Raw genomic sequence first — 72,089 nt, 5'->3', positions numbered from 1 at the left:
GTCTTTATTGTAGATACCAGGTTTCGGTAAAACTAAGCTACCATCTTCAGATCTGTAATGAAATTACAAGAAGTTGCTACAAACGGTTATACAAATAATGCGACATTAACCCATAGAGGAACCAAATGGCAACACACCTTCGTAAAAGGTTGTTACAAACATCATGTGCCAGCTACACAAAATCTTTCCATTGAATTTCCACGTACATAAAAATTTAAATGAGCGATTCGTTGGCACGTCAAAATTAAACTTACTATGTACATTACAATTCGCCAAAACATCGTCCCCCAAAACATAACGCATCATGTCCACCAGGGCACCACGAGACTGTCAACAGCCAATGCATGAGACGAACCGACCACAAGCAAGAGAGGTGTCACTGCAGTACCTAAACGCTATCAGTAAATGTCAAATAAGCAATTTGAAAACAACCTAGATCCCAAAATACAAAAATTCTGAAATGTTTGTAAAATATTTTTGGTGATATCTTAGTGACAGAATACTGCTAAGAAAACCTGTACACAATATTAACGAGACTTGTGTTATGTCGTTAAAAGCTGCAAGTACTTTGTTTTGGTGTATCGCTAAGTAAGCGACAAAAGTAGTTACAAAAGAAAATAAATTTTTTAAACTTTTTATAAGAAGCAGAAATTAGATTAAATGCTAAAAATATTTTAGTGAATTATTAAAATCAAAATGCAGCAGCGTTCAACCCAAAATCTGAAGCTAGCGTAAATGATCTGAAAATTATACATGAATACTACGTCGGCTAACAACTGAAATCTGTCAAAAATAATTACAGCGCTCATCTTAGATTGAGTACATGGACCTCTGTAGCCAAAAAATACTGAACATGAGAAACCAAAACGCAATCCTGACTCACAAAACTACGAAAGCTCATTCATTGTATTATATTAATATAAGTTGCAGACTAATGTATAACTTAATGCCTAGAGATACAATAATGAAACCAACCATCTGTCTTCATATATCAACCTGCAAAAAGACTCTCCAATGCGGCTGGAAACTTGTATAACCTATAGGATAGGCCACAGACCCGGAAAAAGCCAAAATAATTCATGAAAGAATACTTAAAGGATTCCTTTAATAAATCGTTTTATTACACCACCGCAGTCTGAGGTCTACGTGCAGCAGCAAGCAGCTGAAAGTGCTGAAGAGCTAACCGCACTAGATACCTAGTGCCTGTATAGGACAGGGTAATACCACCTTCTATCTGAAGAGCAGAAGGCCATAACTTTGCTACGTATCTACATACGAAATGTATCATCACTTACACGACTTATTTACCACCACATAGCTTTCTGTCTACATTCAAATCACTGTACAAAAAAATAATAATGAAGGCATATTAGCAAAATATGAGACATCCAACTGCCTAGACAACAGCGTATGTCACCTTCTATCAACACAATGAGATTAAATAGTATACTATGATATAGTCTATAATCTTTCGTTTACACAGCAGAGCAACTCGAGGCCTACGTTCTCCAATGTAAAGTTGGAACAGACAGATTGAATCTAAGACACATGGCGACCTAGCATCTGTATGCAATAGTCCTCTGTCTAAAAGGTACAATGTGGACCATCAAATACACACTAACGTAGCTCGGGGTCTACGTAAAACCGTTTTACAATAATTCATGAAGGATTCAAGATTAGGATCTGACATAGTTCCACTTACTAACAACTGAATACCATCCTCTACCTGAAGAGTAGACGGCCAAAGTTTTGCTACATATCTACATATGGAATATATCTACGCTTAACACGACATATGCACCACTGCGTAGCCCGATGTCTACGTTAAAACCACACTACATACGTAGCATCCGTATGCAATAGGATAATACCATTCTCTTTCTGAAGCGTAGACAGTCAAAGCTTATATGAATATAATGCAATGAATGAGCTTTCATATGTTTGTGAATCAGGATTGCGTTATAGTTTCTCATGTTCAGTATTTTTTGGCTACCGAGGTCCATGTTCTCAATCTAAGATAGGGGCTGCAATTATTTTGGACGGTTTTTCGTTGGTATCCTACGTAGTATTCATGGCCCTGATGCAGGCTGTCACACTGCCTAAAAATTAAAAAAAAAAGAAAAAAAAACTTGGGGCACTAAATATGAAGCGTTGCAAATTTATGTTCAATTTTCATATTAGTGACGCTAGCTTCCGATATTGCGTTGAACACAGCTGTATTTTGATTTTAATAATTCACTAAAATTTTTTAGCATGTAGTCTAACTTCTGCGTACTATAGTAAGTTTTTAAAAAATTTTCTTTTGTAACTATGTTTGTCGCTTACTTAGCGATACATAAAAAGGTACTTGCAGCTTTGTAACGACATAACACAAGTATCGTTAATATGGCGTATAAGGTTTCTTAGCAGTTTTCTGTCATGAAGATAACATCCGAAATATTTTATAAACATTTCAGAATTTTTGTGTATGTATATTTCGAATCTTGGTTGTTTTCAAATTACGTGTTTGACTTTCAATGATAGTACCTACGTACTGTAGCGACACCTGTTGTGTATATGGTCAGTTCGTCTCATGCTTTGGCTACTGACTGTCTTGTGGAGCTCTCGTTGGCATGACGCGTTATGTTATGGGAACGATGTTTTGGCGAATTGTGATGTACACAGTAGCTTTAATTTTGACGTTCTGACGCATCGATCGTTTTATCTCTTATGTATCTGGAAATCCATTGGAAAGATTTTGTGTGTAGCTGGCACAAGTTGTATGTAATAACTTTAAGAAAGTATGTTGTCATTCAGTTCCGCTATGGGTTAATGTTGTATTATTTGTTCGAAGCAATTCTTGTAATTCTGTTACAGATCTCAAGATGGTAACTCAGTTTTACTGATCTCGGTTAAGAAGTTCTTCATCTCCTAAGTACTTTGTTAACAAAGTTTCCAAGTTAGTTCAAATCTGTCTTCAAGAATCTTCCATTTCAGTTCATTCAGAATATCTGTGACACTCTCCCACGGATCAAACAAACCTGTGACCATTCGTATTGCACTTCGCTGTACATCTTCAGTATCGTGTTAGTCCTTTCTGGTTCTGGTCCCACACATTTGGGCAATATTCTAGAATGCGTCACAAGAATGGTATGTAAGCAATCTCCTTTGTGGACTGACTCCACTTTCCCAGTATTCTACCAACAAACGGAAGTCTACCACCTGCTTTACCCACAGCTGAGCCTATGGAATCATCCCATTTCATATTCCTACATAGTATGACACCCAGGTATTTGTAAGAGTTGGCCCATTCCAGCTGTGTCCCTTTGATATTACAGTCAGGGGATATTACGTTTTTTAGTTTTGTGAAGAGCACAATTTTACGTTTGTGCAAATCGTTCCTGAAACATTTAACGGACTATAGTCGGTGAACCACACATTTCCATCAAGCTCATCAATCCATCTTTTCCTCCAGTGTAAGTCGGTCAGTCATTATGGGCATCACGTATAAAAAAGCACAACAGTAACGTTCGTACCTATATGCTAATTGGAACGTTGAAGTTTAATATAGTACTAGCTATGCGCCCTGTTAATAGACACATATTCAACCCTTTAGAATGGTAACGTAATTCTGTATCACCCTCAAAGCATGGAACAACATGCAGTCCAAATGTAATTGTTTGCAACAATATCTCGATGTGTTACGACACAAACGAATTACAGATATTGACCGCGAGTGGGAATTGATTTAAACCATTGGGAAAGGTTGAAAAATTGTGCTGGACCGGGATTTGAACCAGGATCTCCAGCTTGCTACGCAGTAGCAGCCACACATAGTGGTGCTCAAAATTACACGGACTAATCTGGCACGCCTCCCATTAGACACAAATTCTCAACCTATCCACACAATACTATTGTAGTGTATCCTCATCACTCGCAGCATATCGCCGTTTCTCCTAAGAGCTCGAACCTGGTGTGCACCTTCACTAAAGAGATCATTCGCCGTCCTCACCTTCATTACATATGTGTGGTGTCTGTTCTTTCGGACATGTTCGCACTGTTCGGATGGCGCAGTGGTCAGCGCATGTGCCTAGTCAGCAGGAGACACAGGTTCGAATACCAGTCCATCAAAAAATTTTAAACTTTTCCCGTTAAATCGGTTCCCACTGGCAGCACACGTCTGTAGTTCCTTTCTGTTTAAATTCATAGTGGCCGGCGGATAAAAATGGTGTCTGTTCTTTCGGACATGTCTGAAAACATATTTTGACACTTTTGTTATTCTCGCTAATAAAAACACAATTATTCATGACACCCTGGTCGTAGTGTGTAGTGAATACGACAGAGGGATTTTACTTGACAGCCATTTTCCGACGTTACGTTCAGTGCTTGAAGCTGTGTGATAACGGGCATCACGTGCAGGTGCCAGTCAACTCCCTCTGTGAACAGCGAAGCTCTACCAGACCGTTTTTCAAGATCTCAGGATCCTTCGATGTGTCCCACCAACTTGACCACCGAGTTCGGGGGACCAACCGTCCAACGTCTGCCTCTCACAGACCGTCATAAAGAATGAGTGACGGAGGAGTAACACCTCCTTAAACAAAAACAAAAAAAGACACCACGCCCAGCTGGACTGGATCTCGTAATGATCTGTTCCCATAGTTATGGTGAAGACTGCAACGATCTGAAAGGCGACGGAACAACAAGCATTCGTCATTACGGCTCTCAACCGGCCCCTAGACGGTCAATAATATTGTACAATATTATTGTAGATCTCGTCACACAGCTCAATAATATTGTGTTCTAATACTGTGGTTCGGAATGTTGAATGATGAAGACGCTGCTGCTGTGGTAATTCCTGGACTTTATTGTGAGTTGAAGAAAAAGTGGATGAGAAACTGGCTCAAGGAGTGTCAAAAATCACTCACGAAAACTTCTTGAGAGAACTGAGGCTGTATGTTGATGGCCCAGTATTTGATACATTACTGAAAATTTCTGCGGACGCTCGTATCGCCACAATCAAAAAAACAAATCAATACAATAAGAGACACTAAGTTAGCATTTATCTGTTACGCTGCAGTACCATGCTACTCGCGGTTCCTTCGAAGACTTCAGATTTACACTATTTGAGACACGATACTGGAAAAGCGTCACGCAATAATATGTGCACTGGAGGATTATTTTCATATTCGGGAAACTAATCTGTTGCACAGAAGTAAATATCAATACATACTTTTATTCATAACTTTTCATACAGCACCTTTTTTTAAAAAAAAAAAACATCTTTCTTCGTGGCTCTTCTCTATATTTTCTGAGCAACACAGTGTACGATTCATAAACTCAGTACTTCTGTTTTTGAACTCATCTGCTCTAATATCCTAAAATGCCGGTAATGACTTATACATTTCGATGCATTCTAATAATAACGTCCTTTCGTCTTGATTTGAATTCATTTTCCACACAACACGAAACCTGACCTAACATAACCTCCCAGCACGCGAGAGACTGTCAAGGATATTATCAATACTGCCCACAGACGACACAATATATCTGGGAAGTGCAATCTATTTCCTAAGTTTTTGATGTTTCCAATATTATTGTGCAGCCTCTCAGTCTTACTCCTAGACAGTCCATATTGTTAACGATATTGACCATCTATGGGGGTCGTTGCAAATAGAAGCTGTTGCCGAAGCTTTGACACAGCTCCAGTCCTCAAGGCCGTTACCATGCGGAGCGCTCGTAACGCACTCAGATGCTATTCTCCTAGTGTGGCATTTTAAAGGAGAGTTCGGAATGATAATACTGAAACAACTAAAACCACGAGAACAACAATTAGTCGTAATAACAACATTACACCTGTATCGTTAGGGAACTTTAACACAAAGAATCATTGCTGGAAAGCGAATTGATGGAAGTGAATATTGATCTTACAGCCATTACTATTAGTAAAAAGAAATTGAGACGCGTAAAAGACTTAAAATCACACTCACTGGTATACAGTGGAAACCCGCAAAATACTAGCGCCTGCACGTAAGAGCATTTCTCAACATCGAGCTTCCTGCTCGCCCGTAAGGGGCGTTCAGATTTCGCATTGGCATTCAAAGTCACCTGATCAGAGGTATGGGGAAGATTGCTTGTGGAGGTTTGTGAAAACTCCGTGTACGTGGCTCCCCTCCCAACAATTCCGGGAGACCTACAATGTCGCATAGCAATAGCAGGGAATGTAGTAACTTCAAGGGTATTCGCAAAAGTATGAGATGAATTTTATTGTAATCTGGAAGTCTGCCGTGAGGGCGCATTAACCATTTGTGAGGAAACATTTGTGAAAGGTGAATGAATTATCATAAATGTAATTGTAAAAAAATTTCCGAAGATCGTATGTGCGTGAAGGTGAAAGGTATACACTTGTAAGACCGGGTGGTTCTTTAGAAAATGCAGTTCTTTGCTTCAGTTAAAGTTTACTCCAATTTCTAACCTTCATTCGCGTGAAATCGATTGAATCTTTTGAAACACCTTGTATCCAAGCCCGATTCAACGACCTATATGCGTTTGTTTCAAGGTGCGATTGTTGTAATACATTCTTTCACACAGCTTTTCGAGATTCAACGATTCAAGTTAAACGTGAGATTACTTGGGTGAAATTCTCTAATAGGTGGACGTAACAGGAATGGTGTCGGGGAAAGACTTTTTCAGCTTTATTCACTCATTCCCCTATAAGTTTGTATTTTGTAGACTGTTTCCGCTGACATTTAATCCAGATAAAATTCGCTAAATTATTTACTGTTTTCACAGAAGCAGTTTTTTATGTTACGTTGTACCCTAACGCACCACTGGTTCCAGGTTGTTTGCTGTGCCTGAAAAACAAAAACGTTACAACGGCGTGCACAGCTGTGTACAGAATTTCCGCGCCGTAGTTTTATATAATGTTTTAAAACCGCAGTCCTGCTACTGCCTCACTTACCACTTCTGACAGAAATTTTTCGCTGCAAAAAGCGTATAGAGTAAGAGCAATGCAACCTAATTCAGCCCCAAATAAAATGCGAAGCTACCCAGTGGATATTTGGCTATAATATTCAGCATTCAACGCTAAATTAATCCCGCACAACGCAACATGAAACCTCACAATGAGCCATGTAAAGAGCACAGGTGAATGTTAATCGTCCAATTACACACACGAATTTCATATTTGTTGATTTATTTTTAAATCAACACAAAGAAGCAGTCACTGGAATCTGATATTCTATTGCACTACAATTAATTTGTAATAATTTTGGGAGTTAATGTAGACAACTCAATTACATATCAAAATGAGTTATTTGAAATTATGTATGCAATCTGTAAAGAAACTGAGCTCGGTGATATATTGTCCCCTTCTAAAATGTTGTCCCCTTCTACATTCCTCGCAAAGAATCTCATTTCTTTTGTTGTCGCTCGTGGACCTGAAAAATGTATAACCGCTGAAAACTGTGCCAAATGCTAATTTATTGCGATCACATTGGTCGTCGACTTTAGCGTCATCCATAAAGCACTCACCGCTTCCCGTTTGTCACCTGCCAAATTTTCAGTCTTTATACCGACAAATTCTGCCGCAACGGATCGAAGTCTTGCTTTAGGAGTGGCTGTAACTAAGACGTAATAGCTGGTGAAGCAAAAGGCACCCATTGAAACAAAGAAATTACTGCAAGTGTTGCAGGCAGAAACAGGCAGCCATGGTCGAGATTCGAAAGTTTTAAGTTTTATTTTATCACAATCGAGAGTTTGTTTCTCCAGCGTAGAATAACCTTACTACGCAAGCGGAACAGTCGTCAATCTCACTGTGATGCGTAGCCGACTCGAGTAATAATATTCGTTTTGTAGTTTAACACTATGTTAAACCTGCGGTGTTAGCTGAATTATTACGGGTTAATGATGAAATCTCAGTTCTCCGTTGCAGTTCAGAGTATAAAATCCCTTAACTTAAAGGGCATGAGAGATAAATGGCTTAGCTGGACGAAGATGGGGATGTAAAATTGTGCGTGATTCTTCTACTGAGGCGATTTAGGGAAATGACAAGATAATCCACTTGATCAAATGGGCATTCGGCCTCCACTTTTTCCTGACACATATCCGGTATGTAAACTATTGGGCCACCAAAATAAGTTACACTACCCCCATTAGGCTACATTCGCTTTCAGAAATATCTCGGCCTCAGATGTCTTAAACTGTGACGACAGTCAGACATGTGATTCATGGCAAAGAGGAGCAGAGGGAGAGCAGATTGAAGTTCTTTATCTATATTTTATAAGTAAAAGAATCGAAATAATTTTATTTATGTTACTTATCCTGCCTGCGAATCAGCAACCATTGAAGTCATAATTTTCTTTTCATTTTTGATGTATTTCCTACGCTTTATAAAAGTGTGTGTCTTCAGTCGAACTGATCAGCGCCTGCTTTTCACGCAGACATTGTTTATTGGTCCTGTACTGTTTGAATTTAATTATGTGTCTGGTCCTATATTTTCGTAAGGTGTATGACATATAGTATTGGATTTCTAATAGCATTTTGTCTACCGTGTACATGATCTTCGACTAAAACGGTTGGTGAATAAACCATAACACAGGTCACCATTAGTGCCATTCATTTCTCAGAAGTAAATTAACAGGACAGATGGTACATCACACTGACCATAATGCAAAAGTGCCTGAATGCGTAGTTGCTTTGAAATCTATAGCAACTAAATTAAAACAGTACACACAGCACAGTGGAAGCAAAGTAGCAAGAGGATAGCCTTTACTCTCCACAGCAAAATATTTCACGGCTGGCATCACAGATTTCCAGCATAATGGTAGCTACAAAAAGAAGAGGATGTCTTCCAGGTTCTTGGCTTTTGTCGCCTTATCCACAGAACCATGAGTTAGCGTTAGGACCGCACCAGGCGGCTATCACGGCGAACAAACTTGCGGGGGTGGGTCGCTCGCGCGAGCAGACCGTCGAACAACTGGAGAACTTTCGCAAAGGCCAGCCACCCAGCATCACACCCGAGAGCTCTGAACTTACGGTGCGGCGTAAGTGGAGCAGAAAACGTGACCGACCGTAGGACTGATTTGCTGTTAACATCAAACACAACCAGTTGTGAGCTACTGAACTCCAGAGAAGAAGAACACTAAGTTATCATTTTCTTCTAATTATCACTCATGGTATTGAAAAAAAATATCAAGTTTATTGAGGCCGATGTTGAGTCTCACTGGGAAGTTAACTGCCGCTAGCAACCGTCCCAGGTGCACTCAAGTTAATCGATACCGTAGTAACATTTTCAGAATGATTCAAAGAAAGTCTACGCTCAGTAGCGCGGAAGGACGCCGATCATGCAGTATTACTTCGAGGCGACTTTATCCCACCGAGTATAGACTGCTGCTGATTCACTGCAGGTGGTACGGACAGACAGTCTTGTGAAGCAGTTCTCAACAAATTTTCCGAAAACTGTCTTGAGCAACAACTTCGACAACCCACATACAATGGAAATATTTTAGACGTTTCAGCTAGAAAAGCTCCTCACGTTGTCGACAATGTTGGTATAGAGACATGGATTAATGATCATGATGTCATCATAGCGACGATGGTTAATAAAGTTAATAAGTCCATCAACATGGCTAGGAAGGGTTTTATGCTGGAAAAGACAGGTAAGCAGTTGGTAGTAACATACTTAGACAATGAATGGCATAATTTAGTTCCAATATGATGGGCGTAGAGGAATTAAGGGCAAATTTTAAACTGATTGTAAACCACGCTACGGAGATCTATGTACCGAGTAAGTGGGTTTGCGAAGCAAAAGACCTGTGGTTTGATAATAAACTTATGAAGATGCTGAGGAAACAGAGACTGTTGCATTCTCGGTTAAAAAAAGGACGTAGAAATGTCGACAGGCAGAAGATAACAAAAATTCGTACATCTATATATAACATCCTTCGTTAGCGAAAGATCCTGCCGGCATCCCGAGAAAATACTGATCCTACGTGAAATTTCTAAGCACTTACGACGTTTCTAGTAGTCACTCGTCGACTAGTCTGGTGTGACAAGAGAAGGCAACAAAAGAAAAGCAGAATTTTTAAATTTCGCGGTTAAAAAAGTCATTCGGGCATGAGAGTCGTGCAGACATACCATTGTCGTCGAGTAGATTCTAGTATGGAGAACTTAGAAAAGGACAGCCACTGTGTTGAGAAACGACTGGAGGTTTGAAAACAATTAAATCGCCAGGTCTGGATGGGATCCCAATTTGGTTTTACAGAGAGTAGACCTACTGTTCGGTATTGGCCCCATACTTAACCTGGTTTTATCACAGATCTCTCGGTCAATGAGAAGTCTAAACGACTGAAAGAAAGCGCAGGTTACTCCCCATACAGAAGAGGAGTAAAAGAGCGGACTCGCAAAATTACAGAACTATATCTTGCAGAGAAATTGAACATATTCTAAGCTCGAATACAATAAATTTCCTTAAGAACAAAGTTTTTGTCCACGTGTCAGCCCAGATTTAGAAAACATCGGCGATTTCAAACTCAGGTTGTCCTTTTCTCGCATGATACCCTGCAAACCATGAATGAAGAGCAACAAGCAGATTCCATATTCTTGTATTTTCGAAAAGCATTTGAGATGGTGCCCCATTGCAGACAGTTAACGAAAGTCCAAACATACGGAATAGGTTCTCAGATATTTATTTGAGTCGTTTGAGTCGTAAGTAATAGAAGCCTGTACATTATCCATGACGGCAAGTGTTCAGAAGGGAGAAGAGTATCGTCAGGAAGCGTGATAGGACCGATTTTGTTCTCTGCATACATAAAGGATCTGACGGAAAGGATAGGCAGCAATCTGCGACGGTTTGCTGATGATGTTGCAGCGTATGGGAAGACTGTAGGATGATACAGGATTACTTGGACAAAACTTCTATTTGATGTGAAGAATAGCAGCAGATGAGAAGAGAAAATAATTTTGTAAAGTTCGAATACAGTATTAGTAGTGCGCTGCTTGATACAGTCATGTTGACTAATTATCTAGGCATAACGCTGCAAAACCATATGAAACAGAACGAGCACATAAGGTCGGTAGTAGGGTAGAAGGGAAGAAGAATGGTCGACTTCGGTTTATTGGAAGAATTATATGAATTTGTGACTCACTTATAATGGAGGGCACGAATAAAACGCTTATGCTAGTCATTCTTGAGGACTGTTAGAGTGTTTGCGATCGCAACAGCTCGGAGTGAAGAAAGACATCGAAGTAATTCAGAAGCATGCTGCAGATCTGTGACCGGTATGTTCGACCAACACGCTACTATTAGAAAGGTGGACGTTGGATTCAAATGTGAATTCGTAGGTCGAAGATTATCTTTTCGCGAAACACCACTGAGAAAATTCAGAGAACAGGAATTTCCGGATGACTGCAGATTGATTGCACTTCCAGTAGCGTACATATCACGTAAGGGCCACAAAAACGATGTAAGAAAAATTATGGCTCGTACAGATCCGTACAGACAGCCGTTTCTCACTCACTACATTTACGAGTGGAGCAGGAAGGGGAATGACTCGTCGTGTTACGAAGTAGCCAACACTATGTGTCGTCTGATGGCTTGCGGCAGGTATATGTAGGTGTAGGACATGTACCCATATGATATATTAACGATATAAAACTAAAACGAGAGGAAACCTATCGCACAGTTCGTGAGCAGATTTTCTTCGGTTTGTAGTTTTTCTGTGAAGGTGATCGCTTATGTGGTACTATAAACTACTGTTTGATCATTTCTAGGTAATAACGAAATTCTACATCCATTGCTGTATTACAAAGATATATTAGCATGAAATAATTGGTTGAATCGTCTAATAATTGACGTCATGAATCGGTACATGAACATCGCTCTCGATCTACATTTACGACACCTCTACATACGTACAGTGCGTAGCGAAGCGTACCCTGCACCACAACAAGTCGTTTCCTTTCCTGTTCCAATCGCAGATGGAGCGAGGGAAAACGACCTTCTATATGCCTCCGTGTGAGTTCTGATTTCTCTTGTAACCTCCCCCTTCCTAATCGGCGTACTGGATTGCGATATAACTGACCGTGATCGCGTATACCTAATGAAATTTTTCAGGGAGGCTGTCGTTACCGAAGGAAAATAACACCGGATAGCAGGAAGGAAGTGTACAACAGGCTCTTCTGAAGGAAGTATTTATTCTAAACTTATGCTGAATGCGGATGATGAGATTGAAAGGGGTGGAATATCGTGCAAACGCTCACGAACCGCACAGGGGGAAAAGTGTACCACGTAATATTTAATACGAACGGGGTCCAGAAAGTAAGTTCCGATCTGTCGCGAAATGGAAACGACTATGAAAATCCGATAAAGCTTTACACAGGTGTGTTGGGCAGTGTCTCTAGTATGACCCTAGATAGCATCACATCGCTCTTCTCGTTTCTGAGCTCACAGTGAGCGCGTAAAGATGTCTAGAAAATATTGTCTCCCGCCAAGTATGAGTGCCTGGTGAGAAATTTCGCCTAAAGCGATGCAGCCAACATTACATAACTGTCGTGAGTTTTCTTCTTCAAGACATCGTTTTCAATTAGAAACGTTTGATTACCCGCAATACAGCCCGTAATTTTCTTCCTCCGGGTTTCATCTCTGCTCACATGAACCGCTGGCTATGAAGACAACATTTTGGCACAGACAGCGAACTGTAGGCCAGCGTAGAGTATTGGCGGAAAGCACTGACGGCTGTCTTCTATGATGAGGGTATCGGAAAGTTGGTACAACGCTACGACAGATGTCTAAGTCAGAACGGCGACTACGTAGAGAAGCATCTGGAAGGTGTAGCTAACTGTTACAAATAAAACATTTCTGATTTTCATTGTGGTTTCCATTTCGCGATCAATCGGAGCTTCTTTCTGGACAGCCCTCGTAGAAAAATTACCAATAGTACAAATAAAACACTGATTAGCTAAAAAGGGGAAAGGTCGCGATCCCGCTAGAGCAATGAATCTCCATAAACTTAAGAAAGGTAATGGCAAAGAAATTTAAGCAATAATCACTGGCATGGCAACATCACGTTGTCAGGTTTTTCCACAGCACAACAGTTTACGAGAAAATAAATGAATCAGAAAGCACTCGGTTTGCATTTAGTTATTTTGAAATACAAAATTTTCAATCGGCCTTGATAGCTGAGTGATCAGCGCGACGGAATACCATGCAAAGGGGCCCGGCTCGGTTCCCGGCTGCGTGGGCGACTTTTTCCGCTCAGGGACTGGGTGTTATGTTGTCTTCATCATCATCACATCTCCATCGACTTGCAAGTCGCCAAAGTGGCGTCACCTAAAAAGATTAGAACCAGGCGACCGGTCTATCCGACGGGAGGCCCTAGCCACACGACATTTTATTTAATTTTCACTAAATTTTGAAAGTAAAATTAAATGAAGTTACAGGTTAAATAAATGACTGGCTTAGCTTAAACTTTGTTATGTACAAAAAAATGACTTTCTGTAACCTCAGTGTAACGTAATGCAAAATTTTGAAAAAGGCAAGCAATTTACTTGAAAAATTGAAAATTGATTTGAATTTACTTTGAGGAAATGAGCAAGTAACTTTATATTTAAAATAACAACAATAACATACATACCAACCCAGCAAAATTCACTCCCTAAGATAAATAGAGAATAAACGAAATTGCGCACTTGTAATTTGTGCTGTATCTTTAATTATTAGTTTTGACAGTGAAATTTTTCATTAATTTAAGTGAACGATGTTAATACTTAAAACTGCAAATTATTTAGGCTTCTGTTATGCAATACAGGAAGGAACAGTTACTGAGGCAGAAAATTTAAGCCGATACTGGTCATTAGCAAACACACGAAACTGGCAGTAAATAGTTAATCAATGTTCATATTCTTGCGGTGATCGTGCGGAAGGGAAAGGGACCCTGCCTGGTGACAATCTCTGAGGACAATGACAAGACAGGTGCTCTGCAAGTTTCAACTATTCCAAGTTATTATGCAAATTAGTCATTCTTTGTAAAAGAAAATCAACTGGGTATGTCCTCCACATTACTATATCTGTCACTTGACAGTCTTACAATATTGTAGCTGTGCGGACGCCGAAGAAGGTAGCCGCCGACAATGCTGGAGCTGCCGCTGTTGCTGATGCTGCTGTTTGAGAACCCCGAGTCGTCTCCAAAGCCACGGATAATTATGGGTAGGCAGTAGTTAGAATTGCAGCTTCCTCCGCCTGTCCACTTCTACCGTGCTCTCAATACTCACGGGTTAACGAATTAGGTGTGAATACACTGGCGCGATCATAGCTGCACACTGCGTCTGTGGGACCGGCCAACAAACGCTTCCGCACTCTTTCATAACTCAGGGTGCTCTGCCTCCTCTCTGCTCGCAACGCGACAGCGACTCTCCATACGCAAAAGTAAACAACCGCACAGCTACTGCCATTTCATCATTGCTATCGATACATTTGAATGAGGTTCCATTTAGCTATTACCCACCAATTTACAATCTTTTCATTATAATTGCAATCAATTATATACAGTGAGAAATAAATACACTATTACATGGATTACGTATTAAATACAGTTTCTGTAATAAAGCTTACAAATTCAGAATCAGGTATACAGTACAATTTATGAACGGATATTAAACAGCAATGATTTTGGATGGTGCAGAAGGTACTTTATCTGCCATTTCGGTGTTACAATCATATCTTCTTGGTCCTTAAAAGAAATGTATATTGACGGCATTAGTCTCGTTCTGCTGTCAGCTTCAAATGTCGATTCTCTAGCTTTCTCAATAGTGTTCAATGAAAAGAAAGCCGCCTTCCCTCCAGGGATTGTCATCTGAGCTCCCAAAGCATCTTAGTAACAGTAACACTTGCGTCTTGTTTAAACTTACCGGTAACAGATCTAGCAGCCCACCTCTGAATTGCTTCGATGTCTTCCTTTATTCCCACCTAGTACGGATCCCAAACACTCGTGCAGTATTCATGAATAGGTCGCATTAGCGTCCCATATGCGGTCTCCTTTAGAGATGAAACACATGTTCCTCAAATTCTCCCAATAAACCGAAGTCGACCATTCGTTTTCCCTACCACAATCCTCACACGTTCGTTCCATTTCATGTCGTTTTGTAACGTCATGCCCAGATATTTCAATGAGGTGACTGAGTCAAGTAGGACACCGCTAATGCTGTATACAAGCGTTACGGTTTTGTTTTTCCTACTCATCCGCATTAAATTAAAATTTTCTACATTTGGAGCCAGATGCAACACCCTGCCGTGTGTCGGCTTTGTACGGAGACGGAGTTGTGGAAACATCAAGGTGCGCCGGCAGTCGACTCAGCGGTATCCTTCCCTATTGTCTCAGCGCCGCTCGCGGGAAGGCGACCAGAGGCGCGCTTCCTCGCCGGTGTGGCTAACACTGCGGCGACAACAAGCGCTTGCGATCCGGCGTCCAAATCTGTGGCCGTCGCCTCGGGATGCCTCCAGAGTGTGTTGGTAGCCAACAAGACCACCCGCAGTAGCAAGGTGTGGCATGGCCACCCGCTGGCTGGATGCAGGCCCCGTGTTGGCCTCAGAGGATCGAACCAGTGACCTGCCGTGGACTGGAACGCTGGCGCCCCGTCTGCTGCTGCATTTACCCAGTGGTGTGACATGCCCCACTGTCCAGGAGAGCTGTCACACTTGAATGCCCTCATTAGAAAACCGGCACCTATTTACACATGGCTGCGCGCCTCTATTTTGCTAACGTGCTGCTCCGAGTCACATACTCATAACACCTAGGTTGCGCCAGTGGGTCCCTTCTGCCTGTAACTTGCACCATGCAAACCACTCCATTTACTCTTTTCAGCGGTTCGACCGCCCTGTAGCCTGCATTCTACTTCGCAACTGCTGGTCAGCATAACTTACTGTCAACAGGCCTGCACCTGGCTCTAACTTGTGCGCTGAGAAATATTGCACCAAATCTAACTTTCCTATCTCAAATGGTGGTGCCACTACACCTCCATCATCATCATCAGGAGCCACTGACTGTCTTCACTGCTGCTGCGATAGCCTTTTACAGCCCGTGGTCAGCTTGTGCTTCGTTGGTGATTACGCACTGCTGTCGCAGATGGTGTCAATGTGTGTGCTGATGGCGCCAACCCTTCCGTTGGAACGTAAACCTTGGAAGGCATGTCTCTGCTGCTTCTCTGCATCAAGCACTCGTTTCCATGCTCTCCTCAGATAGTATTCGCTATTACGGTTAAAGTTCTTCTTGCTCATTCTTACTTCAACAGCCTCCTTAATAATAGATGGCATGGCGATGGACTCTCCATTGTCTCCATCACTCGCTAACTTTTTTATGGAAAATTTTGAGGGACATGCATTAAATTCGGCTCCCCTGCGTCCATACTAATTTTATCGGTATGTGATCTCGCCACAAGACGCAGAAGCTCTCTACCAATTCATGGAACACATGAACAGCATACATCCGAACATCCGGTTCACTATCGAGATGGAGAAGGTAGAAAGGCTGTCATTCTTAGACATTTTCGTACAACGACAGGTAGACGGGCGTCTCGGCCACTCTGTATACCGTTAGCCGACACATTCCGATTTATAACTTAATGCACAGAGTTTCCATCATCCTGCTCAGAAGAGAGCTATTTTGAACACGTTGGTATATAGAGCAAAAACTTTTTCTGACGAGGACCACTTAAACTCCGAAATTAACCATGTGAAGTACGTGTTCCGAAAGAATTTCTATGGTGCACGCGTTATAAAGTCAGCGTTCTACAAAAAAGGGAACGTGAAAATGCTCCACACTCACAGGATGAGACACCGATAGCGGTTCTTCCTTTTTGTGGCGCTATATCCAGCAAAATAGGAAGAATGCTGGTTATACAGGGTATAAGACCGATTTTTCGTCCCTTTAAGAAAATTAAGGTGATGATGCGCCCTGTTAAGGACATTCTCGGACTCAGGGTCCCTGGAATTTGTAATATCCCCCGTGAGTGTGGAAGTAATTATATAGGTCAGACCATTCGTGCCGTTTCCGGCCGCTGCGCAGAACACCAACGCCATATTAAAAATAGAGAACTGGAGATATCGGCAGTTGCGGAGCACAGCCTGACGAACAAACATAAAATATTGTTCGATGAAACAAAAATTCCGCCCCGTGCCTCCAAATACTGGGATTCTGTTATTAAGGAGGCTGCTGAAATAAGAATGAGCGAGAAAACTTTAACAATGTTAACGAATACTGTCTGCGCGGTGCATAGAAACGAGCGCTCGATGCAGAGAAGCAGCAGAGACATTCCTTCCAAGGTTTACGTTCCAACGGAAGGGGTGGCGCCACCAGCGGACACTTTGACACCGTCTGTGACAGCAGTACATAATCGCCGACCAATCACAAGCCGGCCACGAGCTATAAAAGGCCAACATAGCAGCAGTGAAGACAGTGAGTTGCTCCTGACAATGACGATGGAGGCTACCGTCGAAAGATCGAGATTTTATGCCGGATTGACGTGGCAAGAAAACCGGAAATGTTATACATATAAGTGCCGTCGCGAAAGACTTCGCTCTCATAACAGTATCATCTGCAAAAAATCTATGTTGGCTGCTCACACTGTCTCCTAAATCATGTATAAAGATTAGAAATAGCAGATAACCTCTAACACTTCCTTGGGGAGCGCCAGGTACCACTTCTGTTTTACTCAGTGAGTTTCCATAATTTACTACGAACTGTGGCTTTTTTAACAGGAAATCACGAAACTAGTCGCATAACTGAGACAATACTTCATAGGTATGTATTCTGAGAAACCGTATCGAAATTCTTCTGGAGTTCTAGAAATATGGAGATGTGGAATCAGTTTCAGATCCCCTATCGACAGCACTGATCACTTGATGAGAATGAAAAGCCAGCCGAGTTGCACAAGAATGATATTTCTGAATCCGTGTTGACTGTGTGTCGATAGATCGTTTTGTTCGGGGTAGTTCATAGTGTTGCAACACAGTACATAAAGCGCACGTATTTGAAGTGGAATATGACTGCGCCTAGTATCGTATCACGTTAGTCCCCTCTAGAGTTCTCTTTGTGGAGTAGGAAGATGTTGGATGTGCCGAGCACTTGATACGAAGAGTGCTTCTGGACAAGTGTGCCTTCTGGTAGGGAACTCGGGACACTGGCGACGCGACTAGCGCCGTATTGGGGGCGCGGCTGTGCTGGCAGGACGGTGTCTGATTGGGAGCGCCGCGCGGCGGGCAGCGGGGGCGAGTGGGGACCGGCCGCTGTTTTGGAGCACAATGGCGCCGCTTCCGCAGATAAAGCTCCTCACCCGCACAGCGGGCTTAGCCAGACTCCCATCCCGAGATTTGGCGTCGCTCGCCGCGTCAGATATGACAAAGGCCGCTCGAGCGCCGTTAATTAGCGTACGCGGAGTGGAAGATATCTCTTTGTGCTTCTGCCAGACCAATAGGCGGTCCTCTAGTCGGACTCCAGCAGAGATTTATTTACTTTCGCGTAGTGTCCGCGAGTGTGTGCACACCATCACGACACTGCGCTTTTCCGTTTCACATCGTTTCGCGCTATACCGTCAAACAGCTACTGAACTAAACAGCTGGACACTAAGATTTCACACCAAGAAGGATGTAGCAAATAACGAAATTTTCCTCATTGTTTCTATACAGTGTGAGGAAGACAATATTATTAACCCGTTAGTGTGTGAATTATTTTTTATTAAATTTTTACATTCATAACCTTTATTTTGTTAAAATGAAAAAATAGCATTTAAAGTGAGAAAATACACTGGCCACCGTAAATGCAACACCCTGAAGGAAGCATCCGAATCAAGTGAAATTTACACCATGAGTTTGCAGCGATGAGATATTCAACTGATTAGAATTTCAGCGCAGACGCACATCACGCGCGCCTGTGGCGCCACCTCATAGCGCCATTTAAGGCTTGGCGATTTCGACGAGTGTACGTTCGGCACGTGTGTTTACCTTGTGGTTGTTTCACAAGACGATCAGTTATGCCTCGTAGACAACAGCGAACATCTTTTGATCAAGTATCCGAGTTCGACAGAGGAAGGATAGTGGCTTACCGAGATTGTGGATTATCATACAGAGAAATCGCTAGTCGTGTTGGACGAAACCAAACAACTGTAATGCGGATATGTGACCGTTGGATGCAGGAGGGTACGACGAACCGACGTGGTCGATCGCATTCACCTCGGTGCACCACTGCACGTGCTGATAGGCAAAGTGTGCGCATGGCAGTGACGGATCGCTCAGTGACATCCCGAACCATAGCACAGCACATTGCGTCTGTAACGCATCATCCAGTGTCTGCGCGTACCATTTGACACCGTTTACAGCAGAGTGGTCTGTCCGCAAGACGTCCATTGCTTCGTCTATCATTGACGCAGAACCACAGACGTCTCCGTCGCCAATGGTGTGATGACAGACGGATGTGGACGGCAGAATGGAATGACGTTGTCTTTACTGACGAGGCACGCTTCTGTCTGCAGCACCACGATGGTCGGATTCGAGTGAGGAGACACCGTGGAGAGAGGATGCTGGACAGCTGCATTATGCACCGCCACATTGGTCTTGCACCGGGCATTATGGTATGGGGCGGTATTGGATATTACTCTCGCACGCCTCTAGTACGCATTGCCGGTACTTTAAATAGCCGGCGCTACATATCCGAGGTGCTGGAGCCAGTTGTCCTTCCTTACCTTCAGGGCTCGGCCACAGCCATATTTCAACAGGATAATGCGTGACCACACGTGGCAAGCATTGTCCAAAGGTTCTTCGTCAATAACCAGATTGAATTGCTTCCCTGGCCGACTCGCTCTCCGGATCTTTCGCCGATAGAAAACATGTGGTCCATGGTTGCTCAACGAGTGACCCAGATTACATCCCCAGCTGCCACACCAGATGATCTTTGGCTACGTGTGGAAGCTGCTTGGGCTGCTGTACCCCAGGAACACATCCAATGTCTCTTTGACTCAATGCCGAGACGTGTGGCAGCGGTATTCTCCAACAATGGCGGCTACTCTGGCTACTGATTCTGGTAGGAACCACATGTCACAGACGTCTGTAAACGTAATCATTTGATACTTGGTCAACATGTTATCTACAAAATAAATTTTGTTGTGCTACCTCTTGTCTTTCTTGGTGTTGCATTTACGGTGGCCAGCAGTGTAGTTGGGAAGGGAGTGACGGGGTTGTAGCCCATCCGCAATGATATTCAGTCTATAGATTCAGCAAGCAGTAAAGGAAACCAAGAAAAATTTCGGGGAGGAACTACAGTTCAAGGAGAAGAACTAAAGACTTTGAGGTTGGTCGATGACATTGTTCTAATAGTTCTGTCAGAGTCAGGAAAGGACTTGGAAGAACAGCTGAATGCAATGGACAACGTCTTGAAATCAGGATATAAGGCAAACATTAACGAAAACAACAGAAGGGCCATGGAATGTAGTCGAATTAAATCAGTCGATGTTGAGGGAACTATATAAAATGCAGACTGGCAACGGAAAGAAAAACGTTTCTGAATATGAAAAATTTATTAATTTGGAAATTTGTCGTAAGGTTGTATGGGACCAAACTGCTGAGGTCAGCGGTCTCTAAGCTTACGCACTACTTAATCTAACTTAAACTAACTTACACTAAGGACAACACACACAACCATGCCCGAGCCAGGACTCGTACCTCCGATGGGGCAGCTGCGCGGACCGTGTCAAGGCGCCAGACCGCGCAGCTACCACACGCGGCAAAAATTTATTAAAATCTTGTGTGGATTTACGTCTTAGGAATGCGGTGGTACCTAACAGTTACTGCTGGTGTGACTGCTCTTTTAAATATCATCCCATGTGAGCAAACCCGTTGCACGTTTAACTGTGTTTCCTCGTTCTTTGGGCTATGCACGGCTCTGTTTAAAAGGAACAGCTCATTTTAGTCATAGGGTCGAGCGGCGTACCTATGCTTTCATGCCCCACAGCTAACTCACTGCAAATAATAAGTTGCAGCTGTGATCCTGCATCAGATAGTCTATGTATTGGCTAGAATTTCCACTTAATAAAATACAAAATAAGAGTTAAATGAACAATTTAATAATAAGGGTTCTGTTCTAACATATGTAATTGGTGTAGACGACAGTGAATTATATTAAGTAATGTTTATTCAAGAAAGGAGATCTCAGATAAACCGGAAGTGGGCCTACGATATTCAGTTAAAATAAAGACAGAAAATACCTTTACGAAATGCAATAAAGTTACGCTGATAGCATTATGAGAATGGTAACAAAAGCCCCAAACTAAACTGTAAGCAAAGATGTGCGAAAACGACGTTCATTTCGTAATCACAATACACGAAATATTCACCAGCTCAAAACAGTTCAGATTTCAATGTGATGATTCACAAATTAACACATGAAATGTAAAGAATAGTTATTCAAACTCTGTCTATCTTCAGTTCCATAATATATGCGCAAAAAGTTAGAGTTCTACTCTGCAGCACTCTCGAAATATAGATTCCTGCCCAGAATCTATCACCTACATGATTTAATACTACTCGTTACCACAGGCATGTCTGTCTCCTTCAAGCACAAAGGCAAAAGTGTCTAGAAACGCTCCCTTCAGCTCTTCACTCGAAAAAGTGTCCCTCTCCACGTGATTCCCATAGCGTATCGCTATTATCTGCTTTTCCAGTTGCTGAAGGTTGTCCCTACGAAAATACATCATACCTAAGTTCTACAGGTATTATTTGGCTCAACCTGATCACTTCCCAGACTAAAATAATTATTAGAACACTATTTAAATAAATAAATGTTAGAAACAATTGGTCACACTCAGAACATTCAAAATCAACATAAATAAAGATTTGTCCATAAATAAGTAAGCCAGAATTCTTGCCCAAGTGTGCCCATGATAAATGACAACAGATTGTCATTAAATATTATTTAAACAGTTATTTATGCCTGATTGTCAGAGGCGCCTTTTGGCACTCTTCAACAAAGATGGTGTCAGCTAACACAAATGACTGGCTATTTCTTAAATTACTGCGACTTTTAATTTCTGTTACAGTCATCATTTAAATAAAGTTACTGGCAAAATAGTAAACTGTTCGTTAAATGACTACGCAAGTATGACAAAATATGAGGTATTCACGCCGTATTCGGTACAGGTGTGATTGTGTGAGGGTAGGATGTTCTAACAAACTTAATGAAAAAATATAATAAATCAAGAAATAATACAGATACATGTACATAGCTTTCAGAGATGACAGCTGTAGTGAAATGCTATCATCTGAGATATTGTACCTTCAAATCACACAAAGTGTTTAAAACTTATTAATCCAGAGGTTCATTGTAAAAATGTTTATTCACTGTGAAATATTAATTTTTGTAGTTTTAAAGATATTAAAATATTGTTGTGTCACAGGATGCACCTCATTTTTCTGGGATCGCAGATGTATTCAGATTTGCTTTAATATATGACTGTAAATTATTATAGATTCTCACATAGCTGTCAGAAACTATCCTTCAGTTTGTCTGACACTAGCCCATTGCTTGGAGCGTAGCTGGTCCTCTTAAGCGATAGACGCGTCGTCCAAGTTCCCCATACCGGGATTTTCCCGACATCCGGCTCTTTGCTGCATCCCATGGACTTGGCCCGGCCATACTTTTCTCTGCGGCTTGCCCAGCCGCGGCGCTTTGGTTGGAGCGGTCACGTCGCGCCCTGAGCCCCAGGGTCGCACAAGCAAATTCAGCTTACCTCCCACCAACACTGGGGGTCGATTAGCTTGCCTACATACTCGTAACGTCACAGAAAGTCTTTTCTGAAGGTATTTTTCTGGAGTATAGCCGTGGATGGAAGTGACATGTGGACGATAAACAGTTCAGACAAGAAGAGAATAGAAGATTTCGAAATGTAGTGCTGTAGAAGAATGCTAAAGACTAGATAGGCAGATCATATAACCAATCAGATGGTACTGAATAGAACTGTGGATAAAAGAACTCTGTGGCATAACCTGACTAAAAGAGTGGATCGGTTGTTAGGACACATTCTGAGACATCAAATGATCACCAATTTAGTACTCGAGGAAAGTGTGACGTTTAAAAATTGGAGACGGAGACCAAGAGACGAATACAGTAAACAGGTTCAAGAGGATAAAGGCTGCACAGGTAGAGTACCGTGGACAGCTAAGTCAGACCAGTCTTTGGACTGAAGACCACTACAACGTAAATGAAATGTATTCGCATGCATGACCAACAGTAAAAGATGTTATGTTAAGGATATTCTCTTGGATTTCGACGATAGTACCATGTTAATAAAACAAGCAATATACGTAGACCCGAATTTGGCAGTCAAAATGTTCACGAAGTACACAGGCAGATTTAAATGGTCGTTTTTGCGGATCCCACGTGTACATCTACCTCTAAACTTTGTTAATCATCACAAGATGCGTGTCAGAGAGTACTTTTATTGTATCGTATCTTATGGTTTCCTCCTATTCCATTAACGAAAGGAGTGTGGGAAGGACGACTGGTTCTAAGCCTCGGTGCGAGCTCTTGTTTCCCTAATCTTATCTTCGTCATTTTCTGGATCGATACGTAGGTGTCTGAAGAATGTACATCGTTTCCACCCTTAAATCTGACGTTTGTATTTTTTTAAAGTAGATTATCGAGAGTGTGAGGCGTCATTCGTCGAGTGTTGCTAGTTATTTTCAGCATATCCGTCATACGTTCTTCCCAGCCAAACAAACCTGTGACCATTCGCGCCACCATTCTTTGTACACACTGTATCTCCCCCATCAGTCCGACCTCATACGAGTCGTAAACACTTGCGCAGTATTCAAGCATGGACCACACAACGCCTTTTTATCAACTTCTTTCTTAGAAAAGCCACAGTTTATAGGCACTGGTATTCTACCAACGAAAAGAATCCTGACGTCTGCTTTTCAAACAGCCGCTCTCAAGGGATCGTTCTGCTTCATATCTCTACACACAGTATTTGCATGACAAGACTGATTCCAGTTGCGACTCATTTATATAGTAGACGTTACTACGCTTTTACGTTTTGTAAACTACATTGAGAGTCAGTTGACAGTTCCTGCACCATGGGGATACCTTATCAAGATCTGGCTCGGTACTACTAAAACTCATGTCGGACGCAATTTCCTCGTAGATACCCGCGTCATCTGAGGTAAGTTTGAGACTGCTAACGAGCTCATCTCTTGACTCATTAATGCAAAAAATGAACAGTAACAATGTTATTACACCCCTCTGCAGCACATCGGATACTACACACGTCAAAAAAAGCTTTGCATCACCTCGGTTCCTAGAGTTCCGGAAACTGTACAGAAAATTGGAATAGAGATCAACATAAATATCATCTCCGCTCTTTTTATTGCTCACGAAAACCACAAATTGCATGTCGTAACACCACACAGCGAGACTTAGAGAGGTGGTGGTGCAAATTTCTGTACACACCGGTACCTCTAATACCCAGTAGCACGTCCTCTTGCATTGATACATGCCTGTATTCGTAGTGTCGTACGGCACTGTTGTTCCAGATTGTCCCGTTACTCAACGGCGATTCGGCGTAGATTCCTCAGAATGGCTAGTGGGTCACGTCGTCTATAAACAGCCCTTTTCAATCTATCACAGGCATGTTCGATAGGATTCATGTCTCGAGAATATGCTGGCCATTCTAGTCGAGCGATGTCGTTATCCTGAAGGGAGTCATTCACAAGATGTGCACGATGGGGGCGAGAAGTGTCGTCCATAAATACGAGTGCCTAGCCAATACACTGCCAATATGGCTGCACTGTTGGTCGAAGGATGGCATTCACGTATCGTACAGCCGTTACGGCGCCTTCCATGACCACCAGCGGCGTACGTCGGCCCCACATAATGCCACCCCAAAACATCAGGGAACATCCACCTTGCTGCGCTGGCTGGACAGTGTGTCTAAGGCATTCAGCCTGACCGGGTTGCCTCCAAACACATCTCCGACGATTGTCTGGTTGAAGACATATGCGACACTCATCGGTGAAGAGAACGTGATGACAATCCTGAGCGGTCCTTTCGGCATGTTGTTGCACCCATCTGTACCGTGTTGCATGGTGCCGTGGTTGCAAAGATAGACCTCGCCATGGACGTCGGGAGTGAAGTTGCGCATCATGCAGCCTATTGCGCATAGTCTGAGTCGTAACACGACGTCCTGTGGCTGCATGAAAAGCATTATTCAACATTGTGGCGTTGCCGTCAGGGTTCCTCCGAGCCATGATGCATAGGTAGGGGTTATCCACTGCAGTAGTAGCCCTTGGGTGGCCTGGGTGTGGCACGTCATCGACAGTTCCTCTCTCTCTGTATCTCCTCCATATCCGAACAACATCGCTTTGGTTCATTCCGAGACGCCTGGACACTTCCCTTGTTGAGAGCACAAAGTAACAATACGGATGCGATCTTTCTAGGCATGGCTGAACTGCAGACAACACGAGCCGTCTATCTCCTCCATAGTGGAATGACTGGAACTGATCGGCTGTCGGACCCCTCCGTCTAATAAGCGCTGTTCATACATGGTTGTTTACATCTTTGCGCGGGTTTAGTGACATCCCTGAACAGTCAGAAGGACTGTCTGTGATACAATATCCACAGTAAACGTCTATCTTCAGGAGTTCTGGGAACTGGGGTGATGCAAAACTTTTTTTGATGTGTGTACTTTTACATTTGAGGAAGACTCTCTCCATCCAGGATAATTTGCTACTTTTTGCCTGCCAAGAAATCCTCGTTCCAGTCGCAAATCTGGCTAAATGTTCCATAAGAGTGTATTTTGTCTTAGGCGTTTATGTGGTACCGAATCAAACGCCTTTCCTTTCGTAGTCTAAAAACACTGAATCAACCTGGTTTCCTCTGTCGTTTGGGGATATCAAGTATGAACAGCGCCAGTTAGGTGTCGCATGATCGATACTTACGGAATCCAAGTTGGCTTCGAGGGAGAAGTTATTTATTCCAGATAAGTTAATATCTTGAATTCATAACATATTCTAGCATTCTGCTGCAGATCAACGTGGTCGTTATAGGGCGATAATTTTGTGGATCCGTTCACGTTCTTTTTTTATAGATAGTTGTGACTTTTGCTCTTTTGCTATCACTAGGGACAATATCTTGCTCATCTGTGGTAACGTGGGGGAAGGGGGGGGGGGGGGGGGAACAGCAAATTCTGTGCAGAGACTGACAGGAACTTCTTAAGAAGTTTCCTATGGTTGTTCGTAGACCATGGTGGGTCTCTACCACGCGTTATATTACGTGAAACAATGCAAAAATACCCCGAATTTTGATAAAACTTTAATCCTTAGTAAATACAGGTAATACAAGTAAATACAGGTACCCCAAAATCAGCTTAAAATCTCATGCATCCAAGTTTCTGACACAAATAACGTATAGAAACGTGGAAAAATAAAACTGAGAATATGTTAGATGACACTCAGTTTGGTTTTAGGAAATATGAAGCATCAAAGGTTCCACCCTAACCGAGTATGTCGAGCTATGAAAAACCTACATAAAAATAGAGGAATATTTTTTAAATCTCCAGAAAAATACGTATACACTATAGGTAAAGACGGGAAAAATACAGTTAAAACGCAATATTACAACAACGAATGAGAAACTGTAAGAATGGATGTCAAGCGTTCGAATTAAAAAAGGCGTTAAGATAAGGATGAAGTCTTCTCTCTTCTACGGTTCGACCTATACACTCAAGAAGCAATTTATGAAACAAAAGAAAGGTGCAGGCGTGCGATTAAGATTCGTACTGAAAGGATGTCAATGTGATGATTCGCTGATGACATTGCTATTCTGAATGAAAGTGAAGAAGAACTGTAGGACCTGTCGAATGGAAAGAACACTGTATTGAACATATGCCATGGATTGATTGTAAAGCAAAGTCAGACCAAAGTAATGAGAAATAGCACGCAATGGTAGAATTTCTCGCTAAAAGAATTATATTAGTATCAAACATAGTCCTTCATTTGAGGGAGGAATTTCCTAGAGTATATCTCTGGAGTTCGGAAAAAAGACAATCAAATCAACTCAGGTGAGGTGTTGCAGAAAGATGATAAAAATTAAATGGCCTTACAAGGTAAGAAATTATCTTCTTCCTAGTGGGAACTCTGGCAAAAGTAAAAACAATCATTTGTAAATTATTAATCAGAGCTGTTTTCTGTTGACTAGAGAAAATTACTGACATCCTTGGATGATCCATCCATGACAAAACTGTTCTATCTTGTATGCAAGACATATCTGATAAGAAAAATACCCTCATACTTCAAGAAGCATGCAATAATTCCTAGAACGCAAGTGCCGACACTTGTGATTATTACCGAACTATCAGTTTAGAGGTCACGGCTGAGGAATAGTGACACGAATTATTTACAGGAGATTTGGAATGCTATAAGGAGCCCGTTTCAGGCAACATTAGTTTGCATTCCGGAGAAATGAAGGACCACGTGAGGCCACAATGTCCTTTCGACTTATAAGATAGACTGAAGAAAGCCAAACCTGCGTTTATAGCGTGGAAATGGTTTCGTGGCCTTCAGTTCTAAAGCAGTCTGATGTGTGCACAGTTTGCTGACAACTTTCCGACCCTTGTATTGTATCCCTGCTACTTTCAGAATTTCAAAGAGTGTATGTCAATCAACTTTGTCAAAAGCCTTTACGTTTATAAATGTTATAAAATGGGTTTGTAGTAGTTGACAGGGAATGAGACAGGACTCCAGCCTCTCCCCAATGTTGTTTAATCTGTAACTTGATGAAGCAGCAAAGAAAGCCAGGAGGAAATTTGAAAACGGAGTTGGGGTTTGACGATGACATTTTAATTTGTTTCGGATGACAAAGGGCTTGCAAGAGTAATAGGACGGAATGGATACTGTTTTGAAAAGAGGTTCCAAGCTGAATATTAATAAAAATAAAACATGTGAAATGTAATATAGTCGAATTAAATTAGACAGTGCTGAAGAAACTAGATGAGTTTTGCAATTTGAGCAGAAAAGTAACTGGAATTAGCGAGAAAAGTGTTTCTCAGAAAGAGATATTTGTTAATATCAAATATAAGTTTAAGTGTTAGGACGTTTTTTCCGAAATTGTTGTACGGAATTTTTCGTTGCACGGAAGCAAAACGTGGACACGAATAAAAGTTTTTGAAATATGGTGCTATAGAAGAATATAAAACAGTATAATAATTAATAAGGAGGCAGTGAATCGAATTGGGGAAAAAAGAAATTTGTTGCACAGCTTGTCTAAAAGAAATTATCTGTTTACAGGGCACGTTCTGAGGCCTCAAGAGATCGCCAATTTAGCGAGGGAAGGAAGTGTAGGGGTAAACATTTTACAGCGAGATCAAGGATTGAATACAGTAAGGTTCAAAAAAATTTTAGTTGTATTGGTTACACAGAGATGACGAGGTTTACACAGGATAGAGTAGCGTAGAGAGCTTTGTCAAAATATAGTCATATTTATCAAACCAGTCTTCGGACTGAAGACCACAACAGCAGCGCAAATTAAGGTCTTTTTGGCTTACTTGACGGTGAAATGCGAATTCGTATGTTAGGCACGCACTAGCTCTCGTCCCAAAGCATTCTGTATGTGGAACAAACGACAAACATGACTGATGCGTAGAAAAGCGACACCGTATACAGTGAAGCATGACTGTGTCATAAGGCGCGAAGCGGCGTGATGATGCTCCCGTACTAATTCATTCATTTAGCTCCTGAGTCTCAAGCGTAAAACAATACAAACTAATCGACCATGATAGGGATTTACAGGCAACCAGAGCTTATCAAACGATAATTTTCCTGGGTACAAGGCAATGCAATTCTTGGGGCACTCATTCCAATTCCACAGCCGCCTACAACCTCTCAATCAGGCAACCCGCCAAACCGTGGAGAATCGCCGAAACCGTATAACTCTCGGGGCGCTGAACGATAGAGCCTTCCTCGTTCTGTTCCTCAACACGTTTGTTTCTTCAGCTCTGCTAAAATAGTTTTCTGGGCTAGTTTTTTAATATAGGTACATGTCTATTTAAAGAGCACTAGTGATCGTCTGAAGGAGGCAGCTGAATTCTCTTTATGGTGGCATTTAAACATATGCATATTTGTTTCAGTGCAATGAAATGTGTAATATTTTGAAGTACTATATCATCTCTCTAGCTCTGAAACAGAAAACTGAGACAGAAGGTCGAGACTATTCTGTGGTAAATGGGGGATGATTCCCATTAAATTGACGTAGCTCTGGCTCTGAGCACTATGGGACTTAACTTCTGAGGTCATCAGTCCCCTAGAACTTAGAACTACTTAAACCTAACTACCCTAAGGACATCACACACATCCATGCCCGAGGCAGGATTCGAACGTGCGACCGTAGCGGTCTCGCAGTTCCAGACTGTAGCGCCTAGAAGCGCTCGGCCACTCCGGCCGGCAAACTGACGTAACGATACGAAACAATTTGCACCTGTATGTACGCGTCGACGATCACGCAATGCTCCTACATTAAGGGCGAGAATATGAGCTTAATCAATCCTATCTGCAGAACGAGTGATGGGACCTCTGTTCGCGTACAACCGGCAGCCTATTTAATCAACTGAACCTTACTTTCACAAGTGTAAAAACGAACACTGACTCTTTAAGTGCTGGAAATCACCATTTTATCTATATTTTTCGATAGTCTCACGCACCCTAATAACTGTATCAGCAATTCGCTTCGTCACAGTACTTCTAAAAGGGAACATTTGATTGTGTCCTGTTCTTAGTGCCTGTCCTAGTAACAACTCTCACACAGTCGTGTCGATTTCCTTTCTGGTCTCCCTAGGGCCATCATTTAACTGTTTACTTACTCTTCCAAAAGGCACGAAGTGTAAATAAGACTGCTGGCGTACGACAAGACTGACGAATTACGCTTCCAACTCACCACTAGAATAATATGCGCGAAACTGGAGGTATAGGACGCGATCCAGACTGGCATAAAAATGTAGCAGTGGTAAAACAGTTATAATTCAGGCCTTGTACATGATAAAGCAAGGAAGAATATAGGGAAACAAGCTTATCATTATGGAATATATGGAGGGAACACGACGAAAGCAACTTGGGTTGGACAAAGAAATTATTGATCATACAATGTAAGCTTTCACGGCCGGTATTGTCTTCACTTAAAACTTCCGGGCTGATAGGCCGTGGTCGAAGTATAAAACTCTCTCCTGACGTTTCGTCTCCGAGGATGTCTCCCGCAGTCGGAGACGAAACGTCAGGAGAGAGTTTTATACTTCGACCACGGCCTATCAGCCCGGAAGTTTTAAGTGAAGAAAAAAAATATTATTGTTCAGCAAAAAATAGACCGAAATAGAACCAACAAAGAAGTTTCAGCAAGTGCACATCCGAAGCACAGCATTGTTTGGAAGCGAAACGTGGACAGTACGAAAACGGGAGAGCAACAAACTGAAACATTTGAAATGGCATGCTACCAAAAATCTCAGTGTAAGGAATAAATAAGTATTACGTATAACATGCAAGAAGAGACGTCTGTAGTGAAGCCTTTTGTAGGAGAACAGACATGCGGAAGCTGATGTATCCGCAAACTGGTAACTATGCTCTGGAAAGAGCATTTAAGAGCAGAAAATTCAAATATGAAAAACAGGTTATCGAGGAAGGTGACGAAAATTGTGTACGTATGAAGATATGGTTACACTGTCAGATGCCAGAGAAACATAAAAAACGGTATCAGTCCAACCGATCGAGTGAAGGAATGAGGAACAGAACGTACTCAAATATCCCACATCAAAGTCCACCTATTTAGCCTTGACACTTCGTCCTAATTTTCACCCCCACTCACTTTTGTATTATAGGACTAAACACTTCTAATTTATGCCAGTTATTAACAATTTTCATCACATTTATGAGTACATGGGTACATCGCGTATCAGCAGTAGTCAGTGACAGTAAATTTCTTCTGGGTTCTGACCACGTCCAAAGTTCCAATAACCATTGGAGGTGTCGAACATTACATTTGTAAGATATTTAACACCCTGAACACGTAACGTATCTAGAAAAAATGGTTCATTTTTTCTTTGATTTGTCATCATCCCATCGTGCTTAACACCTACACAAAAGATCATCAACCACAACCTTACCATTCCTCAACGGTTCTCACTTCGGCATTTTCATATCATATCGTAGTCGTTTATGTTCTGCAGCCATGTCGTCAGACCATCTGTAACGCTTACCTAGGAGGAACATAAATTGTTTCTCCTCGAATCATTAATTGAAAACTGTATAAAATATGACCAAAAACAAAAAAGAAAGCAGCTCTCCTTTTTGGTGTGTCCACATTGCAAAGCATCTGGTAGCTAATAATTTCTTGATCTTCGCTGCTGTTTAAACAAGGGCACTATATCATGTGCGTCACCACAGCTGAGTGGCCAGCGTGGTTGACTGTCGTTCAGAGAACCCGGGTTCGATTCCCGGTACTGCAGGAGACCTTTCCTTAGTGAGATAACTGGTAAGACAAACACTCAGCCTCGTTAGGCCCACTGAGGAGCTACTCGACTGATTAGTGGTGATTCCAAGGTCAAGAAACCCGACAACGACCGGCAGACCAGTGTAAAGACCACATGGCCATCCATGCGAAATCAAATAATGCCACTGGGAGAGGATGACACGGCGGTCGGTTGGGTCCGATTTGCTCCTCCAGGGGCTGAACGTCGAACTATAATTTACTCACAGTTTTATTATTTTACTTTTTTCGTTGGTGCTTTATAGAGACCATGCTCCACTTCAGTTCCTTCTCTTCAATATTCCTTTATTGTTTCATGTGCTTGGTTTCTTTTCCAGACTTCTTTAACAAGGATCCATTCCTAAAAGTTCTCTCCTAAATATTCGGATTTCCATTATTTCTTCCTCTTTTACATTTTTTCTTTCCTAGTTTTTTTTCCACTGTTGAGTTCAGTGGGTTCCTGACATTTTTCCTGTGGCTATTCGAAGATCCATTTCTTATTCTATGATAAACTACGTTGTTACTTCTTAGTTTCCACAGTTTTGAAGTTTTTGGAAGGCGGAAATCCATTTTGGTTTCACTTCTGTGTTGCAGTGCTATGTCTTAAGATTTGTGTGCAATAATTTTTTTTGTTTCATGTGTTCTTAATTATATCGTACAATTGTGTGCATACCTTTCTGTATACAATATTTTCCTATCCCGTTTTCTTGGATCGTTTCCCCCAGATATTAAAATAGTTTTACCTTTTCTACTGGACCAATATCCATTCTTCAAATTTTTATTACTATTATTGCTGCTTTGCACGGGCAGCAGTTTACACGTATCTGTCTTATCCTATGTACCATTTCGGTCACTAGTGTTTTCATGTATTTAATGCATTAATGTCATCACATTTATGCAACAAAACGAATGTTAACCGCCAAGGAGGACATATTCCCAAATTGTAACATGACGGTAGTGACGAGCCATGTAGGTTACCTGTTACATTTGATGAAAAGTCAGTATCGAAAGCTAGTGGAGAAAAAATCGAAGGATAACTGAGGATACCGAATTTCTGTCGTAGAAACACCAACAATCCCTGGCTGTCAGTTAGACTGCTTGGTACGTGGAATTTGATCAGTTTTTAATCGCATGCTCGCGAGTGCAACTATACAAACAGTCCTTGTGAAAAAGTCTTACTCTCTAAATAATTTAGGTGTAAATATGCTGTGCTGTAAAAGTGACGGCTTAGTTTTAGTCCAGGTAATGTGGAGGAGCCTTTGCATATGCGTTTCCCGGCATAGGTTGTTGATATCTTTCCTCCGAAAACTTGTAGTGCCGGTGTTTGGAGTATTCCCGCTACAGTGTTTGGTTACGCATGCTTCCTATGATAACATACCACCTACAAAGATCACTCGAACGCAGGAGATCGGCAATAAGTTATATCTTAGGCTTAAGTTGTACTGATTATACCTACCGTAATATGTGAATACGTCTCATAAGACATGCCTAAATTTACGAGTGCTATTAACCTGCTTGTAAAACGTATACTATGGGTGTAAATACGCAGTAGGATCATATCTTTCCTGTCTAGAGTGGCTAAGGAGTTTTTCTGCGTTGTGGGTTCAGGTTGTTTGTGATGGTAGTAAACCATTTGTTTATTGAATAAATATTTATTTTCCAATGTAAACACCAGTTTCAAATATCTTCTGGATTATCTTAATCTGCCTCTCGTCATGAAGTAAGCATGACAATGCTTTCACACACCCCCATATTCTAACTCTATAGTACAGTCTCTCCACCCAAATACAAAAATCTGTTTACATTATGAGGTTCAGCACTATGCTTTCTGGCGCATCGGCTACATTGTCCATATGTAACCACATATTCGAGGAGAAATCATGAATTTTTAATTATCACTCCCAAAAAGCCAAGTTACGACCATGGAACTTGGCAATAGTGTTGGTCCTTCTCTCTTCTCTTCTCTTCGATAAGCCACGTTTTTCCCAACTGATGACTTGCTCGAGACCTGATTGTAGAAGTCTGCATCTTAGCTGTTCTGAAAAAGTTCAACATTGAATATCACTGAAATGATCATAGAGCAAGGGCTTAGGGAGTGGTAGGACCAGGCCCTCAAATAAATTTCATTTACTCAATAAAGGAATATTTTTTGAAGTTTTCCAGCACTACGCACAACAGTAAATGACAATACAATTAAAGTCAGGAGATGCCCAATACATGAGATTTTACAGTGATGCGGATGTGGGCAGGGTTCAAACCTGGCACCGGTTCCCAGTACTGGACGGGTCGTACTACAGGATACAGCCAAACAGCGCGTCGCCTGGTACTTCTGAAACATAAAATAGAAAAACTGTTCACAAAGCGCAGGCCGGCGTGGCCGAGCGGTTCTAGGCGCTACAGTCTGGAACCGCGAGACCGCTACGGTCTCAGGTTCGAATCCTGCCTCAGGCATGGATGTGTGTGCTGTCGCTAGGTTAGTTAGGTTTAAGTAGTTCTAAGTGCTAGGGGACTGATGACCTCAGAAGTTAAGTCCCATAGTGCTCAGAGCCATTTGTTCACAAAGCGAACACCTCTTCTAAATTCGTTAGGAGTGCAGACTACATTGCCTCTAGTCAGAAACAATTTAGAATAATGATTCGAGGTACTGATAAATAATTTAAACCTCTCCAATGAAATAAACAATTTAAAACAACAGTGCTTGAATATTACAACAGTAGCGGTTAACTCTTTACTAGCCAAGCACCAACAAGTGCCTGATTAATTTAAATCGCACCTATAAAAACTAGAATAAATTGGAACAGTGCTTGTATCTGGCGACAATTCCTTACATAATTCAAACCCCAAAAATGAAAAGGAACAAATTAAACGGCAAATAGCTACAGCTTATGCCGATGCCTGTATAACACTCGAGAAGTTATACAGGGAGTCCTGGTAAATCTGCTACAGGGGTAAATAGCTAGCACGGAACTTGCAACGGCAGTGCAAATGAGGGCAGCCTATCAAATAATATTAATCAACGCAGAGCGTCAAATAAAACAAGTTACCAAATTCATATCACTAAAACTTTAGGACAAACGCACTCACTAAGCAAGGGCACACCAGCTGTATCAAACTATTCTCACGATCTACCCCGAGGAAACAAGCTGATAAACGGCCACTTTAAACCGTGAGGCAAAAAATTTAATTCCAGCCTGCAATGAAGGAACGAATTAACGGGGGAAACCAAGTAACATAAAAAATAATCCACTACTTACACGCCCGTTTGAAGGTAATAACCACAAAGTAACACACGACTGCACTTAACAAAAAAAAGGTTTCCCCAAATTTAGCTGATCAGATTGTACTCTATTTTAAAGTCACATTAGTGGCCACGATCACTGACACTTTTTCATAAGCCGGCCACTGGTGGCTGATCGGTTCTAGGCTGTACAGTCTGGAACCGCGCGACCGCTACGGTCGCAGGTTCGAATCCTGCCTCGGGCATAGATGTGTGTGATGTCCTTAGGTTAGTTAGGTTTAAGTAGTTCTAAGTTCTAGGGGACTGATGACCTGAGATGTTAAGTCCCATAGTGCTCAAAGCTATTTGTACTTTTTCATCAGATTTACACTGGGGTGACAAAAGTCGTGAGATACCTACTAATTTCGTGTCGGACCTCCTGTTGCCCGGTGTAGTGCAGAAACTCGACGTGGCATGGACTCAACAAGTCGTTGGGAGTCCCCTGCAGGAACAATGAGCCTTGCCCCCTCTATACACTATGTGATCAAAAGTATCCGGGCGCCTGGTTGACAATGACTTACAAGTTCGCGGCGCCCTCCATCGGTAATGCTGGAATTCAATATGGTGTTGGCTGACCCTTAGCCTTGATGACAGCTTCCACTCTCGCAGTCATACGTTCAACCAGGTGCTGGGAGGTTCCTTGGGGAATGGCAGCCAATTCTTGACGGAGTGCTGCACTGAGTAGAGGTATCGATGTCGGACGCTGAGGCCTGGCACGAAGTCGGCGTTCCAAAACATCCCGAAGGTGTTCTACTGGATTCAGGTCAGAACTCTGTGCAGGCTAGTCCATTACAGGGATGTTATTATCGTGCAACTACTCCGCCACAGGACATGCGTTATGGACAGGTGTTCGATCGTGTTGAAAAATTCAGTCGTCATCCCCGAATTGCTCTTTAACAGCGTGAAGCAAGAAGGTGCTAAAAACATCTATGTAAGGCTGTACTATGATAGTATCACGCTAAACAACAATGGGTGCAAGACCCCTTCATGAAAAACACCACCACATCATAACACCACAGCCTTCGAATTTTACTATTGGCACTGCACACGCTGGCAGATGACGTTCACCGGGAATTGGCCATACCCATTCTGCCATCGGATCGTCACATTGAGTACCGTGATTCGTCACTCCACACAACGTTTTTCCACTGTTTACGCTCATTACACCAAGCGAAACGTCGTTTCGCATTTACTGGAGTGATGTGTGGCTTATGAGTAACTGCGCGACTATGAAATCACCTCCCGCCTAACTGTCATAGTACATGCAGTTGATCCTGATGCAGTTTGGAATTCCTGTGTGGTGGTCTGGATAGATGTCCGCCTATTACACATTACGACCCTCTTCAACTGCCGGCGGTCTCTGTCAGTCAATAGACGAGGTCGCCCTGTACGCTTTTGTGCTGTACGTGTCCCTTCACGTTTCCACTTAACTATCACATCGGAAACAGTGAACCTAAAGATGTTTGAGAGTGTGGAAATCTCTCGTACAGACGTATGGCACAAGTAGCACCCAATCACCTGACCACGTTCGAAGTTCGTGAGTTCAGCGGAGCGCCCGATTCTGCTCTCTCACGATGTCTAACGACTACTGAGGTTGCTGATATGAAGTACCTGGCAGTAGGTGGCAGCACAATGCACCTAATATGAAAAACGTATGTTTTTGGGGGTGTCCGGATACTTTTGCTTACATAGTGTAGTTGTCCATAACAAGGAAAGTGTTGCCGGTGCAGGGTGTTGTTCAGGAACTGACTTCCCGATTACATCTCATAAGTGTTCGATGGCTAGCCATATCATCCACCAGAATTCTCCAGAACCTTCTTTAATCAATTGCAAACACGCGTGACCTGGTGACATGGCACGTTGTCATCTATAAAAATTATATCGTTGTTTGCGAACATCATGAATAACTAACCGGTTCAATTAGACCAGAGGACTCAGTCCATTCTAGGTAAACACAGCCCACACCATTATAGGGTCACCACCAGCTTGCACAGTGCCTTGTTGAGAACTTGGGTGAATGCATTCGTGGGGTCTGCGCCATTCTCAAAGCCTACCATAGGCTCTTACCAACTGAAATCGGAATTCATCTAACCAGGCCACCGTTTTCCAGTCGTCTAGTGCATGGTCACGAGCCCAGGAGCCCAGAAAAGGGCGCTGTAGGCGATGTAGTGCAGTTAGCAACGGTACTCGTGTTGGTCGTCTGCTGCCATAGCCCATTAACGCCTAATTTCGCAGTATTGTCCTAACAGACACTTTCGTTGTACATCCCATACTGATTTCTGTGGCTGTTTCTCGCAGTGCTGCTTGTCTGTTAGCACTGACAACTCTACGCAAACACCACTGTTCTCGGTCATTAACTCAAGGCCGTCGGCCACTGCGTCGTCTGTGGTGAGAGGTAATGCCTGAAATTTGGTATTCTCTGCCCACTCTTGACACTGTGGATCTCGGAATGTTGAATTCCATAACGATTTCCGAAATGAAATGGTCCATGCGTCTAGCTCCAACTACCATTCCGCGTTGAGCGTCTGACAATTCCCGTCGCGCGACCATAATAACGTCGGAAATCTTTTCACGTGAATCAACTGGGTACAAATGACAGCTCCACCAATGCATTGCTCTTTTATAGCTTGTGTACAAGATACTAACGCCATCTGTATATGTGCATATTGCTATCCCATGAGATTTGTCACAGCAGTTTATAGTCACCCATTTCATCTCCGCAAGCTCACGCAGCTGCCGGCGCCGACCTCACGGTCTAAGCGTGCCCTCTTCTGAAGGCGCCCGCTCAAGTTGTCCGCCAGGAATGGAGAGTACGCTCTTGCCTCTTGACCACCAGACCAAGATCCACTTCGTGAGCCCGATGTGCCTATAAAAGGCTCGGAACTCGAAGCGCATGCCTTTCTTGACGCCACGCGCGAAACCGTTGCTTAGTAACAGTCAGAGTCTAACCACACACAATACCGATAGGAGTAGACACGGCTCAGTCACGTCCTCGTCGGCCTGAAAATGCCAGCCATGTATTGGTTTCTTCATCACAAGAAAAAGAAGTAAAAGACTGGGTGTCATTTCAGGAGAATATGGGGAAAGGGTGCCTCCCACCCTTGACACCCGAGAAAAGCAGCGTGTCCTGTATTGGTGTGTCCTGTGAGAGATGAGCTGGGGCTTGGGCAGTGGTGGGGCACAGTGGATAGCGACCTCTGCCATGTCAGAAACGTCGTTTAAGACCAAATGAAACTGTATGGTTCAAGAGATCTTTTCAAGTCTCAAACACCTGTGATATATACACGCAGAATGAAGCGATGGATGAAAATTTGTGCCAAAGCAGGGATTCGAAGTCGGGTCTCCTACTCACTAGGCAGATGCGCTCACCTCTTCGCCACCCTCTACAGTGGACTGAGGCGTGAATGGGAGTTCGTATTGAGCAGGGAGGAGTCCTAGGGCAGTTCCTGGAGCTGTGCACTGCTACTATACCAGGATAGCGTAATGGTTAGCGCATCTGCCTAGTGAGTAGAAGGCACAGCATTGAATCTCTGCTTTGGTACAAATTTTCATTCTCGCTCCATTCTGCGCATATACATCATAGATGTTTGAGATTTCAGTCGTGCAACATGTTGGAAGCTCATCCATGACCGCTGATTTTCACTTTTCCATTATCGCCTCGATTGTGATAAACTGGTCCTTGAGCACCAGAGCCTCCACTTCTCTTGTGCTGCCTGATTCTTCACAAAGAAGAGGTCTGCCATTTTGTTCTTTGTCATTAACCACACTGGAAGCGTCCGTGACAATTAACATCTGCACTGTTACCGTAGACTTCCACCAAATTAGCGCGGGATGTTCCAGCACAATACTCCGTTTTATCAACGGACTCTTCCATTTTGTCTTAGCTGCTCTAGAGGCGTTCTACGTTGCTGTGGTGTGGGAAGTTCAGTGTGTGCAAGGACTACAGATATGTAGATAGTAAAAACTTAATTACGTATCATTATTTCTTTGATGTGATAATTAAATCCCTGCGACTACCTCTCGGATTGCTTCTCACAAAGAACTCCCTCTCATTTAGTTTCACGAATCATGTATTTTGGATCATCTGCCTATGGTCGTATGGTTATCATCATACCCAACCCTGTCGTCCATTTTCCCCAGAAAAACCAGTGTTGTACTGTTACGGTAGTCCGTTGTCCTGGCTCAGTGGTTATTCGGAAGGACGACGGTTCAATCCCGCGTCCGGCCATCCTGATTTAGGTTTTCCGTGATTTCCCTAAATCTCTTCAGGCAAATGCCGGGATGGTTCCTTTGAAAAGGACACAGCCGACTTCTTTCCCTAATCCGATGAGACCGATGACCTCGCAGTTTGGTCTCCTCCCCCAACACAACCCAACCCAACCGTTGTCCTCCATACGTGCTCCACCGGATGCACTGAGTGGTGGATAGTGGAAAAATCTCACCGGAAGTGTCATGGATGTAATAAGTTAGTGCGGCCTACCGTACGCTACCTATTGTCTACAATACAGAGCAAAAGAGTCAGTAGAGAGCAAAGCTACAATCCGAGAAAAGTGCACATTTTTCCATCATGTGCCCTATCTCTCACCGAGCGGAGTGACGCAGTGGTTAGCACACTGGAGTAGCATTCGGGAGGATGACTGTTCATATCCCTGTTCAGCCATCTAGTTTAGGTTTTCGAAGGTTTCTCTGAATTGTTCCAGGAAAATGTCGGAATGGTTCCTTTGAAAACGGCACGGCCGATTTCCTTCCCTTTCCTTTCGTAATCTGAGCTGTTGCTCCGTCTCTAATGAACACGCTGTCGATAGGACGCTAAACTCTAATCTCCCCATGTCTTAACTCTCGTTATGTGCGTCGTCGCTATGTGATCTTTGCTGCTTCCGGATCACACGACACCTGTTGCAAACAACTAACCCATGCGTAGACAGCATTGCAACGGTGAAAACACGTATGACTCATTGGTAGTAATTATTTCAACCTAGCGTACTGTTACAAGTATTTGAGCTGCCTGTAATCTTTGGATAACGTTTTAATGCACGATTCTTCTTTCAGTATTACGCCACGAGCTACAAACACTGCCGCCCTGACAGACAGATACAGATGGCAGTTGGCATGTTTTCATTTTCTACTTTGTAGACAACACTCTTCACGGCTCAACGCAACTTACAAGCGCATTAATCCCTGAAATTTCTTGACAATTTTGCCACTGAAACACTGATTCCGTTGTGAAATTTACATTAACACTCGCGCACAGCACTCTCTATCCGGTGTCACATCACTCAGGCAATGAAACGATTCAAAGAAACATTCAGGCTCCGTGACTTGAATATTTTGAGACGAAACCAGGTATTCAAAATGGAATTGTCATTCGATGAGATACTGTGCAGTTTTCCACAAGAAGCTCGGGAAAGAACTGGGGTGATAGTTTTGGGCTCCCTTCTGTTAAATTATTTTTATAGCATCGTCACTATAGGGTCTTAGCCAGAGACACGTCGCCACAGCATGTCATAACATCCACAAAAGGAAAGGGCATATTAAAGACAGAGAGCAAGAATACATTTTACAAGACTGAACAATAGGTAAAAATTGAGATAGGTGTCGGCCATCACTTCATTCGCCAATAATGATGTGGGAGAAGCATGTAAATTCGAACAGCGCTTTTCATTAACAGCCTCCAATTGTTATGGGACCTTTATCGAAAATTAGATTGTACCACCATCAGTTGTTATGAAAACCCCTATTATTGCCACTGTTTCGCCTAGTATGAATCATCATCGGATTCAATAAATTCAAAATGATGACAACACGATACTCCCCATATCCTTTTACAATGGCGCATCCGCCTTTCCTGACATCTAGTGCTCAATCCAGCACTACATAGATGTGTTTGGATACTTCTGATCAGAGAACGTATTTCTTCTGGACTCCTGTTGTAAATTGCAATGCAGAGTGTTGCAAGCGTTTTGGGCTGAACTGAAGGACATTCCCGAAACCTACGTACGGTTCCTCTGTCTGGTTTTCACTGAATGAATGCTGCTCTTTCTTTTAAACACGTTCAGTCTGTCAACCACAAATCTCACAAAGCAGCAGGTGTATTGGGGCGACCGAGTAAGACTCGCCAGACTGTTGAGCAGAACAAGCAAGAGCTCCCGTTTTTGCGGTAGTAATGCAAGCTGTTTCAAAGCGATTCATCGGACTGCACAAGACATCTTCTACACAACTGAAGACAGGAACTTGAACTTAAGCTTACGTACGTGACAACAAAATTATTTTCACAAGAATCATTCTACTTAAAAAGGGAATATCTTTCACGTTGTCTCACATACAACCTTGGGGTAGTTTTTAGAATTTCTTTTACGATCAAAACCTTCTTTACGTTTGACAAATGTTCAGTGAACCCTCAACCGAACGCTCAGCAAACATCCAGACGATAGTCCAACTCGTCCCGTATATTTGCGAGCTTTCCTGGATTTAGTTCTTTCTCTTTTCTGCTATGCGGCGTCGCAGTTCCATACTGTGAGGTCAGGCGACCTCGGATACCAATGACGCAATGCAACATCCGTACACCACTTGTAACCGATACATCATTGGGGCAACTCACTGTTAACGGACGTTCCTACATGCAGATGTCAATGAGATAATGTTTTATACTAATACACACAGTCTAGATATAAAGCTCACCGGATAAAATATTAGTTTCCCCAAGAGAAATCGTTAACAAGCATCATAGTAACTCCGCCCCTGGACTTGATAATAGCCTAGATTCGGTTAGGAAGTGAGTCCACAAGGTTGTGAAGATACGTCGTATCCAGATTAAGCCATTCACTGAGAATTTGATTGCACAGTTCCACCAAATTGCTGGGATACTGATGTCGGCGTAATCACACATTCTTCCAGGACGATGAACTTTGCTGATGTCGTCTTTGTGTGCTCGTGTGAGTAATGGCTTCATTCAGTTCCCATTGCAATGTTCTCTCGCTAACAGGGTGGTATGGATCGTGAGGATCTTCATTCACCGCCTGCAGCAGATTCCTGTCGGGTCTGAAACCGAATTTGACTCACAAGCCGGGAATCAAAATCAGTTCCTCACAGACAGTATCTTTATCCGACCACAATTCTGACGTTGTGTCTCGTGGCCACGTGTGTTACGCCGCTGCTTGTGGTCACGCGGAACAGTCCACCGCGATGCACCAACAAATCCAGCAACTTCACGCGCCGTATGGCCATGGGTACAGCCAAACACGATTGCCCCTCTCTCACACTCTGTCACTTCATTACATTTGCCCTTACGATGTCATCTTGAGACATAAATGTCTGATCTTTACTGCCTTATGCTCACGTAAAGGCATGTGCGTGCATGGTTGGGTACGTGGCTCGATCGCTGCGCCATCCGTAAATTTGTGGCTAGCGTCGCCGCTTGATGCTTTTGCACCCCTTGTTCGAAAAACGGATTATTATTTTTATTTTTAATTTTGTTTTTAATTTGTCTCCGCATGTCCGTAGAAACTACTACACGAATTTCTTCCTACGTATATTGTTGCCCTTATTCGTCAACTAATTTTAGTTCTGGTTAATGAATTTAAAAATAAAGGTAAAAGCAATGAATGAATGGAAAAGTTACTCGAAATTTTTTTCTGTGAAATTACTTTAGTGTATCTTGATTCATAATAAACTGCAAGTGCCAGTATTTGAATTATTGATTCGTTACACGTGGTTTGGTACAAAATTCTACCCAACGTGTGAAATCTTCAGCAATGTTAACGATTTTTCTTCCATGAGTGAGATTCATGCGAAGATATGTCATTGCGGCAAACAAGCTTTCGTGCTATGCTCGTGGTGTTCGGAATTTCTATCTTTCGAATGTTTCCACGATCGGCACATCCATGAGGACGCACCAAATCTTTCTAAAGAATAAACATAAGAATAAAATATAAGAATTAACAATTGACATAAGAATTAAATTTAAGAATATGAGAATTTCAAAAGGTTGAAACCCCAAAAAATATCAAACAAACATATATTATGTAATAAATGTCTGACACTTATTGTGAAACCTATTTGTAATTTTGCAATTAGTATGACGCCCTGTATCAAAATGGTTCAAATGGCTCTGAGCACTATGGGACTTAACATCTTAGGTCATCAGTCCCCTAGAACTTAGAACTACTTAAACCTAACTAACCTAAGGACATCACACACATCCATGCCCGAGGCAGGATTCGAACCTGCGACCGTAGCAGTCCCGCTGTTCCGGACTGCAGCGCCTAGAACCGCACGGCCACCACGGCCGGCGCCCTGTATCCCCTAACGTGATAAGAACCATTCGTGTAGTGACCTTCTACGGACATAGATAAACGAAAAAAATGAAATAAAATAAATAAAACAATAATCGGGTTTCGAGGACGGGACGCAAAAGTGAGAGACCGCAACACTGGCCACTATGTCCCGAGTTAGGCTGAGTGTATTGCGCGTTAAGAGGCATCCAAGCTATGTCAAAAACTTTGACAGCCGTTTTCTCAGAAAAGGTCTAGTATCTACAGGTATGCTGAGACGCGTGTTCGATTATTGTGGCTCCTCTTTCACTGAGCGAAGCTTCAGGGAAATCGGGTTGTGGTACTTGCCGTGTTCTCCTTTTCTTTTCTTTTTTTTTCTATATTGTGATTTCATTCCCCTGCCCCATGTGGGCACGGGAGGTCTGTCAGCGGCATAATCCGCCGCTCTTCAGCCGAGTGTCATGAAGCTAGTACAAGAAGAAAATGATACATAGAAAGGCGATAAAATGGGGACATAAAAACACAGTAAGGGGAGATAATGGAGGTAAAAATACACTGACATGGAGACGTTCATGGGGGGGCGGACAATTAAAAAAGTCGACATCAAGTGAAAAAACACAGCTGGCAATTCGTAGAGCACAAAAAAGACTCTGAAGTCACACACACACAGGTTAAAAGTTGGCCACAGTATTAAAAACACTCCAGAACAAGTCACTTTAAACCCATTTGGAGAGATGAAACGCACACGACGAAGAATAAAAGTGCCAGGAGGGACCTGCCGAGGTAGAGGCCTGAGCGGATGGAAAAGGAGGGAGAGCAAGGTGCAGCAGGGGAGCGGCCGTGTTCTCTGTTATGTCCTAGCCAGTAATGCCACCCGAGCCCGCTGCCAAAAGGTTGGCAGCATCAAAGTCCGGACGCCGTCCGCATAAGCAGCGCCAGCGATACAGGAAATCGCCGCAAGTCTGCGCGCCCCACTTCTGGCTTCTTAAGCGCTGGAGTCGCGAGCGCTAGGACAGTTCTGTATTCGCCGCTCAGTTGTATACTCGCCACCGAATTGTGTACTTGCTAGTCAGTTGTGTGTTCATCGCAGCAGAGTTGTTGTTTGTCGTCAGCCGACGCTGACCTAGCCGCTCCGACTTGAACTAGACAGATTTCTGTAGACACCGAGTTCACTACTGTGTTACTGTATCTTCATTAATAAAAGATAAGTACCGACTTTTATTTAATATGAGTGTTTGGGCTTTCATCTTTCTGTTCACTGTTCCAGCGGACCGGTCGGCCCGCTATTAAAAGTGTGGCGGTGACTTCGTAAGCCATTTCTACAGCCAAGTGTTTGTCGCTACGAACACCGCCACAAAATTCTCCTCGCGAGATGCGCTTATATATTATCCCACAAGACGGCGAGACCGGAAAGTATGCGAAGTATACAAGCCCGTGTGTGTGTCACTGGTAAACAGGATGCTAATGACAGGGCTAGCGGCAGTGAGCAGTATACGTGTGTATTGAGGAGGAGCCAGCGTCGCGCCGGCCGCAGATGAGTCGTGGGGGACACTGTGTGTGGGATCGAGGGCAGTATCGAGGCCGGCCGGGCGGCTATCGATTGTCGGGAGGCGCGGGTTAAGTGGCTGTCGGCTGCTGGCTGTGGCGGCTGGCTCGGCGCACATCGACCCGGCCGCGGCGCCTTCCCCAGCGGTGAGCCACCTCACGCTGACAGCCCCGAGGGCCCGGCACCGTCCCACCGACACGTATGCTGACCGCACCTCCAACTACCTGCGTGCTGTCACGGCATGTAACACTGAATAGCCGACCATTATGTTTTTATTAAGAAAGCGATAGGAGTCTGACAGAATACGTGAAAGAGAGAATCTGTTAAGATAAGAATGAAGTGCAACATTCAGTTAACTGACGCCCAGGGCGAGCTTCACGTATGTGCTCCCTCCCATCCCTTTCCCGTCAACATCCTTGCCGGCCAGAGTGCCCGAGCGGTTCTAGGCGCTACAGTCTGGAACCGTGCGACCGTTACGGTCGCAGATTCGAATCCTGCCTCGGGCATGGATGTGTGTGATGTCCTTAGGTTAGTTAGGTTAAAGTAGTTCTAAGTTCTAGGGGACTGATGACCTCAGAAGTTAAGTCCCATAGTACTCAGAGCCATTTGAACCATTTTGTCAACATCCTGCATTTACAGAGGCTTATTAATCTTTAATTTATTAGCGACGCTTTTCGAGCCACTAGTGCACATCATCAGGCATACAAATCAAGTGCCCGCATCTCGTGGTCGTGCGGTAGCGTTTTCGCTTCCCACGCCCGGGTTCCCGGGTTCGATTCCCGGCGGGGTCAGGGATTTTCTCTGTCTCGTGATGGCTGGGTGTTGTGTGATATCCTTAGGTTAGTTAGGTTTAAGTAGTTCTAAGTTCTAGGGGACTGATGACCATAGATGTTAAGTCCCATAGTGCTCAGAGCCATTTGAACAAATCAAGTATTTTTTTCGTTATTAAAACAATTAACTATGCTATCACTAATTTGTTGCGTTTGCGGTATCCTCATTATACCCAAAACATATGCATCTATAGGCATTTCATGTTGGTGTTGTCATGCTGGTGTCTTATTACATGTAGGCGTAAATTGGCGTGCCGGGATCGATACATCGGTTCCAATCTGGTCACGGAAGCTGAGACACCCAATCGCCGGGCGTGACAAGTACTTGGATGCGAAACCGTCCGGATCCGCCTCGCGCTGTTAACAATTTTCTTTTTGTCCGCTTACAGCAGAGATGACAGGGTAGGTTGCGGCGTAAAGTTCAATGTCGTAGATTAAATTCCAAAACTTTCCACAGTGTCTCACGCAGTGTTGGCTCGTGACACTGTTAGTAGTGATCCGTCCGCAGGATCAGGACGTTAAGCACAACGGCCTGCTTTGTGCTTATCGAGAGGTGTAGGCTAAGTGCCGGCAGCGGGTTTCTTTTCTCATCCCTCGTCATATCCAACACGAACACGACACTATACAACACACACACCATTATAGTTACCTACAAACAAACGAAAAAACAGATGCACTTGCGCTCGCTGATCTCACACTTCGCTAAGGGAAGGTGCCTGCAGATGCGAAGGATAAAATAAAACCTTTACAATTAGGCGGCTGAACTTGCTCTTTGTTGTCTCCCAGTCATTCATGCCATACGACTTTCCTTTCACTACATGTAGGCTACGTGAACTGGCTATCGCGATGGTCGATCGTCTGTCCTGGTTTCTGCACCACTTTTCTGCGCTGCTTTAAGCCACGTTTCAGTTTCTACAATATTTTTCAAGTAAGGTTAACTTCAACATTTTTCGTTAAGCTTTACCGTTACTATTATTGAGATGGAATAAATAACAAGTTTACTCTTGCCGGTCACTATTTATTTGCTCCCACAATGCGTTTCGAAGCTTAAACCTCCATCATCAAGTATGACTTTTGAGTAGCCTGTTGCCGGCCGGGGTCGCCGAGCGGTTCTAGGCGCTACAGTAGCCTGTGACATTGTCTCCGATGGTAACAGGTTCCTTTCTCTATCGTGACACATCACATACAGTCACATTTTGTAAACACTGAGGAAACAAAGGTGCCATCTGTGTTCCCTCAGTCTTTGCAAAATGTGATTGACTTATATCCGACGTAACCACAGGAACTACGGTGGTAGCTTGAACTAATAACTATAAACAACAGGTGTGCATTCGACGAGTCAGTTGAGAGCAGGCTGTGTCAAGTAGTGAACGTGCAGCCGTAGTGTGTCAGCACTGTTGTGTCACTCACTAGCCGCAAAGGAGGAATATCTCTAAACTAGGTGTTCAAGGAATTCTCCAGAAGGTCTGGAAAAAATGACAGTGTGTGCAAAATTTGTCCTGCACAACTTGGCATTTGAAGAAAAGGAATGATGCGTGTACGCTTGCCACGACTTGATTGAAATGCAAACCGCGGAGGAGTCCGTTCTGAAAGAAATTCTCACAGGTCACAGGGGTTCGTGTTCAAAGATTAAATATCTTTCTCTATGTCGCATTACATCCAAATTACTTCCTTTTTTTAGTGATTCGATTTTAATGAAACAAAACCCATGTGTTGCCCCAAGTTACGCTCAAATTATCTATAAAAATTCCCTGAGATTCGTCTAGTACTTGGAAGACTAGCGTGTTCAAACATACAGACAGACAGACAGACAGATATGACGGCTTTAGATAAAACCTTATACCACGGCATATTTTTTTCGTGGTCCGATTTTGAGTAAATAAAGCCCTTTGCAGTGCCCCAAGCTACGGTCATGTTACCTGTAAAAACCCCACGAAAATTGCTCTATTAATTTTGGCGACAGCGTGTTCAAACAAAAAGACAGACACAATGGTTTATTATTAACATAGATGGCTAGGCTGTTTAATGTTTAAACGTACAGCTTTTAATAATAATATTAACGCGTCCAACGGAGGTCGAGTCTATTTCATTTACATCTTCTCATATTCTCTGGAGCTGAGACTAGATAAAAAAAATTATTGTGCAGTCAGACATGCTGCGTACTCCCCAAGTTTTGGACAAAATGAATCTAGAAATACTCTCCGTTCTTCTCCTATAACGCCAGGAAAAGTATGACGGTGGCTTTCGAAATGTAAACGTATTGTGGGAGCCAGTTACGACGGGAACGACGATGCGTGTATGGAACGCAGTGTTCAAATGGCTCTGAGCACTATGGGACTTAACAGCTGTGGTCATCAGTCCCCTAGAACTTAGAACTACTTAAACCTAACTAACCTAAGGACATCACACACATCCATGCCCGAGGCAGGATTCGAACCTGCGACCGTAGCAGCCGCGCGGTTCCAGACTGCGCGCCTAGAACCGCACGGCCACAGCGGCCGGCAGGAACGCAGTGTGGCGTAATTTTCTGCGGTCCTGAAAGTGACATGAGTGGCTGAATGTCACAGTCTGGCCAAGTGGACAGAACAATACAATAGCGAACACTGGCAACTTAAGGTATCGTGAGCGCTTATAGTATAGTTTCAGGAGACGCTAAAGGGAGTAGGCGACAAACATCTCTATGAAAAACACTAAAAGAAGAGGCGAGAAGGAGCTTAGGCGTGTTCAACGACGAGGTTATCAGCGCAAAAGAAGAGACAGTTTGGTAGGATATGTGCGTGCTGTGGCGTTCAAGTTAACCTAGCACTGCGGTGAGAAGGGACGTAAAATTTTAAAAATGAACCCAGGTACGCGAAGATAGAAATGTAAAACTTTGCCGTGAATTTGTAATTCGTGGTACGTCTCGTTCCCTGGCCCACCCATCCGCCGCGTTTGCGCTGCTGTCGTGATACCGCTTGGTGAGCAAGGTGGGGTCGGCAGCCGAGCCTTGATGGAGCAGTGCGAGACGGGAGTGGGTAGTCATCTGCTCCGCTTCGAACGTTGTATATCTGCCGGGAGCCACCGCTGATAGACAATGACGTGACACAGGACGCGGTGAGCTTCGCCTGGCGGACGGGGCTGGCGGCTCGTGCTGAGCGTGGAGGTGGGCAGCGGAGTGGGAGCCTTGGGCTGATCGGGACACAGGGTGGAAGTAGCAGTCGCGGACGAGACGGCAATCAGTTGCCCGATGGGCAAGAATGAGGCAGTGCCTACAGAGCCAAGTACGAGAAGCCTCTATAAGCTGATACGCTGGGAAGCTGTCGATGGGACGTCACAGCGGTCAGCGCAGGGGGCAGCCGCTTTGTGGGCATAACAGTCTGTTTGAGGCGCGATTGGCGTTTTCCCTGGCGAGAGGAGGGCGATTCCAGGGGAGGCGGATGACGGTGATGTTTGGTTTGTGGGGCGCTCAACTGTGCAGTCATCAGCGCCCGTACAAAGTCCCAGTTTCGACACAGTCCAATTTTTACACAATCGAATTTAGCCACTGTCACTAACGATGATCATGAAATGATGAGGCCAACACAAAAGCATCCATTCCCCTGGCAGAGAAAATCCTCGTCCGGCCGGGAATCGAACCTGAGACCCCATGATCCAGAGGCAGCAACGCTAGCCACTTTTCTTTTTTTCAGTTTGTTCGGTATTGTTCGTTGCGTTTGGTCTGGGCGGACGTCACGAGACATCCGTTCAAGGTGATCATTGATTCCTTTACTCAGTTTTTTTAATTACAGATGGCTACTCACCCTCTGACCGAACGCGCTGAGCTACCGTGCCAGCAGCCACTAGACCACGAGTTGTGGACCGAGGGGCTGGGCTGGGGGGGGGGGGGGGGGCGGAGAAGGCGGCTCTTACATGTTAAGAGCAGCACTACCTGTGTGCTTTCGTAATTGACAGTTGCGTTCTAGTGCTTCAGTGGTTCAAAATTGTTCAAATGGCCCTGAGCACTATGGGACTTAACAGCTATGGTCATCAGTCCCCTAGAACTAAGAAATACTTAAACCTAACTAACCTAAGGACATCACACAACACCCAGGCATCACGAGGCAGAGAAAATCCCTGACCCCGCCGGGAATCGAACCCGGGAACCCGGGCGTGGGAAGCGAGAACGCTACCACACGACCACGAGCTGCGGCCAATAATGCTTCAGTGATTCAGTATAGTGTGCAGTGCTGAGTACAAGGGGTGCACTAAGTGTATCAGCTAGCAAGCAATATTATGTTCTGAAGCCCTTGGTTATCGTGTGACAAGCTCTGGTTGCAGTTTGATGGCACGCTGTGCTTGCGGGTGTGTCCACTGAAAGCAAGAACCATTTCGATCTGCGAAATCACGTGGATGATTTGTATTATACGGAAAGTGATCTTGTTTGTACATGGGGCAGTGAAATGAAAACAAGACAGTTGGAAAAAATTTAGTAACTGTTTACTATTTCAAAATTAGTCGCCTTAATTCTCAATACATTTATCCCCCTGTAGACAAGACGGTCAATACCTTCCACGGAAAAAAGTGTGCGGTTCCCTAAGGAGTTATGATTATACTCAGGTATGCACTTCTTCGTCCGAAGTAAATCGACAGCCACGAATGTTTTTCCTCATGGCTCAAAAAATATGAGAATCGCACAGGGAGAGTTGGCGTCTATTAGGAGGCCTGCCCACGTGTTGCCAAGGTTGCTTTGACTACGGTGCAGAAGATTCTCTGCGAAGTCCTTACATATACTCCGTACAGTCCATATCTCTTATCATGCAATTTCCATATTTTTGGAACCATGAAGAAGACATTCGTGGCCGTCGATTTGCTTCTGACGAAGATGTGTACGACTGAATATATACAAAAGTCCGCAGGCAACGGAAAACACTTTTCCACGAAGATACTGACAGTCTTGTCTCACAGTGGGATGAATGGATTAAGTTATATAGATTACTTTTAAGGTACTAAAGAGTTTACTTTTTTCCATCTGTCTCGTTTTCATTTTACTTTCCCTTGTATTACGGCGGAAACGTGACTGATAAGTTTACGCCTTTTGCACGAGCAAAGCCGCCTTTTATGTGCAACCTATCAATTTGTACCTTTTATTGTACAGGAGTTTACTAAGATACATGCATAGGTAGTTTGGTAGAGCGTTAGTGGTAGCTTGTCGTACTAGCTAGTCAGTGATAGCCGTTGCACTAGGCCAATATTTAGTTAAGAACTGTGTAGATGAACTTAATTAAGCACGAGTGTTGTTTAAGTATCTTATGGTTATTTACAGAAGTTATATCTATTCTATTTCCTGTCTGTGGCCGAGGACCAATGCTTTGTCACAGCTGTTGCCAGATTGTGTGCACTGTGGCAAAGGTTTGATTGTAATTCTGTTTATTGTATCGAGGGCATGTTATTTGCATTCTCTTGTTTGAGCCCTATGTTCCACAACTATCAGGAGCCTCAGACTAAATTCTGTTTCATTGTTATTGTATTATTACTCTGATATCAAGAAAAATGTTTTGTTTAGTAAATTAATTGTTAAACTGAGCCAATACCTGCAGACCCCCCAGCCCGAACCAACAGTAACATCACATAAAACCAACGCTACAAAATGTAGAAACTGTGACAAACCAGTAGTGAACTCAGAACTTTATGAACGACAGGGTTTGTGTCTTCATGTTACGACGCCGAGTTTCCTCCTGAATCGTGACCCATCAGTCTGTGGCATGGCTGTTATAGGTATTTCTGAATGCCGCGTATTTAAAAAGCGCATTCTATTTACTGGTTAGGGGGCTGTCTCCGAAGTCAGAAAGTTTGGAATACATTGCACACGGCGTTCGTATTTCTACGCCGAAAAATCATTACACTCAATTATGTGCGCTTCTTTACTTGCACATATGCATCATCCAAATACATTATTCCTTCCACTTTTCAGTGCTGGAAAGACTGAAAAATTGTGGTCTTATCAACTTTTTCTTTTTTATGGAACTGTCAGTTTAGCACAAATGAGAAGCGGCGGCGGCGGCTGTTTTAGGGGAAGCAGACAGCCGACAGAGTACGGGTGTGTGTGGGCACAATATTTTATTCGCGGCAGCTGAGCCGCCTCTGAGTGGTGAGTGACGTAAATAAAACACGGACGGCGAGCCGCCCAGTCGGAATCCAACTTGCTCCCGCAACACAGCGGCAAAGTGTACTGTGGTTCTCAGCAACTACTTCGCCCCCTTCTGTTCCGAGCGTACAAATTATTTACGCTCTCGTGTTTCAGAACCACGCTACCTGCCCGGAATGAAGTACAAGTGTAGAGGATTTCTCTGTGCGTCGCATCAAAGAACGAAGATTCCACGTACCTCAACAAGCGTCAAACACAGCTCACGAGATTTATTTTTATCTTGTATCTCATTTTATAAAGAAAGATTAGTTCTTCATCTTATCGTTCCGGTAGCTACTTTGTTTCTATGTTTCAAGTAAAATAATTAAATAGCCAGTGCTCAAATTTCTCTTGAGCCATTTCAGGCCTTCTGTGATTTGGAAGCATGATGACTTTTATGAAATTTTATACAGCAGAATAAAAACATAGTAAGCAAGAAACAACAATTACAATCCACGTGGAGTTAGCTGCTTTCAAAGGAAATGAAAAGGAGTTAAAACAATGTCAATAATAAGCTAACTGAACAACTAGTCATGACCTGTGCTTCTCTATTCTGAAAATAATGAGGGCGAAGAGAAATTTTAGTTTACAGAACATTGGGCTTGGTGCACACTGTCTCTGCAAAGGAGTGTTTTTCGCGTAAATAGTAAAGTGTAATTAGTACTTGAATACGCCTGATGGAATTTAACCAAGTGTCCAACTTCACCTTGCCCGAGTAAAGCTAGTGAATTCATTGCTTAAAGCGTAATAATTGACGTTGTTCTATGGGTCTCTTACGGGACGACGATAATAATTGCAGCGTGTCGCTGACAAACACCAGACCACGACACAAAGAATATTTGAAAGTTGCAGGGTTAACTACTTCACAATCATTTAAAACCGTTTTTCATAACCTTGCCGAGGTACCAATTTCACTGTTGACAAAAATATGATGTTAAGAGCCCTTAATCCTTCTTAGGGGCGGCTGCTGTTCTATCGTAAATATAGATCTAGTGGATTTGATACTGTTAATATAGTTTTTAATCCATTATTATCAACATGACAACTGGTATGCTCGATTACACGAAAGATAAGAAGGTTGCCTTTCCTTATCGTAAGCCTATCCATTCTGGACAGTGAATCCTGCGACTACGGTTAAAATATTGGATTACTTGCTTAAAAATTGTGATCAATCATTTTACAATGGTTTTTAAAACTTTTATTTTCTCACGAGTTAGATTTCGAGCCATTGTGGGTTTTTACTGGCGCTTTATATTTTGTACTAAGTGGACACAGTCACTGGGATGGAGCGCTCGTGGAAATAGTTGGATCTGTATACATTCTATTGAATCGTGCATAATAAATTAAGTATGGCTACGTTACGTGATTACGTACAGTCATGAACTTCCAACAGTTGTAAGTACTGCACTTTCGAAGTTATTTCTGGCGTTGTTGTGGTCTTCAGCTTGATGAGTGGTGTGGTGCAGTTCTCCATGCTAGTCTGTCCTCTCCATCTCTGCATCACTTCTACATCATGCATCTATTTGAACTTGCTTACATGATGCGAGCATTGGTCTCCCTCTACACTTTTTACCCCACACGCAACCCTCCATTACTAAAGTGACGACTCCTGTCCGGCCACTGTCGCCGAGCGGTTCTAGGCGCTTCAGTCCGGAACTGCGCTGCTGCCACGGTCGCAGGTTCAAAATGGTTCAAATGGCTCTAAGCACTATGGGACTTAACATCTGAGGTCATCAGTCCCCTAGACTTAGAACTACTTAAACCTAACTAACCTAAGAACATCACACACATCCATGCAGGATGCGATCCTGCAACCAGCCGGCCGCTGTGGCCGAGCTGCTCTAGGCGCTTCAGTCCGGAACAGCGCTGCTGCTACGGTCGCCGTTTCGAATCCTGCCTCGGGCATGGATGTGTGTGATGTCCTTAGGTTAGTTAGGTTTAAGTAGTTCTAAGTCTAGGGGACTGATGACCTCAGAGATCCATTTGAACCATTTGACGACTCCTTCATGGTAGAGTATGTGTGCTATAAAGTGATCTCTTATTTAGTAGGGTTGTGTCACAAATTCCTTTTTTCCCAATTCAGAACAGTACCACGTCATTAATTACTCTGTCTACCCATCTCATCTTCGGCATTCTTCTGTAGCACCACGTTTCAGAAGATTCTGTTCTCTTGTTAACTGCTTTTTCAGCCATACAAGGCTACTCGTCAGGCAAATATATTTAGGAAACAACTACTAACCTTTAAAGGGGCGCCAAGCATTACAGTAGGGGCGTTGCAGCATTTTCATAAAACTATAAATATGAGCGTATGGCATTTGTGGCCGGGAGACCCCTCGTGGGGCGGTTCGGCCCCCGCTCCACAAGTTCTTTAACGCCACTACGGCGACTTGCAAGTGAATGAGGATGAAATGATGATGAAAGACAAACAACACCCAGTCATCTCGAGGCAGAGAAAATCCCTGGCCCCGCCGGGAACCGAACCCGGGACCCCGTGCGCAGGAAGCGAGAAAGCTACCGCAAGACCACGAGCCGCGGACTTCATGAAAGTAATACTTCGGTTTATTTGCTTATTGAGCAGAGGAACAACGTAGTGATATCTAGCAGGCAGGTAAGTAAGTGCTGTGACTGTGTGACTGGCAGCGTGGTAGATCTTAGCAAAAGATCTTGCTGAAGACCCAAGGAAATTCTGGTCTTACGTAAAATCGGTAAGCGGGTCGAAGGCTTCCATCTAGTCACTCACTGACCAGTCTGGCCTGGCAACGGAAGACAGCAAAACGAAAGCTTAAATTTTAAATTTAGCATTTGAGAACTCTTTCACGCAGGAGGATCGTACAAGCATACCGCCGTTTGAGTCTCGTACAGATTCCCGTATGGAGGACAAAGTGATAGACATCCCTGGGGTTGTGAAGCAGCTGAATGGGTTGAAAATAAATCAATCGCCATGTCCTGATGGAATTCCAATTCGGTTTTACAGAGAGTACTTACTGCATTGGCTCCTTACTTAGCCTGCATTTATCGCGAATCTCTTGCCCAACGTAAACTCCCGAGCGACTGGAAAATAGCGCAGGTGACACCTGTATATAAGAAGGGTAGAAGGACGGATCCTCAAAATTACAGACCAATAACCTTAACATCGGTTTGTTGCAGGATTCTCGAACATATTCTCAGTTCGAATATAATGAATTTCCTTGAAACGCTCCTGCGAAACGCAACTCGCCCTTTTTTCACATGATATCTTGCGAACCATGGATGAAGGGTATCAGACGGATGCCATATTCCTTGACTTCCGGAAAGCGTTTGACTCGGTGCTCCACTGCAGACTCCTAACTAAGGTACGAGCATATGGGATTGGTTCCCAAATATCAAATATGTGAGTGGCTCGAAGACTTCTTAAGTAATAGAACCCAGTACGTTGTCCTCGGTGGTGAGTGTTCATCGGAGGTGAGGGTACCATCTGGACTGCCCAAGGGAAGTGTGGTAGGTCCACTGTTGTTTTCTATCTACATAAATGATCTTTTGGATAGGGTGGATAGCAATGTACGGCTGTTTGCTGATGATGCTGTGGTGTACGGGAACGTGTCGTCGTTGAGTGACTGTAGGAGGATACAAGATGACTTGGACAGGATTTGTGATTGGTGTAAAGAATGGCAGCTAACTCTAAATATAGATAAATGTAAATTAATGCGGATGAATAGGAAAAAGAATCCCGTAAAGTTTGAATACTCCATTAGTAGTGTAGCGCTTGACTCAGCCACGTCGATTAAATATTTGGGCGTAACGTTGCAGAGCGATATGAAGTGGGACAAGCATGTAATGGCAGTTGTGGGGAAGGCGATAGTCATCTTCGGTTCATTGGTAGAATTTTGGGAAGATGTGGTTCATCTGTAAAGGAGACCGCTTATAAAACACTAATATGACCTATTCTTGAGTACTGCTCGAGCGTTTGGGATCCCTATCAGGTCGGATTGAGGGAGGACATAGAAGCAATTCAGAGGCGGGCTGCTAGATTTGTTACTGGTAGGTTTGATCATCACGCGAGTGTTACGGAAATGCTTCAGGAACTCGGGTGGGAGTCTCTGGAGGAAAGGAGGCGTTCTTTCCGTGAATTGCTATTGAGGAAATTTAGAGAACCAGCATTTGATGCCGACTACAGTACAATTTTAATGCCTCCGACTTATATTTCGCGGAAAGACTACAAAGATAAGATAAGATAGAGATTAGGGCTCGTACAGAGGCAAATAGGCAGTCATTTTTCCCTCGTTCTGTTTTGGAGTGGAACAGGGAGAGAAGATGCTAGTTGTGGTACGAGGTACCCTCCGCCACGCACCGTATGGTGGATTGCGGAGTATGTAGATGTAGATGTAGATGACAGTCGAATCATTGTGCGTGGCTCGCTTCTTTTTATTCAGCAATAACCAGTTTGAGGGTTAGTTTTGCTGAATGGTAATCTTTTTAATTGTCGTTTGTCTTCCAGAATCTCTGTTCCTCTGCCAGCAAGGATAAATTTTTAGATGTAACTAGCTTACAAAACATATTTTAAATCATGCAGTTCTAAAGAGTTGACTAGATGAAAATGCAGGAAGTATGATAACAGTTACTTTCAGTTCGGTTTTACGTATACTACTGCTGGAAACGAAGAACGACCATTGTGTGTCAGTTGCTTCAGAGTCGTCGCTACTGAAAGCGTCCATCATAACAAAATGAAACAACAGCTGGAGACAAATCACGGTAGTTGGGTAAACAGACCACGAGAATAACTTCCCCACAATTTAAAAGAAATGACAGAACAAAAAGATTCACTGAAGAAGCTACGATTTCCTCAAAGGCTCTTCTTCCGTCTTACAAAGTTGTCTGCCATGTAGAAAAGAGCAAGAAACATCACACCATAACAGAAAAGTTTATTTTATCAGCCGCTCTTGTCATAATACCTAAGGCGCCCATACCTATGGGCAAAACGTTCCTCCCTAGATCTCAGGGAAAGGAGGAAATGTAGTGTATTCAGGTTTTTTGCCTCAGTGGTATGCAGGGTTTTAAGGTGACCGGATCTTAAATTTTTTGTGATTTCTTACAAGTCGTCATTCGCCTTCCAAAATCTACTCACCTTACCCCCAGCTCTATCCACCCCCTCCCCCTACAAATCATCGTAGGGGCACCCTTGATGGTGTCTATTATGATAGGTGAAACAACTGCCAAATAGCTGGCAAGTGTGCTTTTAATTCTGCAGGCTTTCCCGCCGATCTGCTGAGATCTTGAGGTGTCGCATCTTCTGCCGGATTAACAGTATCGTGACTCGTTGCCTTCATCAGGCACTGCTTGATCTGCTAGTCGTTCTACTCGACTAGCAGTCGTGCGGTCCACTAGCGTAAATGCACATATTACTACAGTAGTATGCACGTAAGAATGCGGGTGGTGGCGCGATGCGCAATGGCAAGGAGCAGTTACCACGTGGCACTCCTGCCAACAGTGTCTTACTGCCGCATCTTCCTGTAGCACGCGCATTGGAGTCCGTGTAGAATATTCAGCATTGATTTTCATGGTAGTTTAGATTTGGTGAGGTTAGTGAGCCTTTGTAATGTTCATTATGAGTGAAACAAAGCAGACAAGTCAAGTATTACATTAATAAATGCCAGTGATAGTTTACCGAGCATATATATTCCGCTACGCAGAGTCAGAAGCAGAAACAGTGGCTAGGTGCAGCGTTCGTCCTGCGTTACCAGTTGCCATGGTACGAAACGGCTGGAGTGTGAGGCGTGAGCGACAGAGTGCACACGGGCGATGCCACCAAGTATTCTCTGTCTCTCTCTCTCTCTCTCTCTCTCTCTCTCTCTCTCTCTCTCTCTGTGTGCAGAAAGGTTCGCGCTGCCGCCTAATTATGTGCACCTCGCTATAGCGATGTTCGTCTTGCACCTCCCTGCCGAAGAAACACCCGTAAGCTTACTCACGGAGTTCCAGAAGAGAAAGTGAACCTTGGAAAAGCTTTTACACGTACGGTACTGTATGAACGATACAATAAAAGTATTTACAAATGCAGATAAAATGATCTAATACGAGAAAGAGACGAAAAATGATTGTCTAAGTATATACATTTATAGCTTGCAAAATTAACTTTTTTTCAAAGGTTCACTGAACAATTCAACACATAGGACGCGTCGCCACTGCTAGTTACCGACCAGCAGTCTATTGCTAATATGATTTATGTGGCACAGTGTGTTTGGTTCACACAGCTACTGCCTATGTAGCTCGCTTGTGTTCACCATTGCTGTTGTTGCTACCACTTGGCTATGATATTGTAATATCTCATAAGCTGGCGAGCGGATGTTGGAGCAAATACGTTATCTGACCGATTTCGGCTAACTAAAGACTGGAGCAAGATACGACAGTGGTGGAAGCAAGTAAAAGTAGCGAAGATGATATATAGTTTGACTGTCTCCTCATCCCTCCGACCCTTCCCCCGCCACACCCCATCCAATAGTTTTGCTGCTCCCAAGCCTAGGTTGGTGCTGTCTCCTCTGTAAATAAATAACAATTCAAGAATGAGCGTCCTGTGTCTGATTAATATAAATGGCGACGAAAAATTTTCGAAAGCCATACAGTCCAGAATCGGTACAAGAATCAGGCAAAATCACCGTGAGCATTGAGGCAATACACAAGGTTGAAGATACGCGTTTGCTAAAACACCTTGTCCTGCAGCATGAGGAAGTTTGTAACTACTTGCTGGACGCCCTCATCCGATTGGAATCGTCGACCATTCAAGGCCTTTTTTGAAGAACCGAAGGCGTGATATTCGCATCAGGACTATAGGGTGGGTGCTCAACTTTCTGCACTTGAGTTGGCGCAACTTCTGCGTTGATGGATGTCTACCGGTGTTTATCCTTTGGCAGCCAAGAAAAGAATTACAGCAGGGTTGTCCTATTTGGACACATTTGGTAGTAACGTCGCCATAATTAACGTTTTCGCGTTTACCGCAGGCATGTCGGAAAGGAACGAATGCTACACTAATCTTTTGCCTGTATGTCGTTCTTGCATACCCACAGTTGCACTATATTGCATCTACGCTGCAGTATTGCCCTCAAAAATAAACTTTTTTGCTCGCCGCTTATAGTTCCGGTGATATGGGAATGGTTAGCCGTTGGGCCTATAGACAGCTACATCTGACCATCTAATTTAAACCCTCGTGTAAACAAACGTATTCTCTGCCATTGGCCATTGGCTGCGCTGCTCCAGCATCTGGTGTCGAGAGACCAATGGGAGGAGGCCTTACTTACATGTTAGGTATTTTGTTGTTATTCTAGCGTGAATGAATCTCGGGCACACGCTATATCATCGAAAATCTTAACTTTGTTTGCTCACCGCTGTGCTCAACGTTCAGCGCATGAAGTTTTTGGGTAAAATATTACTAGATTGTAGGTTTCGCTACACCTACCAATCGTGTCCAATATGGTCGTGTCGTTCCCTGCGAACTGCGGCAGAAGGCCACTGCTGTTGCGCCAGTAATTAGTAGTACATGAAATGTATTCGCAGTTGCGAATATGAACAACCAGCAGCTGTATAACAGAATGACGACAATGAAAATTTCCGACTCTATGCGAGCGGTCACCTCAACAGCTTCGGGTATCTGTGCACAACTCACCGCCAGACCCAAACTTCCATATGTCATCTTCGCTGGGTTCGTACTCACAGTATGTAATTCCAGTACGGAGGAGGACATTTTACTTGAAAGTCGCAGCCTGGTATCGGCGAACAAATACTGCAGTATCGTAGTAGTTAGTAGGGTTGTTCCATCCATTGTCAGGCCGTAGACCAGGGCCGGCCAAACGCTGCACAGTGTGCAGACGTGCGGAAGTGCTGCACATGTGCGCACGTGTGCGACAGCGACATCAGTTATTAGACATGTGTCCTAAATGAACGGCGGCGGCTCCTCTTCCCTGTTTATGTGGTACAAGGAAGAGCGCAACATACCCAGTCTCGTTTACCCCCTGGTGACCGTAACCTTGACAGTACTGAGAAATGGCAGGTACTGTGAAAAAGCAACGGACGGCAGATCTATGTTCTCGATCGTTTCGATCAAGCATCAGTGATGAAAATCTCTCGCAATTGCTTGCGTTTGTCAATGAGCCGTGCTTTTGTGCCCGATATTAACTATATCATTTCGCATGACCAGTGATAAACGTGTTTGGATTTATTCCTTTCATAATTAAAAATTAGTGTTTACTAACTGTGCATTATTGCCTCATTCTGCTCCATGTTACATTATTATCAGGAAAATTGGTCATTAAACCGATTGTTGTATACTTACATTTAGGTTTTTTTTTAAATGTGTGAAGGGCTAAGCTCAGCTGAAGTCGATAAAACATAACATTCGTCTAATTGTCGTTTATTACGCAGATTTCAGACGGAACTGATGAAAGATATAGCAATAATGGTACAGGTGATCATCGAGAGGTCTGCGGTTGTCATTCTGTTCAGAGGTCAGCGAGACAGAAATTATGTGGGTGTAACTGAGGGCACCGAGAATTAATTATAGGAAACCTTGCATTGGTTTAATGTTATTTGAAATCATGACTACGGTTCGTTGGAAGTCGCTAAGTGCTCTCTTTCTTAAATACTAGATCAAAAACATTACGCGTATTTACGTGCCGTCAGTCAAGCTGCCTTAATAAAAACCCACGGTTGTTAACTGTATTACTTGTCTTATTGGGTTAAACTGTTAACATAAAAGCAGACGTCTCAATGAGGAGACTGTGACAGTATTTTAAGTGTTTAATACGCGAAATACCTTCCCATGATTGGCTTGCAAGCTGTGGAAAAAGCACTAGAATGCGCCGGTACAGAGTATCTCAGCAAGTGGATAAAGCCACATCTGTACGTACAAACATGCACTACATGAACACTGACGGCTGCGGCGTGCACGCTGTGACCCGGAAGTTGCACATGTGCAGAGGCACCGCACGCGTGCAGAATTTCTGGCCAGCCCTGCCGTAGACAGTAAGTTACAGATTTTGTTTTACTTTTACTTTTGTTTGAGTGTTTACGAAATTTATAATTTACTAACAGCAAGATTACATTTAATTTTCTAGGAGCCATGTCTTTTGGTCAACATTTAATTTAAGCATTATTGTTCAATAATGCTTCAGCTTTACTAAACCTAGTTACAGAATTATGAAACTCTATGTAAAAAAAATTTCAAACGATAGTCTGTGGGGGCTGAGACGGGGGAGGGTGACGCAGTTTTGTCACCTCTGCCAGGGGCGCAGGACCACCTCGGTACAGCTCTGCGTGCAACGCAAGATGAAATGGAAGAGAGAGAGAGGTAGTGGCGCCACCTGCGTCCAGAGTTGGCAACCGTGGCTCGCAGAGCTGACAGCGGCGGCGCATCTGCCTTGCAGATGGTCGGCCGGCCGGCGAGCCCGCGACAATATTGGCAGTGCGGTGGAGCGCTCGCTGTTGACCCAAGCCGGACCGCCACCTTCCCGGCCAAACTTCCACAGTACAGCCTGCTGTCATAAGCAGTGATGCTGTCCCATTCGCTCGCATAATGTACGCAGCACCTGATTCGCTTTCCTGTGGTGACGGATAGGAGCTTGGCAAATGACTGCAATCTATTATCAGTAGGGATAAAGAGATAAAAAGCAGGCAGCGAAAAGCTGTCTACAACATGTGCAGAAACAAGTCTGCAGTTATGAGTTGACAGATATGAAAGCGAGACAGTATTTGATAAAGGAATGAGACAGGGCTGTAACCTATCCCCGCGTTAATCTGTACATTAGGCTATCAGAAAAGGAAACTAACAAAAATTTCGAAAGCGAATTAAAGTTCAGAGAAAAGAAATAAAAACATGGTGATGACATTGTATGAATGGAATGGATAGTGTACTGAAAATAAGTTGAATATCAATGATAGTAAAACATGGATTGCTGAACGTAGTCTAATTAAATCAGCTGATGCTAAGGAAATTATATTAGGAAATGAGCCACTAAAGGTAGTAGATGAGTCTTGCTATTTGGGCAGCAAAATAACTGACGACGGCAAAAGCAGAGTTGATATAAAATGTAGTCTCTTACTGGAAAGAGAACATTTCCTGAAAGAGAGAAATTTGTGAACATCTCATATAAATAAAAGTATTAGGAACTCTTTTCTGAAAGTATTTCTTTGGAGAGCAGCCTTATGTGAAAGTCAAATGCGGGCAACAAGCAATAAAGACAAGACGATGATCACATTGTTTTGAGATATATACTGACCGAAATATTTTAATGGCTAGATCGAGTAACTAATGGACAGGTACCGCATCGAATTTAAGATAAAAGAGCTTTCAACACAGTTTGACTAAAATAATGGCCAGTTCGAATCGTTCCCATGAGGAACGTGGGTGCATCACACCGACAAATGATTCAAAAGGCTCTGAGCACTATGGGACTTAACTGCTGAGGTCATCAGTCCCCTAGAACTTAGAACTACTTAAACCTAACTAACCTAAGGACATCACACGCTCTATGCCCGAGGCAGGATTCGAACCTGCGACCGTAGCGGTCGCGCAGTTCCAGACTGTAGCACCTAGAACCGCTCGGCCACCCCGGCCGGCCATCACACCGACGGACAGTTGTTGTCGTGCAATTAGAGCAGAACGAGTGGCGACTAAATGCACTCAGGGAAGTAGTACGTCTAGAAGTGAAGATATTGGTCTTTACAAGAGGCGAATTTCGTAGCGTTATTCGACTGGGACATGAAAGGGAAGCAGTGGTTGGGAAGGGAGTAAGACAGGGTTGTAGCCTCTCCCCGATGTTGTTCAATCTGTATATTGAGCAAGCAGTAAAGGAAACAAAAGAAAAATTCGGAGTAGGTATTAAAATTCATGGAGAAGAAATAAAAACTTTGAGGTTCGCCGATGACATTGTAATTCTGTCAGAGACAGCAAAGGACTTGGAAGAGCAGTTGAATGGAATGGACAGTGTCTTGAAAGGAGGATATAAGATGAACATCAACAAAATCAAAACGAGGATAATGGAATGTAGTCTAATTAAGTCGGGTGATGCTGAGGGAATTAGATTAGGAAATGAGGCACTTAAAGTAGTAAAGGAGTTTTGCTATTTGGGGAGCAAAATAACTGATGATGGTCGAAGTAGAGAGGATATAAAATGTAGGCTGGCAATGGCAAGGAAAGCGTTTCTGAAGAAGAGAAATTTGTTAACATCCAGTATTGATTTAAGTGTCAGGAAGTCGTTTCTGAAAGTATTTGTATGGAGTGTAGCCATGTATGGAAGTGAAACATGGACGATAAATAGTTTGGACAAGAAGAGAATAGAAGCTTTTGAAATGTGGTGCTACAGAAGAATGCTGAAGATTAGATGGGTAGATCACATAACTAATGAGGAAGTATTGAATAGGATTGGGGAGAAGAGAAGTTTGTGGCACAATTTGACCAGAAGAAGGGATCGGTTGGTAGGACATGTTCTGAGGCATCAAGGGATCACCAATTTAGTATTGGAGTGCAGCGTGGAGGGTAAAAATCGTAGAGGGAGACCAAGAGATGAATACACTAAGCAGATTCAGAAGGATGTAGGTTGCAGTAGGTACTGGGAGATGAAAAAGCTTGCACAGGATAGAGTAGCATGGAGAGCTGCATCAAACCAGTCTCAGGACTGAAGACCACAACAACAAACAATTCGACTGGCTCTGACGAACGAATTCGTGACAGCAGATGAAATCTGGATATGTGTTACAGGCAGTGAGACACCACGAATTTTTGGGGACAGATTAGCAGAAGCTGAGTTGAAATCTCGAGATGGCATGCGTCGTCTGCCTCAGACACCATACCACAGACAACAGGGTACTTGTGTGGTGGAGAGCGAGGGTGAACTGAGACGTTAAGTGGCAGTCTGCTGTGTTCAGAGATGAGTCTCGCTTCTGTTTGTGGCGGTCAGACCGTCCTTGGAAGAGCTTGTGAAAGTTCACAGCAAACGGAGATGCTCGAGGCCCATACCCACCCAACTCCCGGAATCATGGTGGGGGGAGCTATTGATATGACAACAGGGTTTATTTGGTGGCTGATGAAGAGAGGCTGAATGCTCTTTAGTAAGTGGTAAGAACGGTAAACCCTGTCGTCATACCCTTCATGACCAGGGTACCAAACGGTCTATTCCAGTCGGATAAAGCAGTACCTCGCACTGCGGTTCACACTACAAACGCCTTGAAGAATGCACGGATCCTTGACAGCCCTGCCCGGTCCCCTAACTTTCCACCCATAGAGCATATCAGGGGTGCGACGCCAGGACATACACTTTCATGTATTTCAGGCTTGGCAAGGAGTTTCTCAGCCTCTACATTCAAGGTTATTTGCTTCCACGCCTCAGTAAATACGAGAGGGTATTCGTGTACGTGGAAGAAACACCTCATGCTGATGCTAGACATCTGTTCCGGATATAATCATGGATCAGTCATTTAATACTCATTATTTGATGAATATTCCCACAAAGTTTATTAAACATCGGACGATTGCTTCATGGAATGACAAATTTAATTCCCATTAGTGTTGTTTCGGAATATCACTCACTCTAAAGGGCGGCTAAGGATGTGATCCGTATTCACAAGACTCCACATCACCTGTAGGTTCGTTTTTATGTATGTCTCACGTATCTTATCAGCTGAATATTTTCAAAGTCCTTTAGAAAACTGTTATATCATCAAACTGACAAAATAAATAAAACACACGTCATGGGAGACTGGACTGAATAATCTGTTATCCACTGTTAATAATATGCACTCACAGTATGAAAAAGATGATCCTTTCTCATCTTATGACTCTGAGCACTATGAGGCATAGCATCTGAGGTCATCAGGCCCTAGAACTTAGAACTACTTAAACCTAACTAACCTAAGAACATCACACACATCCATGCCCGAGGCAGGATTCGAAACTGCGACCGTAGCGGTCGCGCGGTTCCAGACTGAAGCGCCTAGAACCGCTCGGCCACTCCGGCCGGCTTTCTCATCTTATTTCCTACCCAAACATATATAGGTCTATATTCACAACTCTCCGAAATAGTTGGTCAAACTAGCAGTAATGTTCAAACGCTTTGATTAAGATAAGCCTATAAATTAATTTTCTTAAACATCGTAGTTTATTATGAGGACTTTTATCTGCTATATGACACCCTTCCCTAGTTTTAGAGAATATTTCAGAGTATGAAATTACATTAATTTTCTGTTTTGATACTGTATCTATGCCCAGTTTATACCCATTTCAACCCTGGCAGAGGTAAAGCAACTTGCAAACGAACGTCACACTTCGCTTACATAACCTCATATAAGTTAAGCGTACCAAGAGTTCATTGCTAATTGTAAACCTTCACCCCTACACAATCTGACTCAGAAGAGTTCTTACTATCTTGTTCTTCAGACGCCTGTTTCATTTACAAAAATTTGTACTCATTCAATTAGTGACTCACATCTTCATAAGTGTGTAAGAAACTTGTCCAAAAATCGGTGATTATTTTGGAAGTTAAATATGTAACAACCGAAAGTCTGCTTCTAAATATGCTCAAAAATGCGTAAATACTGGTGAGACTGCAACAGTCATACTACTAAGGATGTCCACTTATCCTGTTATATTATACATTAAATGTATCCGCAATTCCGAATATGGCCCACCAGCAGCTGTAGAATGGAATGACAGTGAAAGCAGCTGATAGTTCATATCAGCAATTGCGAATACATTTACTGTATTTCATAACGGCTGTGGTCTCCGCAGTGCCTGTTTCTTTGGTCGTGCATGCATGTTCAAAGGAACTTTGCATCGTAAACCGGAATAACTCAGACATTGCAGTATCGTATCGTGCTATATATATATGTACATTTACATTAAAACAATTGCTTCCGACAACAGCTCCACTAAGTTAATTTGAAGGGCAGCATGAAATGTAACAGTGACAAGTAGTTAACTATAGTGAGATAAAGTAAAGCTCTTAAATACGCTGTAACCGTTAGTAGAAGCAAATAAAGGCATTCGGATGATGTTCATAAGAAAAATTTGTTTGATCTCTGCAGTATGGAAGCTCAGAGTATTTCACAGCGACGTGATCGTCTCTAACAAACTGAAACGTGTGTTTCTAATAATAATTGTTATGGACATAAGCCATTCATTTAAACTTTCTCTAAACGTAACATAAATTTTTAATTGCACGGTTGCTCACCAGTAACGGAAATCCGCTAGGACTTAAAGCTTCAACTGTTGTTTCTTGCTTTTTCTGAATGTTGTCTTTTCCGGACATACTAGAGTGGCGTTTGAAGCGTTTTGTGCAGTAAGACTATTCAACATCTCTATAATTTTTCTTCATACTATATGATGTTGAATAATTCTTGCAAACTACTTAACAGTGCATCGAGTCAGTTGAGAACTATATACGTAAAGTCTAATAAACATTAAAACACATGGTCCAGATACGGCCGTGAAGGATACAGTAAAAAGGGATGAGTTGGACTGAGGCATCAACGGTTGATGAACCGATGCGTACATTTCGTCACACCAGGAGGTTCCTGAACCCCCTGGTAGAATGACACTAGACATTAATGCTCTAATATGATGAGATCACAATTAACAGTTATCGGTATTTGTAGGTGTTGGACTGACGACACGGCCGATGGCAATCTCCACGGCACCCAAAGAATCTCGCGAGAAATCCAGATGCTGAGGATCTGGAAAATGTAAGATAAATATTAAGAGAAAAGGAGACCGCCCAATATATGGAATGTGTTGTTCGTATAATTAGGTAGTAGCACACAGTGGGGGAAAATAGAGACATGTAGCATTTCGTAGCAGTAGCGTCAAAAGGAGAAACCTAAAATATTGCAGTACCTCTTCTAGCAGTAGTCGGTGCATTTTCTTCTAGTGAGAAAATATTACGTGATTAGTAGGGTATAAATATCTAAGTAGTGTAGAAAATACTTGTTTTTGTGTTAGCAGTAGTGTAGTAGTAGACTCAGTAGAAATTCTCTTACTTTTATTAGAAAAACAGTATTTAGGCATGAAACCTCGTTACAGTTAGAAGAAAACGTAAAAATATTGTCAAACAACAAACGAACAAAAGTGTAACAGTGCTTCCAGTCTTGTTCTAGTTAAATTAAACTGATAGTAGTAATAAAAACATGGTAAATAATAAAGAGCACCTCGTTTTCAGTCTTTGGTTGTTAATTATACGCTTTACGTAATTGTTGATGCAGCTCCAAGGAAGTATATTTTCCTTTCTACTCCATTTTCGCTCAGAGACACAAGTTTCGGAGCTTTTCTTACGAGACGTTCTTGGTATTTACCGATAATATCCATGAAATAGTCGTTAAAGTCGATTTTAATCATTATATTTAATAAGAACTTGTGGCTTATGCTGTCTAAATATTATCGAAGTCCAAAAAGATCAGCGCTAGCTGAGACCGGAAATCGCTGTACACGTATTATGTCTCCATATTCTTCCAATACGTTGAGCATATTCCTGCCTGTGACGGTCCTGAATTGATATAAACCTAAGGATTTTTTGAGTTGCGGTTTCAGTCTACTGTTAAGCAATCGAGTGAAAATTATATAATCTGCTTTTGGTAAGGTTGTCTCGAAGCATCGTTCTGACCATGTTTTGAGCTATCACGACAACTACACTTTCAATAAAATCTTTACCAAAAAAAAAAAACAGTGGTAAACAGGTCGTTATACAGGTTGTAAATTACATGCCGATTAAATCCCGTAAGAGATTGTAAAATTCTAAAGTAAATCGATCTGTTCTTGTTGCTTTAGTTTTGGGCGGAGATTTAAAATGTCGCGAAATTCTTCATGAGTAAAAACGCCTGTAGCTCTAAGTTTTCTTCAGTAATATCAAAATAGATGACTGACGATATTTCCTCCTCATGTGCAGTGTGCGTTTCAGGGTTCGCGTAAAATGAAGTGACTGACAGTATGATGCTTGATCGAGTGCTGCGTTCGGCGATGAGATCCTTCTTCGCCTGTTACTTGCATTTACATCTATACTCCGCAAACCACCTGATGGTGTGTGGCGTTGGGTATTTTGTGTACCACTATCACTTCCCCCTTTTCCAGTCGCGAATGCCTCGCGGGGAGAACAATTGTTGGTAGGCCTCCGTGTGAGCTCGTGATCTTTTATCGAGATATACGTAGGAGGAAGCAATAAGGTTGACGCTTCTAGGGACGTGCGCTCTCGGAATTTTAACAGTAAACCATCCTGTGATACAGGACGCCTCTCTTACAGCATCTGCAACTGAAGCTGACTGAGAATCTTCCTGACACTTTCGTGATCACTAAACGAACCTGTAAGCAACGCTCTGCTTGTCTTAGGATCTTCTCTATCTCCTCTTTTCAGTCCTTCGTGGTATGGATCCCTGACTGACGAGCGATATTCAAATAGTTGAACGAGGCTTTTGGAAGCTATCTCTTTCCTGGGTGGACCACACTTCCTGAGGAGTCTTCCAATTAATTTTAGGCTGGCATTTGCCTTACCTGCGATTAGTTTTACGTGATGGTTCCACTTCAAATCGCTCCGTACAAATACTCCTGGGTATTTTATAGATATCACCACTTTCGGTGGTTGTTCTGCAATCGTGTACACATACAATAATGAGTCTCTCTTAATTTACTACCCCTTTCTTTTAATTGTTTTTACTGATGTAAACTTGCTTGCATAATTGTTTCGAAAGTCACGTTCCCCTCTGAGAGGCACTGTGTCGGCCTACTAACATATTTGAATGTAAGTATTCTCAAAATTAGTATTGTATACAGCCTAAAAGAATATCAATTACAATTGTTTGTTTATTAATTTCAGAAATGAACTAAATCCCTGAATATTTTCTCTTTTGAAATTGAACGCCCTTTGACACTTCAGTCACGTATTTCAGTATTTACTTAATACATTCACTCTATCGAAAATCAGCCATTGCATATGATGCAATTATGAAATCCCATTACTATGAATTGTATATTAAAGAAAGAGAACCTGCTAGTTTTGTAATTGAGGGGACTCTGTTGATAATCTGTTCCAGTCGTGTGCAATTGTCGCATGCCCATGGATGGCATTGCTGATTGCCGGCAGGTTGCCCACTAGTAACTCATAGGTGCTGTTTGTTGATTGCCGACCGTGCCAATTTTCTGCGTTGTCTAGAAATTGCTGGCTGCGAAATGCACTCTACCGATTGCCGTTAAATTGGTAGACCACGTCTACTGCATACTCTGTCATAGTTTTCTTGAATTATTCGTGACGCAGACTCAGCTTACATCCGATAAAGCTGTAGTGCATGCTAAAGGTCTATAGCAGTTCACGACGTGCAACTTTCGTTTAACTTCCACTTGAGATCAATTCAGTTTTCATCAACGTGTGGAAAATCCTCTTGACATTTGATATTTTCTGCCAAAAGTCGTTTTATAATTTTTCATGGCATGGCTGTTGCGACTGACTGACATCCTCTTTATTGTGCTTCTTGTAATGTGTTCTTTTACAATATTTTATAGAGTGCTGTGTTTTCTCCTATTGTAGTGTGGTTATTTCTTTTCTTCTGGGCCTTAAAGGTTCGTTAATGCAATGAAGGATGATGAATAGTCTAGCATATCTACATCTACATCCATACTCCGCAAGCCACCTGACGGAGTGTGATGGAGGGTACCTTGAGTACCTCTATCGGTTCTCCCTTCTATTCCAGTCTCGTATCGTTCGTGGAAAGAAAGATTGTCAGTATGCTTCTGTGTGGGCTCTGATCTCTCTGATTTTATCCTCATGGTCTCTTCGCGAGACATACGTAGGAAGTAGCAATATACTGCTTGACTCCTCGGTGAAGGTATGTTCTCAAAACTTTAACACAAGCCCGTACCGAGCTACTGAGCGTCTCTCTTGTAGTCTTCCACTGGAGTTTATCTATCATCCCCGTAATGCTTTCGAGATTACTAAATGATCCTGTAACGAAGCGCGCTGCTCTTCGTTGGATCTTCTCTATCTCCTCTATCAACCCTATCTGGTACGGATCCCACACTGGTGAGCAATATTCAAGCAGTGGACGAACAAGTGTACTGTAGCCTACTTCCTTTGTTTTCTGATTGCATTGCCTTAGGATTCTTCCAATGAATCTCAGTCTGGCATCTGCTTTACCGACAATCAACTTTATATGATCATTCCATTTTAAATCACTCCTAATGCCTACTCCCAGATAATTTATGGAATTAACTGCTTCCAGTTGCTGACCTGCTATATTGCAGCTAAATGATAAGGGATCTTTCTTTCTATGTATTCGCAGCACATTACACTTTTCTACATTGAGATTCAATTGCCATTCCCCGCACCATGCGTCAATTCGCTGCAGATACTCCTGCATTTCAGTACAATTTTCCATTGTTACAACCTCTCGATATACCACAGCATTATCCGCAAAAAGCTTCAGCGAAATTCCGATGTTATCTACAAGGTCATTTATGTATATTGTGAATAGCAACGGTCCTACGACACTCCCCTGCGGCACACCTGAAATCACTGTTACTTCAGAATACTTCTCTCCATTGAGAATGCGAAACGCACAACTGTCAGAAAAGCTCATCTGCTACATTTGCGTCAATGTTACACCGTTTGTCATCGCACTGGATGCGTAGTCTGATGTGCTAAAATAAGTATTATCACGTGCTTAATAGCGTGTTGGTCCGCCTTTGGAACTCGGTACAATGACAAGTCCTGACTAGATTTCCTGAGGTATGCGGCATCAGGTGCGTAGCATAGGTCACGCAACTCCTGTTAATTATAGGCCCGTGGTTTCTGGAGTGGAGATGGCACACTTGTCCCACATATGTTCAATAGGGTTCAGATTAGGCCAATTTGGTGGCTAAGAGGTCGACATGAGTGCGCTGTCATAATCTTCAAAACACTTTAGCACGATTATGGCCTTGCGGCAAGAACGGTTACACTGGCGGAAGATGCCATCGTCTTCAGAGAAGACGCAAGCATGAAGGGATGCAGATTGTCCTCTATAATGTTCATGGCTGTAATGTTCACGGTAGTCCACAGCTGCCGTGATGCCTCCGATTACAAGCGCAGGTCCCATGGAATCCCAGAATATCCCCCACAGCGTAATACTGACTCCAACGGCTTGTGTCCGCGCCTCAGTAGATGTTTCGAGCAACTGTTTGCCTGTATGAGGGGCTATCCGTACACGATCATCTATCTGGTGTATCAAGAAATGTGAATCATCCGTCGAGGCAATACGTTTCAATTTATCCACAGTCAATCTTGATCATTCTGTGCCCACTGCAATTTTAATTGACTATGTCATCGGGTCTATACGGGAACAAGTTTAAATCATCCGCTGTAGAGCCCCATGTTCAGCAACGTGAGCTGTACGGTGTTCTCAGAAACATTTGTGGCTTCAACAGCTTTACACTCTGCAGTAAGATTGGTCACATATCGCCGACTATCCTGCTTTGCGGAATGGGCATCTATCCGCACTACAAGTTCTGTGATGAGTCTTGGACATCGAAGAGTTTGTCTTCATCATTGTTCAACCACTCTCGAAAGACGCTCATGACAGTACCATGCAAATAGACGACCAGCTTCGCTGTTTCGGAGATGCTCGCTCCCACTCGCCAGACCATAATAAAGTGCCTTTCGTCGGCGAATTCCCTCATTTGCGACCAGTGTCATCGCTAGAGTGGTTCCTCACTCGTCTCTGCTCCGCTTATACAGCGAATTACCCAAACTTATTCGTTCACAATTTGAGCACAAACCTTCCTCCCCATTCAAAGTACACCGGCGCTAATATACTTTATCTCATCCTTTATTGCATTTCACAAAACATTGTTTAAATTTATCTTTTGCTATACCTGACAGCACCTGCGTTTTTTTCTTCGCCTCAGCAATATCAGGAAAGCACTTCCTTTCATATCTCTTTCCATTCTAGAAAACAAAAAGTCGTACGGGGCGGCTGGAGGTTGAGGAACAGGGTTCATAGCATTTTTGGTAAAGAACTGTAGTACAGTGTTGTGTGAGCAGGGTCATTATCACGATGGAAGAATCAGTAACGTGCCAGCCACAAACCAGGCCGCTTCCGCCGCACAAGGTTGCGTAATCTTTTCAAAGTTTCCAAGTAGAAAACCTGGCTGACTGTCTGAGCCTGCGAAACAAATTCTGAGTGGACAACTCCCTCACGTCGAAAAAAGAAGTCAGCATTGTTTTAACGTTTGATTTCGCCTGACGAACTTTCTTGGGGGCGAACTTGAAGTCTCCCACTGGCTTGATTGTTGCTTTGATTCGGGATCGTAAGCATAGCATCAAGTATAATCACCTGTGATAATTTTTGAAACCCGTCTGAATCATTTCGGGACTCTTCTTTCACAAAACAGCATGCTTCCACGCGACCTTGTTTTTGTTCAGCAGTCAGTAGTCGTGGCGACTAATTTCGCTGTCACGTTTTTAATCCCCAAACCTTTTATTATAGATCGCTGCACTGAACTCCAAGTCACTTTGGACAGGTCTGCGAGTTCTTCA

Source organism: Schistocerca piceifrons, chromosome 4 (assembly GCF_021461385.2).
Source record: "Schistocerca piceifrons isolate TAMUIC-IGC-003096 chromosome 4, iqSchPice1.1, whole genome shotgun sequence".
Lineage (NCBI taxonomy): Eukaryota > Metazoa > Arthropoda > Insecta > Orthoptera > Acrididae > Schistocerca > Schistocerca piceifrons.
Note: the sequence above shows the minus strand (reverse complement) of the source record.